This window comes from Equus asinus, chromosome 4 (assembly GCF_041296235.1).
Source record: "Equus asinus isolate D_3611 breed Donkey chromosome 4, EquAss-T2T_v2, whole genome shotgun sequence".
Taxonomy (NCBI): Eukaryota; Metazoa; Chordata; class Mammalia; order Perissodactyla; family Equidae; genus Equus; species Equus asinus.
This window is the reverse complement of record NC_091793.1, coordinates 134,936,369-135,008,457: the sequence shown is the minus strand read 5'-3', so window position 1 is coordinate 135,008,457 and position 72,089 is coordinate 134,936,369. Positions and strand designations below refer to the sequence as shown.

General features: G+C 42.6%; 1 long non-coding RNA gene across 3 annotated transcripts; it reads right to left on the bottom strand.

Moving 5' to 3' along the window:
- Window positions 1-38,007: 38,007 nt before the first annotated feature.
- Window positions 38,008-63,170, bottom strand: LOC123284969 (uncharacterized). 3 transcript variants are annotated; one of them, XR_011502969.1, is made up of 4 exons: window positions 62,193-63,170; window positions 61,320-61,392; window positions 60,057-60,123; window positions 38,008-42,597 (listed from the first exon to the last, which is right to left on the bottom strand). It is a non-coding gene; the product is annotated as an uncharacterized lncRNA (long non-coding RNA). The 3 variants fall into 3 exon arrangements; XR_011502968.1 differs by lacking the exon at window positions 38,008-42,597 and adding an exon at window positions 49,826-53,865; XR_011502970.1 differs by lacking the exon at window positions 38,008-42,597 and adding an exon at window positions 57,925-58,256.
- Window positions 63,171-72,089: the final 8,919 nt, after the last annotated feature.

Sequence of the window (72,089 nt, the reverse complement as noted above, 5' to 3'; positions counted from 1 at the left end):
CCTGTTCCTGTGAACTTATGCTTTGCTGGCTTGGAGGTCTTAGTTCCAAAGGGAAGAATGCTCCCACCAGGAGATACAACAAGAATTCCATTGAATTGGGAGTTAAGACTGCCACCCAGCCACTTTGGGCTTCTCATGCCTCTCAATCAAAAGGCAAAGAAGGGAGTTATGGTAATGGCTGGAGTGATCGGTTCTGACTACAAGGGGAAACTAGACTGCTACCCCCTAATGGAAGTAAGGAAGAGCATGTCAGGAATATAGGTGATCCCTTAGGGCCTCTCTTAGTTATTACTGTGCCCTGTGATTAAGGTCAATGGAAAACTGCAACCACTCAATCCAGGGAGGACTACTAATGGCCTAGACCCTTTAGGAATGAAGGTTTGGGTCACCCCTACCAGGTAAAGAACCATGACCAGCTGAGGTGCAAAGACCAGTTACAGAAAATGACGACTATATTTCCATGTAATTGTCATGAATATTTCCTCTGTATTTTGTTATGAATATGTTTGTATGTATCTTTGTTTTCTTTCCTCTCTTATTGCCTTATCATGTAGCATAAGATGGACTAACTTTATGTCATAGTATTTAAGTGTTGTTAACTTTACGTCACAGCATTTAAGTTATGGGAGAACAAGGAGAGTAAACATCGCTCGAGGGGCCACTTGCTCTTCTAAGGAAGGGATTAACGCACCCCCATTGTACACAGGATAGTCTTTTCATGTTGTAAAGATGCAGAAAAAGTTTATGAAATACAGGAAAACAAATAGCCGTGGAGACAAGTCTTCCTGAGAAATTGGACAATGGTGCCTCATCGTTCAGAATCTGCTACCCCAGATGCAGAAATTGTATAACGATAACCAAAATAGTAGCTTTCCTGCTTAAAAAAACTTGAGGCTGTCTTCCCCAGGTACCCAATATTGATGATTGATTTTAGCTAAGATGTTAGCCTCTAGCCCAGCCAGCTGTAGACAGGAAGTCAGGGTCAAATGACACCACGGCAGCTTAGGGGGAAAGAGCTGCCTTGGAGCTGAGGGCTGAAAAGGTGCAAAATATTTTCACCTGCAAGCACTATCCTGGTCCAGTATCTTCTGCTCCAAAACCAGAAGGATTCCTCTTGAAACTTTTCATTTGTTTTATCAAGCCTGCCTGATACGGGAGAAAACACCTGTGCACAGTTTGGGATTTTTAGGCATCAGAGCTTAGGATGGCCAAGGGTGAAGGGTGAAGGGTGGATAGGATGGGATTTAGGGAGAGAAAAATGTAGGCAAGTCGGGGATTGGCTGTCATGGATAGTTCATTAGGTGCAACTTTTCACATACTACCACTGGCAAATTATCCTTTCTGTATTTGCAGCATTGGCCCAATCTAGCACTGCCTTGCAGGTCAGCCAAAAGGGCCAATCAACCCAGAAAAACCTATCATAGGTCTATGTCCATTCAAATGAAAAAAACATGGAAACACACTTTCACTCCCAGGAGAAAGGTGATTCTGAACGTCCTCATTGCAGCTGGATCACATTTTTCTCTGAGCAGACAGGGAATCTCATAGAGACCTAAGAAGCTGGGGGTGGGGGGGCGGGGCGGGTTGGGGCAAGAATTTTCTGAGTCACAACAGGGGTATCCAGAAGGGCCACACTGGCCCATTTGGAGGCATTATTGGACAGCTGCTTTTTATTCCACAGCTCAACACAATGTTCCCTTTGCCCTGAATTTCATGGGGCTTTCGGCAAAATCCTACAGCAATTCATAGTCCCTGCACTGAAGGTTACCATGACATGCTCCCTCTCACACTCAGGCGGCACTGTTCCCGCCCTGGGGTTCTCTGCTTTTGATACAGCGCAGCTCTGTTATTAGGTAAACGAGTAGCAGCTGTGGTAATCAGACCTTAATTAAAACAAAGTCGCATACAGCTTGCTAACATGCACCACCACCCTCATTTTGGTTTGTTGCATAAAACTATTTCATCTTGAGATCATTCATTTACATAATCATTTCCTGTTTCTGAGATGAAATTTCCACTCAGAGACGCTTATAATGGTGTTCTTTCTCTTACACCTACCAGTCAATATCACCAGCTGATGATATTTCCAGAAACAAGCATTCCATAAAGGGAAATATTTTACATATTTCCACAAGTATCTTAAGGGCTTTCTTCATGTACTGACCATTAATATCTCTGAGCCTATTTTGTACAGCCCTGAAAACAGAAAGCTTAGTATAGAATTACTACAATTGCTCCAATTTTTGCCCCAGTGCTCAGAGCTTCCTGGTAAACAGAATGTGTGCCATTGTTCCAGCACCAAGAAGAAAAAAATCTAAGTGCCTCAAGATCCAATTTCAACAAATTCCAATTCTTACTCTCCAAAGTGGAAGAAAACAACTCTATTGATTTCTGACATAAACAACTGGATCAAAAGAGCTTGCTGTTTTTTTCAATGTGCCTCTCTCTTTCTTTTATTATTATGCCCTCCTTTGCTTTACTTGCCTTTGATTGGCTTATTATAGAATGGACTCACCTAGGCATCTTTGTTCTGAGAAGATTTGTCCCCTGTAGAATTTTAGGGCTGTAAGGAACTGTAGTCCGATGATCAGATGATGTGTGGGTGAAGTCTGAATTGGCTATGATACCGTCCAGATGTTCTCATGCGTTCTTGGCACTGGATGCGGACTTTGTGGCCAGAGTCCTGGTTTGGGCTCTCTGCTTCAGTTATTGATGGGCTGGATACTGTCTTTGCTGGTAGTGCAGCTGGCAGCCTCTTGACCAAGTGCAGGAAGAAGTGTGGGAACTAAACGGTGGGATTTTGCTGTTTCGTGGTGGATACAGCATTTTGGAAACTCCTATTTGTTACAATTTCACAGAACCTGAGTTGTCTCCTACGTATTTATTTATTCATTCATTTTAAAAATTAAGATATAATTTTCAAACTAAAAAATGCACTCTCTTAAAGTATACAATTCAGTGGTTTTTAGTTTATACACAGAGTTGTGCAACTATCACCACTATCTAATTCCAGAATATTTTCATCAACCCAGTAAGAAACCCGCATACATTGGCAGTCACTCCCCATTCCCACCTCCAAATTCCTGACAACCATTTGTCTCCTTTCTGTCTCTACAGACATGCCTATTCTGGACATTTCTTCTAAATGGAATCATACAGAATTCCTTTTGTGTATGAATTCTTTCACTTACCCTAATGTTTTCAAGGCTCATCCATATTGTAGCATGTATCAATCCTTCATTATTTTTTATGGTTGAATAATATTTGATTGTATGTATATACCACATACATCCATTTCTTTATCCATTCATTAACTGATGGACATTTGGATTGTTTCCCTTCTTGGCTATCCTGAACATGAGCATTTATGTACAAGGTGTAGGCGGACTTCTATTTTCAATAGTCTTGGGTATATATCTAGAAGTAGAATCGTTTGGGCATACGGTAGCTGCATACGTAAATTTTGAGGAACTACCAAGCTGTTTTCCAAAATGGCTGCACCATTTTACATTCCTACCAGCAATTTATGACAGTTCCAATTTCTCCACATCCTTGTAACACTTGTTATTGTCCGTCTTTTTTATTGCCACCATTCTAGCAAGTGGGAAGTAGTATTTCATTATGGTTTCGATTTACATTTCCTTAATGACTAATGATGTTGAGCATCTTTCCATCTACTTATTGGCCATTTGTATATCTTCTTTGGAGAAATGTCTGTTCATATCCTTTGCCCACTTTTAATTGGGTTCTTTTTATTGTTAAGTTGTGGGAATTCTTTAAATATCCTAGATATACAGATATGTTCAAGATACCTTACCAAATATATGATTTGCAACTATTTTTTTCCCATTCTGTGAATTTTTTTCACTTTCTCGATTGTCTTCTGAAACACGACAGCTCAAATTTTGATGAAGTTCAATTTATCTATATAGCTCCTTTTGTTGTTTGTGCCATTCATTTATTTTTACCAATTTTTTGAGTCCCTATACTGATCCAAAATACAAAGATGAGTTAAGACACCATTTCTGCCCTCAAGTCAATCAGATTCTTGCATGAAGAAAACAGACAGGTAAAGAGATGCATTGAGGAGTCTCATTCTCCAGATAGACTCATCATCTGCTTCACTCAGGTCTTTGTCCGAATGTCACCTCCTGAAAGACACCTCTGCTGAACAGCTGATCTAAAGAGAACTTCCCATTACTGTCTCCTGACCCTATTCTTTATGACTTCTTGTTATTTCCTGGCTTTATTTCTCTCCCGTCAGAATGTAAGTTCCACAGAGACAGGAAATTGTATGTCTTCGCTGCTGAATCTCAAGCATCTACAAGAGCACCTAGTACGTAGTAGACGCTCAGTAAAGTTTGGTGAAAAGAACAGATGCTACTATCATAGATATAGAGAGGGATAAAGTCTGCTGAGGAAAATGATAAAGAAGGCCCTTTAAAAAATTGGGAGGCTCGAGCAGAGTCTTGAAAGATAAGTTGAGGGTAAGGATGTGGTAGAAAAAACAAACTAAGAGAGAGAATTCTAGCAGAGGAGACACATGGAGAAAGTTCCGCAGACATTTCACTAGGACATAGGGATTAACTGGAGAGCCTGTTTAGAGGCCATCATTTTCAGGGGTGCTCTAGGGAAGAGGAGTGAGGAGAGGGAAGACCACTGAACAGGGTCATCAGGAGTCTTGGAGTTTGAGTCTGACTTTGTCACTAATTTGTCGTTGGCCTTGGGCAAGACTCTGTAACCTACGGGCCTTGGGCTCGCCTATAAAATGACATGGCTGATCTTTCAGGTACCCTCTGACACCAAGAATCTAGAATTCCATCTCAGGCAGCAGATTAACTTCTAATATCTTTAAGATGAAGGATCATTTCTTTCCTTTTTCTTATTTCTTAGATGAAATATAGTTTACATGCAGTCATGATAAAAAATTTTAAGTGTACAAGTCAATAAATTTTTACATATGTATACACCCTCGTAATAACTACTTAGATCAAAATATAGAACATTTCCTTCACCCTAGAGAGTTCCCTTATCCCAATCAATAGCTCCCCAGAGGCAAGCCATGATTCTGACTTCCATAAACATAGATTAACTTAGTCTGTTGTTGAACATCATTTAAATGGACCCATTTAGTATGTACTGCGTCTAGATTGTTTTCCCCAACATAATATCTGTGAGATTCACCCATGCTGCACGTATCAGGAGTCCTTGTTTTACTGCTGAGTAGTATTCCATTATACGAATGTATCATGATTCATTTATCTGTTCTCCTGTTGAAGGACGTTTGAGTTGTTTAGAGTTTTTAGCTATTATGAGTAAAGCCTGTGTATGTCATATGGACACATTCACACATTTGTCCCCTCAGGCTTGCACCTAGAAGTGGAATTATTGATTTATATGGTACACATATGTTTAGCTTCGGACATACGTACTGTCAAATATTTTCCAAATAGTTCTGCCACTTTACATTCTTTTTTTGTTGAGGAAGATTAGCCCTGAGCTAACATCTGTGCCAGTCTTCCTTTACTTTATAAGTGGGTCACCGCTATAGTATGGTTGACAAGTGGTTTAGGATCCATGCAGTGCCTCTTGGATCCATGCCCGGGATCCAAACCCACAAACTCGGGCTGCTAAAGCAGAGCCTGCTGAACTTAACCATTACACCGGGGGGCTGGACCCCAATTTACATTCTTATAAGTAACGTATGACAGTTCCAATTGCTCCACATCCTTTTCAAAAGTAGTAATTGTCAGTCTTTTTAATTTTAGCCATTGGAGAGTGTGTGTGGTGTTCTCTCACTGTGATTTGGATTTGTAATTCTCTGATGCAAATATAATGATCTTTTGTCATGCTTGCTGGCTGTTTGGACATCCTTTTGTGAGGAGTGACAAGAAATGCCTGTTCAAGTCTTTTTCCCATTTTAAACTGTGTTGTTTGTTTCTTTTATTATGGATTTATAGAAGTTCTTTATAAATTTGGAAATGAGTCTTTGTCATTAATATGTATATTAGTTTGTATTAATTATACATAATTGTATATATATGTATGATTATATATATATCAATATAACATATATGTTATATATATATTTATACATTACAAATATCATGAATAGTAGTTAATTTACCAAAGTCCAATTTATCTTTTTTTTAAATCCTTAGTGCTTTTTGTGTCCTCTTTAAGAAATCTTTGCCTATCCCAAGTTCATGAAGATATTCCTGTTTCTTCTAGAAGCTGGATTATTTCAGTTTTCACGTTTAGATTTATGATCCACCTTGAGTTAATTTTGGCATATGATATGAGGCGGAGGTTCAGGTTCACTTTTCTCCATGCGGATGCACAGTTTCCCCAGCACCATTTATTCCAATGACCGCTCTTTCTTCACTGAGTTGCAGAGTTGCCGAGTTGCCTTTGCATAGTTGAGTGACTGTGCACGTGTGAATTTCTGAGCCTCTGTTCTGTTACACTGGTCTGTTTGTCTATCCTTGTACCAATACTATCATGTCTTTGTTACTGTAGCTTTAGAGTAGGACTTGAAATCTGGCAGTGTAAGCCTTCAAACTTTTTCTTCTTCAAATTGTCTTGTCTTTTCTAGGCTTTTTGCATTTCCATTCACACTAGAATCAACTTGTCCGTTTACACACACATATGCATGCATACATACAAACCGAGAAGATTTTGATTGCATTGAATCTATACATCAGTTTTGGGGAGAGCTGACTTCTTAACAATCTTGAGTTGTCCAAACCATAAACTTGGAATATCTCTCCACTCATCTGTCTTCTTTAGTTTTTCGTCTCAACGTTTTGTAGTTTTTTTGCAACAATTGGAAAACGAAATAAAAAGTACAATTTACGATGGCACCAGAAGATCTGAAGCCTGTGCTTTACAGTATGAGCCCCCTCAGCAGGGTCTGCTTTCCCGAAGCGCCTCTATTTTGGGAGGATTTGTGGATCTTGTCTCTCACTGCATCATGTGTAAATATGTTGATTTGTTGATTATTTTATTGAAAAACGTTAATTTTGATTCATATTTATTTGACCTTCTTCAGGGGTATTAACACCATATGTAAATCCGGTTGAAAACCGCATGTCTTTTTAGAAAAATCCAATGAGGGTAGGAAATAATGAAATTTTTGCTCTGTTTATGATTTCTTTTTCTATTAGGACTTTTCAGCTTTCCCTCTCGGATCCCGAGCCTCTTTAATTTTCCACATAGTAACTTCAATATTGACGGACTCTAGGGTTATTGCTTATTATTATTCATTTGTTATAATGTTTTTAATAAATATTATTTTTCAAAGCACTGTTACAATTATTTTCTCATTCAATACTTAAAACAATCCTGTGACTAGAATAGGGCAAATAGAATGTCTGTTTTATAGAAGATGAGACTGAGGTCAGAGGGTAAGTACTTGTCCGTGCTCATCCAGCTGCTTAGTGAAATATCTAGAACTCAGAGCCAGTTCTCCTGGTGGCAGTAATGTTATCACTGCTTCTAGCAACAGTAATTTTTTTGTTGTTGTTCCTAAAATAGAGCAGAGAGTAGAAGGATAATTGCCTCAGTACTATGTTTCATTTTTAAATCCACAGCCTAATTTAGTACTGACTACACAAGTAGAGACAATTAGATTTTGGAAGGAAACTATTCCATTATGAAGGAGTCCAATTTCTTCCTGCTGGTATAAATTAATGAGATACAACTACTTTAAAGCTACTTTAAGAGACAGCGAAAGGAGAGTAATTTTGAAATTCCTTTTTATATTTAGTTAAAAGCGAAACAAAAATCTAGTGCTGACAAAGTCCTAGAGAAATTGGTGCACTGACACCCAGCAGCTGGCAGCTGGTATGTTGCTGTTGTCTTCATGGAATGTGGTTTGGCAATAAGAACCCAGAGTCATAGAGGCGTACATATCTTCTAGTCCAATTATCTCATCCCAGAGAGTTTATCCTGAAGACACGATTCTGTTAACATTGATTTTTAAAAGTTAAAATAGAGTTCTGTATTAAAACGCTATAACCAACTGCAGTTGCTGGACATCTACAGATGTGTGTTCCGATTCAAAGAACAATAAATGTATCGGTTCAAGAGCCTTTCTTCTGTAGACTTCAAAAATGACCAGTCCTTATATAACAGATGCTGGCTTTCCTTCCTAAGCTCAAAATTGAGTGCGATGGGTCTCCACTCTCAGTCCATAGCACGTGCTGGAGACACGGGTCGGGCCGTAGGAAGGAGGGAGCTCCACGTGGCTGGGAACACGGTGCTTGGGCATGTTGCTCCTCCCCTCCACAGGGCGAAATACTTAATTTTCTGCTTCCTCTACTCTACCATCCTCTTTATCCAAATTATAGGTGGCTCTTGTATGTCATTTATTCTTCCCTCTCATGCTTTCCAGCCAGCTCTCCAGTGTCCCAGCCTGAAATGAGAGAGGGAAAACCCTGGTGTTTTGACCAGAGCGTGTTGAGAAGCCCAGTAACTAACTAGCCTACAGAACTGACCACGAACTTTTAGCATCACAAGAAAAAAGGAAGAAAGAATTATTTCAAGGACCTCCCCTATTACAGACTTGGCTTGATGTTTAGAAATGTCTTACAGAAAGGAAAATGGCATTAACAAGTGAGTTAGAAAAAAGCAGAGGTGACTCACGTTTGGGGTTAGGACAGCCATATTAGCATTTCCCCCTAGACCTATAAGCTGAGTGCACTTACAGGAATTTAAGCAAATACTTCGTTTGCCCCACTTCTCAGGATGGGCAAAGGAGAGCAAACAGCGTGGGAAGGGACCATCTGGGGCTTTCCGGCTCCTTATTATTGAGCGACATTTTTCACGAGTCTTCCTCTCAAAGCAGTGTTGTAGTTTTCACGTCCACAGCCTGCTTGCAACTCTCTGCCGTCGCCTCCCTGTCTCAATCCCACTCTCAAAATTCAGTCTTACAGGGAGGATTAAGAAAAGAAAAACATAACTCTGTGCTGAGCTCATTTTGCCATATGTTACATTACAGCCAGAAGCCAGAGAGCATTTGAAAGACTTGCCCCGAATTCTGTTGTACTATAGAACAAGTCAGAAACAGCCAGAGGTGAGGGACCCAGACACCACAGGGTCTCAGCCTTAATCAATCATATTTCGCTCTCCAGACTAACCGGTTTATTTCATTCCAATCTAAGACGATTCTCAGGGGGCACAATTCTTCCATATCCTTTAAGAGAAGCCCACGGTTTCCCAAGGGCTTAATAACCACGCTGCGGCAAAAGGCCTTTCAAAGTATTATGTGACTCTTCTTAAAGGCATTTGCCTCCATTTCTGAGGTAATGAAAGGGGTATGAAAAGGATTTTTCTCGAAGAGCAAGGCCTGGAAGAAGTAGGTACGTCTCCTTGGTCTTTGTATCCTGCTCTTTTCTGCAGGCCTAGGATGTTCTCGGTACATTCTGAGCCCCAGAATGCTGCTACTCTACGTGCTTTGCAGTTGGTGGATGACCCTGAGAAAAACAGTCAGCTTTAAGTAGTTGTTCTGCGTCAACCAGGGCTTGCGTGAAAAGGAAAAAGACTTTTTTCCACACAAAGTGTTCCAGCACTTTGGAACATGCCTCATTTACTACGGACTTATGAGGCAACATGGTTGTGTTGTTTGCTTAGGCAACCAAGAAAAATCTAGAAGCCTGAAATGGGATACATTTACATGGGAACATATACTGGCACTCTTTTCCATCATCGTGGCTGAAATGTCCCACAGAGTGCTGAGCACTGAAGGTAACATAGAAAGCGCGTCATCTCTGTCCCCAGACACTTACAGGGAGAAAGGCGGGTTAGCAGAGGGCCGCGTGCCCACACGTGGTTCAGGTGAAATACGCACTCAAAGCGCTGGTTTCAGGCAACGTCCACGTGTCGGGAGGGGTGCATATGCGTTTGTGGAGGTGGGAAATTAGGGTCAGGGAGCAACGCAGACTCCAGGGCTAATGTCAGAAATCACCCACCCCTTTGTCTGACCCACTATGACTCCACTCAGGGCAGACTTTAGGAAGAGGAAGAGGAAGAGAATGCCAGAGCTGAACAGAATATTCCAGAGTATCCCCGACACGTTGCAAATTGACGACTCGTTGACAGAATTAGACCTGCATTTGTTTGCTGTGCCAGGCTTGGTGTGTTTAACACATTTAGAATTGGAAGGACTTTAGGCTGGGAAGGCTCCAAAGTTCACGGCAGCTTCCAACCCGTTTGACTGGCCTGCACCTTGCATGCTCCCTGTACATTCCTTGCCTCACCTCTGAAGGCGTGTGAGTCAGTGGCCCCGAAGAGCTCCATTTTGCAATGAGGGAACCAAGGCCTGCAGGAGGCGAGGGTCGACCTTCCCGAGGCCATGTAGCTAGTTGTGGCAGAGGTAGTGACAGAAGCTACGTTCCCTGACTCCCAGCTCAAAAGTTCCCAACAGCGGCTGTCATTCGTTTTGTGAGAGGCAATGTGCTAAAGCTTTCTGTATATTATTTTATTTAATTCTCACAAAAACCTGAGGAGGTGGGTCCTGACTATTATCTCCATTTTATGCACAGGAAAACTGAAATTTAGAGAGGAAAAGGGAATTCAGCGCTCGATGAAATCCGTTGGCAAAGCCTTTCACTTCTATCTCTTCTGCTTCACATCTCCTAAACTACTTGTTTAGGAGAGAACACCAGTGGCTTTGTTGCTGGTTTTTGGAGGATGGTTTTGAAGAGACCAGATTAAGCAAAGTGGCCCTCGTGTGGAAAACTAGGTGGAATATTTGCTCATATTGAAAAATTCAGTAATGTTGCTATCTTTGTTCAAATCCACTGTAAGAGCTATAAAATATCCCAAATATGCCTGATATTTTAGGTAGATTATGAACTTAAATGGATATATTTACCATAACTTAGAAAAATGATCCTTTTAATGTGTTATAGCTCCTGCTCTGATTTCAATTGCAATTGAGAATTCTGGTTTACTTTGTACTTCTTGAAAAAACTTAGAAGATTTGCTTGACCATTGGATTTGCCATATTCTTAAGGCTTTTTCTGTGGTGACAGCACAAGCTGATTTTAGATTTCAAAGAGAGGAAAGTGATGGAATAATTTCTGGAGCACATTTTAAAAGGGCTTTGTTGAATTTGTAATCAAAGAATACATAAATGGTTCTCACTTTATGTAAGAGATGAGGCCTAAGAGATCGTGATTGCATCTTTTTCAGGGTTGCACTGAATTCAATTTCACAATGCTGCACAAGAGCTGTGAGAAAGATTGTGTGCAATCAATAATCTTTTTGTAAAACAAAGAAGCATTTTGAAACACAAATGATCATCCACCAACATCTATTTTACCAGTTATAATTTTAACACTGCACATTTCTTAAAAGTCAGTCACAGCTACAAAGAAATTTGAAATATTATAAACGTTTTCCTAGACGACGTTAAAATACACAAAAACTTGTCCCAAATCTTGATATTCGTGTATGATGTTTATCAGCAACTGAAGCTGTGAAAGAAATGTACATTTGGGATTGCTTCCCCTGGATTGATAGATAATAGCAAAGAAGTATTGATTTTCACTTGTCCATGCCTTTTTCATTCTTTACCACCTGCTTCAAAGGGGTCAGCTCCAAGCCATTACTCTTTCACACCAAAAATTAGATCTTTGAAACACAAGAGAGTCTCTCCCTTTATCCCCTTCCTCTGAGAAACAACGATGAAGGGCGAAAAGCTTTGGGTGAGTCATAGAATCCTTTGTTTCTTTAGTGCTTTGTGAAATGAAGAAAGTGTGTGAAGTTCACATCAGAGAGAGCAAGCTCGACCGAGACATTTAGATTCAACTCAAAAGTTGAGGGGCATCAGGATTTGGAATGAATTCCATCTTTTGTGTGTCTGTGCATTTTTTAAAATTTTTTTGCTGAGGAGGATTGTCCCTGAGCTAACATCCGTGCCAGTCTTCCTCTATTTTGTATGTGGGATGCCGCCCTAGCATGGCCACCGCCCAGTGGTATGGCTCCGTGCCTGGGAACCGAACCCAGGCCACCAAAGCGAAGCATGCTTAACTTAACCACTAGGCAACGGGACTGGCCCAATGAATGAATTCCATCTTTTGGTCATTCAGTGGTTTAATATGTGAGTTAGCATAACTCCCCCCTGACACATAGCATCTCTGGGTTTTTAGTGGGTCTCCCAAACGTACAGAGACACATGCTCCTGGGGTGTGGGATCGGGACAGTGTATTTTAGCGACACGTGGAGTCTGTAGGACAGCGCACTGAAGCAGATTCAGAATGGGGGGCTCACGTTCTTGTCCAAGCCACGTGACCCTGGATTGTTCCTTTGCGTCTCTATTGTCACATGAATATGACAATACCTACTCTACCCACATCTGGAGGCCGTTTGAAGCATCGGATGAGGAAACACGTGAGAGAGCTTTCAACAATGTGCAGAAAAAGTGGGAAAATGTGATGAGGTGGTCTGGGGCCCTGTGCTTGGTCTGCCTCCGATGCCAGGGAACCGAGCAGAAAGAAGGCTGAGAGTTTCTTCCTGGCAACAGTTGCCACAGCCTAACGCTCCCGAGGCAGTGAGAGGGTGAAGGGACACAGGGACACAGCAGCGGGGCTCTCAGAAGTGGAGGGAACTAGAGAGGCACGCGTGATGGGGACTATCTGCCATTCTCCCTCCTCTGTCTTTGGCCGTAGTCTGCAAGGAGAAAGACCCCATTAATCCTCAGGGCGGGGATGAGAGAATGAGCGGGTCTCCAGGCGGAAACAACCGTTCCTCCCGAACATCTTTTGGCCAAGGCCCTTTTGCCATAGCCCCTGATACAATCAGGGCTGCCAAGTGGGCAGGTTAACCTTCTCTTCTCTCCCTCTTTTTTCCTTTCCCTCCTCCTCTGTCTTTTTCTTTGTCATATTTGATTCTAATGTTTTCATTTTTATTTAAGTCTTTCATCATGCAGTATAACATGCATTGAGAAAATGCTAACGTATGTGTCCAGTTTAACACATAATTCTAAAGAAAATGCTCCACATAAACCACATAAGTGGATGAACACTGCCATGCCCCCAGTCAGCCCTTTCCAAACTGCACGCCACTTTCCTCTCCCAGAGGTAATCTTATCTGGACCTTTTTGATAATTTTCTTTTTAAAAATAGATTTACCACTTACGTTATGCATCCCTAAAGAGTAAAGTTTGGCTTCCCCTGGTTAACTTTATGTAAACGGAATAAGCCTGTATGGGTTTCTGTGTCCTTTCCCCTCAACATTCAGTTTGTGACCTGCAATCATACTGTTGCACACCGTTATAGATGGCTTGTTTTGTTGTAGTGTGTTCCACTGTGCGACTCCACAACAATTTACGTATCTATTTTACTATGAAAGACATCAGAGTTGTTTTCGTTTCTGGTATTACGAACAATGTTGTGATGAATGGACTAGAATGCTGGGTCAAAGGAGATGATCTAAAAACTATTTACAAAGTGGTTGTACCAGTGTGTTTTCTCACCACACACAACATATGGGAGATTCACTTGCTCCACTTTCTTGACAACACCTCTTATTGAACTTTAAAATTTTTGCCAGTGTGTTGAATGTATAGTGGTATCTTGCTGTGGTTCTAATTTGCATTTTCTGGTTTCTAATTTGTTTTATTAAATAGTAATTGTTCCAAACCTCTTCAACCTTATTGCTCTCCCTAACCTCAGTCCCTAGGCTCCAGCTTTTATGTGCAGTTCCCAAGCTGCTGGACTTTCTCCTACCCCCGGGCCTTTGCACAAACTTCTCCCTCATTCTGTCTCCCTCCTGCCAGCCTCACTGTCCTCTTTAACAGATCTTCTCTTGGACAGTGTGTGCCTGGCACACTCTGTCCCCCTCTCTGTGCCCCCACAGCACCTAGTGATTGACCCACTGCACGATGTATGCAGTTGCTGCTTTGATTGTGTCTCTCCCCTAACAGGTTGAGTGCTCTCTGAGGTGGGGGCCATGCCTCATTCTTCATTTGTCTCCAACTCATAGCACAAGACCTAGCTCACAGTGGATGCTGAATAAATATTTGTTGAATATCACAACTCGAATGACCCATAAAAATACTTAAGTGTTCAAATTCTGAGTGGAACTGAAGTTGAGTTTCAACTGAAATGAATTGTATTATAAATTGCTGAATTGAAGAACCTAAACCCTAGAGTACTAAGCATTCCCCTTTATCATGTGTTGTCCCCACTGAAATATTAGTGACTCCAACTCCCCATTCTTACTGAACTTCAAGCCAGGAGGGAACTTAGAGATCACGTGGTATATGTGTGTTATTTTACAAAACAGGAAATAGAGGCCCAGAGAAGTTGACATGAGCATGACCACACAGCCAGATAAAGCTCAGACTACCATCCCTGTTTCCATCTCTTTCATCTCAGAAGTGGTTTATTGTCAATTGGGGGGGAAAAAGTGGTTTGAATATGGAATAATATGGTGTACATGCAAAGGAATTCAGTGAAATCTGGCAAACCTTTTATACCTGGGTGTCGCTGCTCCCCGTGAGCTATACGAGAAGAGGAGGCACGAACTGCAAGGCTGGGAATCCCCCAGAGCACTTGGTTCTGGGCTGAACAGGGAGCAGCTGTTCTGGAAGCATTTGTTTGAAGGGCTGGGCTGGGAGCTCCGGGCCAGGCTGCGATAGCTCATGGCAGAGGCTCCTGGGCCACTCGGCCATCAAAGGTTCCTGTCCATCTCCGGAGTCCACTGCCACCACTGCTGGCTGCCGGAGCGAGGTCCAGTGGCCCTGGGCGGGGGCTGTCCTGAGCCCCTCTGGCTAGGGTGGTCCCTGAGCTGGGGCTTCCTGGTGTAACCCTACCTCGTAGGTAACCTCATTGCTCACTCTTAAAACACATACACACACACACACCATTGTGATGACACAAGGGAAAATCACCTCAGCTGGCCACTGGGACCAGGGAAGGACTCAGAATGCTACCTGTCAGCTTCTATGACATGTCCATCTTTGTCACACACAGGGAGATGTCAAGCAGAAAGAAATTTTCTAAATTATTTAACTGACAAACTCAAGCACAGCTGAGCTCCTCAAGCGTGGTCCTTTATGCTCTTATTGAAATTCACATTGTTTCCAAAGAGATATTGTCCAGCCATCTTAACCCCAGGGAAAATGACTGAACAGGAGTCGTAGGGGAAGCAGACCTAGAAAATGCCAGGGGCTCTTTAGTCGTAGTAGAATATTATGCTACAAGTGCATTTAAACAGTGCGATAATCAAGCTGTGGCTCAGGTGACCTGCTGGCACTTCAACGTTAGATGGACTATTCTGCTAATTACTCCAACTGAGTACTGCCTACTTGACTTTTTGAGTTCTTTGATTTAGAATGTTTTCAGATGCAGTGTTTTCCCTTCCAATCTCTGCTTCTGTCCTGCATTAAGCAAAGAAAGAATCCATAACTCAGAAATGATGTCATAAGATATACTGCCCCGAAGGTACAAAAAAATTGGTATGGATACATTTTTTTTTTAAAACAAACACCATTATACTGTTTCATTCTTTGATTCAAGGCATCCTGTTCTAGGAGATGGTCAGTAAAATGGATACGAACCATACAAATATACTAATAATATAATATTAAATAATAATTCTCACTATGATACATAATTGAGAATGGACACCCAAATTGCATTAAATGAAAAAATAAAGTGATTCCCTTTCCTGGGTTACATCTTGTTCAGGGCTTCGGAGGTTTTAGATTAAATCCAAAGGGTGCAGACTTTCTTTCTGCCCTGTGGACATCTCCTCGTGTGACCTGAACAGCGCACCAGAGAGTCGTGGGCGTGACTCTCCTTGCAAATGTTCTCCACCAGCTTTCTTCCCAAGACAATCAACACACATCCCAAAGACCAAGATCTTTCCTCATTTTACGGCATCCCTTGATGTTATCGTTGCACTGAAATCCTTCCTTCCCTATTGACCCGACCCTCAGTGCTCTCAGTATTGCTTTCCAGCGTGTGTATTCCTCTGCAAGCCAGTTGGAATTTGGCCTGGAAAAAAGACATATGGGCCTGCACGAGGTTATAAAACCTGGCTTGGAAATCCGCAGCTTCTCAGAAAAGCACAATTTTTTATAAACGTACCATTTTAAGGAAGATGGTTACTAAGCAACCTGATTTAAGTTATTATGAGAAATGGGAGGAAAGCCTTCCATTAGGTCTGTTTTTACTTAGGTCAAAAAGGGTTTTTTGCCCGTGATGGTTTTGAATCTATTTTTCCTTCCTTCTTTTTAACGCACATATACTGCTGTGTACAAGTTAAATATCGGGGACTAGGCTAGGTGAGCCCTGTGAGCAAAAAATGGAGATGAATTCGACTACAGACCATGCCCTTAAGGAGCTAAGTGGGGGAGTGTCTTAGGGCTTTTGGGGGGCAGTAACTGACTCATATTGCTGAGTCACAAAGAGGGAATTTGATGTGAATGTAGAAGCACCAGGCTGCGAACGCGTGTGAGCCTCAGGAGAGCCAAGGTCAGATCTGAAGGACAGGAGAAAACTCTCCTTCCTGTTCCCAGGCTTTGTATTTCTCTCTGCTCAATCGCTTCACCCTTCACTCTTTGTGGAATGAATTTTTCTGTTCTCCATGAATATGATGGGAAAAGTCACCCAAGAACTGTGTGTTTTTTTATTATTGTGGTAAAATACACACAGCATAAAATTATCATTTAAATCATGTGAAAATGTACGGTTTGGAGGCATTAATTACATTCACAACGTTATGCAACCATCATCATTATTTAGGTCCAGAATTTTGTTATTACCCCAAATATAAACCCCATACCTACTAAGCTGTCACTCTCCATTGCCTTCTCTTGCCAGACTCTGGCAACTACAGTTACTTTCTATCTCTATGGGTTTGTCTGTTCTGGGTATTTAAATAAACAGAATCCTACCATATGTAGCCTTTTGTGTCTAGCTTCTTTCACTCAGCATAATGTCAGAGTTGATCCATGTTGTAGCATGTACCAGTACTTCATCCCTTTTTACAACTGAATAATAGTCCATTGAATAGATATATCACATTTTGATTATCCATTTGTTGATGGACATTTGGGGGTGTTTCCACTTTTTGGCCATTCTTAATTATATTGTTATGAACATTCATATACAAGTTTTTGCTTCAACACCTGTTTCAATTCTTTTGGAGATGTACCTAGGAGTGGAATTGCTAGTTCATATTGTAATTCTGTGTTTAACTTTTTGAGGAACTCCCAAACTTTTTTCCACAGCAGCTGCACCGTTTTATATTCCCACCAGCAATGTGTGAGGGTTCTGATTTCTCCACATCCTTTCCAACACTTATTTTCCATTTTTTTATTATGGCCAACCTAGTGCGTGTGAAGTAGTGTCTCATTGTGGTTTTGAGCTGCATTTCCTTCATGACTAATGATGTTGAGCATCTTTTCATGTGCTTGCTGGCCATTTGTATATCTTCTTTGGAGAAATGTCTGTGAAAATCCTTTGCTCATTTTTAAATTGGGTTGTTTGTCTTTCTGTTGTTGAATTGTAAGAGTTCTTTATGTATTATGCATACTAGACCCCTATAAGATATATGGTTTGTATCTATTTTCTTCCATTCTGTGGGTTGCCTTTTCACTCTCTTGATAGTGTCCTTTGATTCCAAATATCTTTTTAGCTGAAGAGCCAGCAAAAACTCATTTGCTTCTCCAGGTCCCAATTCTGAATCCTGGGAGAGAAAACTGACTTTGCCCAACCAGAGGCAGAAGTCCACCAATGGCACAATCAGCTATGGCCAGGAAGGTGGGGTCATGTAGTACAAATAAAGTTGCTGGGTCCACCTGTTGGTAGGAGGGCTAGCTCTCAGAGGAGGCGTAGATGCACAAATGCTCGAAGGTCAAGGCATGATGGCAAATAACCAAGGGTCAGGATTTTAGTGAACAGTAAGTGTTGTCCATGGTAGAGGTAGGAAAAGGTCCTGCAGGACTTCCAGAGAGGGACACAGGACTGCCAGTGAGGGGGTCAAGAGAAAGCTTCCTGGACTTGGCGTTTAACTGTCCTGGATGGAAAGAGAAGATCTGTTAAGACTGGGATGGAAAGAAAGGCAGGCATCAGGGCAGGCAGAAAGCAACGTGGGATTCAAAGTCTAAGCGGAGAGACACAGGTTTGCTGGAGACTCAGATTTAAGACATATTGTAATTGAACCCATGAGAGTTAGTGATATTGCAAAGAGAAAACAGAAACAAGAAATAAAGTAAGGCCAGACAAGGCAAGTCTCAGTGAGGTGTGGAAAGATGGCAGCGAGAATGAGAGAGGGATTTGTGGAGGAGGCCCTACTTCATCAAGGTGGATTTTGGCCATGAGGCCTCTTCTCTTGTACTTGGTTCGGTTGATGTCTTTCCTGTTCCAGGAACTCTTCCCACACCTCCCAAACCCCACGTGCTCTCTTCCTTCTGAGCCACAGAATTCCTTTCTTTAAGACTCACCTGGCAATGAGTCTTGTATCACTAAAGCAGTCCTAGCCTTGTAATGCTACTCATTCTCCCATGTTGATTCTTTCATTCTTGTCTCCCCAGCTAGACTGTGAGCTCTTAGCGGGTTCAATGACATTTTTACTCCCTGACATGGTGTTTTGCACGGACTAAATGCTCAAGAATATTTGTTGATTTGGTGTGAATACAAAATTCTAACAAAGTTTGGAATAACTTTGTAAGCTGCTCACGGGTATGTTTCTGCAAGCTTTTTTGTTCTGTGCCATTAATTTTTTCTATATATGTCTTGCATGAAATAGTTCTTGTGTTAGCATCGATGGGGGCATGTTATCTATGGCATAATTTTTTCAATAAGACCATTCTTTCGTTACCATTAATGATTTCTCTCCTAGGATTATGAAGAGACTGGAGAGTATGACAATGAGTGTCAATGCTTTTTCAGAAAGAAAACATTGTTTTCAATCTAAAAGATCATTAGTGATACAGTGATAAAAGTAAAACTTGAAACTTGAGATAATGTATCATCACTGCTCTGAGAGGTCTAAGATAACAAATTGGAAAATTTCTCTAAAATAATTGCAGGAGAAAGATTGTTATTACCTGCTTTTGTGAGTGAAACAAAGGAAATTACTATTCTTCTTGAGGTAGATATAATTTGTGTGCATCTGGAAATTAATGATATTACAAGATATAATTGCAGAATGTCTTAATTTTACCACGTAATTATCTTCTTTCAGCAATATAGTATATTAGCATGGTAAAAATGGAATCTATGGAGTTCAAGACAGACAAAAGATTTATTAAGATTTTTTTCCCTTATGAGAAAGTGAGCAATCAAAGAGAGCAAAATATGCCCCAAAGATGCTCTTGTTACAGAGCAAATAGCTCAAGAAAACAGAAATCAATCACAAAATGCCAAAAAACATTATTGTTTTGCTTCAGCATTTCTCTCTTCCAGTCATTTGCTATTTAGATGGCCATTTGGGTTCAGTTGCTAGATTCCTCCAGAGAAATGATGAGCAAGGCAGAAGACAGGACACAGAGACAAAGAGACAAAGAGACTTATGCCAAAGTGCCTGTCAAGCTGCGCTGGTCACCCTGACGTTAGCTGCATCCAGGAACTGGGAGATCTGGTCCTGCATCTCATCTCTTTTGGGGTGCATGCTGGACAGCCTTTCATAAGGCACCGCCTGGGTCATAAACATTGGGGAGGCTCTTAAGTTTCCAAGATAATATTATTGAAAACGGGCATTTCAAGGTTCAGAGATAGTTACTAGAAAGAGCACTGGGGAAGGAGTCAAAAGATGCAAGTGCTGCTTTGAACTCTCTTACCAAATAACCCAGTGGCATGGAAAATTCAGTGAACGTCACTGCGTCTCAGTTTCCTCACCTTGAAAATGAGAGGGATGCGAGAACGCAGGATGGCAAGGAAGATTTCTCTCAGGGGCCAGCCTCCTGATTGGTAGTAGCTTCCCAGAGTGCTGTGTTGAGAAGGATTCTGAAGCTGTTCACGGGCTTGGTGGAAAAGACTTGTGACGATCAGCACCATTTGCTGCCAGCGGAGCGGACGGAGGACCGCTGTGCGCTGCCGTGGATCTGCCGGTCCGGAAACCACAGCTTGGGGCTTGTCTGAAAAGGCTTATTTCTGACTCACAAGCATGCAGTTTGCAGGACTTGTATGTGACTCTGTTTTGTGACCTCCAGTTTCGGCTGAGCAGCGTCCCTTCTGATCATGAGGTTCGATGCTGGCCGCTGCTCTTCACTAGAAGCCTGTAGTTTCAGCACCTCGTGGGACACATGCCCCCAGGTGTTTTAAATGCAACCCTTCTGCCTGCCTTGTTTTAGTGATTTAGTTCGACCAATTTCCCATGTGCTAGGCAGCCTGCTTAGAGGCGCTGGTGGCCCTGCAGCTGTCTGGGGACCCGTCCTCCACAGGCTGCCAGCCCCAGAGAGGTGTCGCGTTGGCTCTAGCTCTGGGAGCCGAGGGGCTCCTCAAGTCTGATAATGAGGAACAGAGAGGCCTCAAGGTCACTCTCGGAGGAGGGCAGGGATTAAAGGACACGCAGGAAGCGGTCTTTTTTTTTTCTTCAAAGATTGGCACCTGAGCTAACAACTGTTGCCAATCTCTCTTTTTTTTTTTTTTCTGCTTTATCTCCCCAAATCCCCCTGGTGCATAGCTGTATATCTTAGTAACAAGTGCTTCTAGTTGTAGCATGTGGGACGCCGCCTCAGCGTGGTCTCATGAGCGGTGCCATGTCCGCGCCCAGGATCTGAACCGGCGAAACCCTGGGCCACCATAGTGGAGCATGCAAACTTAACTACTTGGCCACGGGGCCGGCCCCCAGGAAGCGGTCTTGCAGAGCTCAAGGCAGGAACGGAAAGAGAGCTGGGCCTCTCAGAGTCGAGAATCTGAAGGCTAACAAAGTACTCAGCTGCCGTTGGCCACTGTTCCCGGCCTCTGCTGGCAGATCGTGCCAGCCCAGCAGAGCACGCTGACTTCCATCCTCAGGTGCAGTTGGTCAGCAGGGATTTCAGATTCAGAGAGCAGCCCAGACCCTCCCAGCGCACGTGTCTACACCCCGGGTTGGGCATGACATCACTTCCTCGTCTCTGAGGCTGTCCTGGAGGGTCTCCTTGTCCGTGGTCAAGGTGAGGAAGTGGCTTGCACCCCTCACTCCTGTCCTTCACGCCTGTTTTGGTGACCTCTCTCTTCATGCTCACAGGGGTTGCTAGGGCTTCAGGGCCCCAGGAACCTGCCTTGCCCTTGAGCTGGTTCTCCCTGTCCCATCGGATGCGCCGCAGTCCTGCCATGGCCAGCCGGAAGGAGAGGGCAGGACTGGGAGGCTGCAGTCCAGTCGGGGAGTGGGAGGTGGACCCAGCTGCATGAGGGGTAGCAGTGCAACTGTGAAGGAAGGGGTAGGTTTTGGACATTTTTCAAGAACCATTCAATTTTGATGACTGACAGCGTATGCAGAGCGGGTGGGGTAGAGGGAGGATGCTGTGCCGTGGCTAGGAGTCAAGAGTGGCTGAGTGACTAAGATGATGACGTTGAGAATGGGAAAGTGAACAGGGCAGGACATCCAAAATGAGGGTAACTGAGGGTGTAGCTGAAATGACGAAGTCTTGATTTGCTGTTTGTTTGGGGTTTTTTATACCAAATACACATACAGGTTATATTTTAGCTGGATCGTATTTTATTTGAAAAAGCTCTTCATTTGAAAGTCAATTGTTAGGACATCTAAACATGCTCTCCCATCAAAACAACGCTAGAAAAGGCTCCCAGGTGACCCAAATAAAGCCTGTGTAGAACCATAAAGCTGCAAGTGAGTTTAGAGATCTACCAAGGCAGAGAGTAGAGTGATTTAGAGAGACACTCTGAAATGAGACCACGCTTACTGACAAGGTAAGCTTATGACATTTAATCTCACTAGGCCTCATTCTCCTTCTGTATTAGACAGCATAATGCCAACCTCACAGGCTCGTCATGAGGATGAAATGAGATGATGCCATGCAACGTGTGAAAGCTGAGCTGCTTCTTGTTCCCATCACCACACTGTATTATGTCAAAGAAACCTTGTCTGGCATTGAGCAGTAACTGAAGCTTTGCTGGGTCACCCCAAAGGTGAAGGGGTTTGATGCATTAGTATTTCTGTAATCCTGGAAGGCCCTAGAGTCAAGATTGTGAATATGCATATGCCACCATTTTCTTCCCATCATATTAAAAAAAATAGCCTAAAGGCTGGCACGTGATGAAGGCCCAACGAGAGGGATTATTGTTTAGTCCAACCTCTTCTTTTTATGAATGCAGGAACTGAGGCACAAAGAGCTGAAATGATGAGGCCAAAGAACTCCAGCTAGACTGTGGAACTGGAAGCCAGGTCTCCTGAGTTCACAGTCAGGATTTCTTCCCACTGTACCGACTTGCTTGTCACAAAATAACTCAGGGCCAGTGGGATCAACTCCCCTACTATATGTAGATAGGTGACTGTGAGAAGACTGTTGGAGCTCTCACTGGGGACGCCGGAGGACAGCCAGGCCCAGCCCAGGGACAAGGGAACAGCACTTCTAGAGTTCACAACTTTCAGAGGGTGTGGGGCAGGGGCTCCCCCGGGCAGTGACGGGTGGTGGGGGTTCAGCTGACACTGGCTGGCAGGAGGCGCAGAGAGTGGCTGTGGTGGGAGACGTCCAGGAAGGGCAGCATGTCTGCAGTGCCCTGTCTGTGGGAGCTCAGGTCGGGCCAGGGAGGAGATGCCCGCAGGACCAGCAAGTGGTTTGGTGGCAGAGCTGCAGGAGAGGGGTGAAAAGGCTGCCACTGTCGTTTCTGTGGACAGTTGTTCCTAAATAGAACTTTTAAATGTAGGGAACTGCAACAGGGTTTACTGTGAAAAAGACCATCAGTTAATACACATTCTCGGGCATTCTGGTTACAGAAAGGGGGAGGGACCACATATTTAGTGAATACTTACTGTGCTACAGACGTCGTGCTAAGCATGGGACACGTACTCGCTTTGTCCTTACAAGCCCAGCAGAAGAGATGACATCACCGAGACTCAGGAGAGTTCAGTGGCCACGTCCACAAAGAAGGTGTGCGTCAGAGCCAAGAAGTGAGCTGAGACCTGATTCTGTTTGAAACCCAGCTCCTCCCACGGCCCCTTGCAGGCTCACAGATCACTAAGCCCCTATAATTTGACCCTCGTTTTGAAAATCTGAAATTCATCAGTCTACTTTCTGCCTCAGAAAGTTGAATATACCTGCCTTGTTTCTTCATCATATTCTCTGCCATAGAACCCCAAGCCCTTCCGGGCGCTGGGCCTCAGTGGGGGAGTGGGTGTGACAAGAGCGTTCCCCTCACTGCCTGAGGTTGGACACTCTCCCCTGCAGAGAGGCCATGTGTCTTTGGCAGATGAGAGGGCAGGGTGTGGTTTGAAAAATATTTGGAATTTCACTCTTCTACTTTCTCTCAAATATCAGGTGCCCTCACAGGTGAGAACCAGCTGCCCTGACTCTTCATGCCTGTCCCTCCCATGCAATGCTACCAGTTTTTATTCATTCAATCAACAAATATTTATTATGCTGTATGAGACATGATGATAAATGTCAAAAGCTTTAAAACGTGCTTCTCTTTTGAGCCCTTATTTCATTCCTATGAATTTTTACTAAAGGACATTCAATTGCAATGTAAAGCCTGAGTGAAAAAAGTCAATAAAATAGAATACTATACAATATACAGTATTATTGAATGAAACTGGCAGATTGCCCATAACACTATATAAACATTACATAAAACTATATGTGTATATATATATATGGGTTTTTTTTTTAAGTTTAACAGACTATTTTTCTAGAGCAGCTTTAGGTTCACAGCATAATTAAGCAGAAAAAATGAGAATTCCCATATACCTCCTGCCCCACATATGCACAGCCTCTCCCACTATCAAAATCCCAAACCACAGTGGTATATTTGTTACAATCCATGAACCCACACTGATACATCTTTATCACCCAAAGTCCAAAGTGTACATTAGAGTTCAGTCTTGGTGTTGTATAGTCTCCAGGTTTTGATAAATATATAATGACACGTATCCATCATTGTAAAACAATAACATCTTTTAAATAGGAAAACATACTTTAAAGTGTTAATATTTATATTTGCATAACAGAATTTCAGACAAATATTATGCCTATCTATCTGTATTTTTTACTGTAAGTATAGATTACTTTATAACAAAACAATAATTTTCAAGAGCTTCTGCAAGTAGGGTAAGTGAAAGCTAATGGAAAGTCTTGCCCTGATGATTATTGGTAGATGGCAAGAGAAAGTGAGTCCAGCTAAAGAACTAAAAGAAGTTACATAGAAGAACGAGAGTTGATATTTTGAGAATAAGAGGTAGTTTGCTGCCTTATCCTCTCTTCTAAGAAGGAGGATAAAAAAGGGGGCTTACAGAGAGAAGACGTGCAAGTACTAAGTTGGAAGAATTTAATAGGGAAAATGTGTGGATTTTCATATAGTAGTTTGCAAAAATTTGTATCTTACAGGAGAGAGTTGTCCCAGATATCCTTCAGGTGTAAAGGCTACAGCTAGTCTTCAACTTACGAAAATTCTAACTCTTGTACCACTTGTACTTATTTGCATTATTTTTAATATTCATAAAGTCCTTTCCTACTTGAGAACCTGTCTATGCATACAGGAGACCACATCACGGGGGTGCTAACTGCTGGCCAGTCCTGGCACTTTGATTACATTCGCCCTTTCTGTCTCCCTGGCAGTGATTGTGGTATCGCTAGAATGGCTTATCATGTTTGCACTTATTATTTTGTAAAAATGAGAGGAAATATAGGCATGAGAATGTTGATACTAATGATCACAGCAGGACTCTATTCCATCTAACAGAATTGAGATAAAGATAGATATTTTTAATTAAAATCTATAATCTCATTTGGGAATTCATTGGACCAGCCATTCAACTCTACATTCACAGGTAACAGAAAAGAATAAAATGAAAGAACAGGGACAAACAATGCAATTAGACAAGAAAAGCAATTAATGGCATAAGAATTGAAAAGACGGGCTAAAACTATCTTTATCTGATGACAATATAATTATCTTTCTAGGAAACTCAAAAGAATCAATGGGAAAACTATTACAAACAATAACGGAATTTAGTAAAGTCACAAATTATAAAAACCAAGATGCATAATAAATCAATAACCTTCATACACACCAACAATAACCAATTAAAGGGTATAATGAGAGAGAAGACTCCATTTTGCAATAGCAAAGCAAATGGAAACAACTATAAGTGTGGATAACAAATTGTCCAAAGCATACCCAAGGAAAACTATAAAATATTCCTTAGAGACTGAAACACAGACATAAACAAATAGAAAAATATACCATATTCTTGGATAGGAAGACTCAACATCATGAAGGTAGGATTTTTTTCATAAATTGAATGCGCTTTATGTAAAAATACCAATACCGTGAGTGTTTTTTTCTGGAGCTGGGACTAGTTGATTACAATGTACATTTGGAAGAACCAGAAGGAACAGCCAGAAAAACCTTCAGAAAGAAAAGCAACAACAAGAGAGGGCTGTCTCTACCAAATCACAGAGGTACACATGACGCTAGGTTGCAATGCTGCCATGCTTCAATTATGCAATATTGGCTTCTGAGTGCATGACACATCAATGAACAGACAGAGAGTCCAATAAGAGACTCAGAGACATAGAAATTTAGTACATTATAAAAGGCAACAGGTAAAATCAGTGAGGAAAAGATAGAATTCTTAAGAAGAGGTGCTGTGACAACTAAGTAACTACATTGACAAAAGTAAAATTGGAGCCATTCTTCACAGCTAACCTAGTATAAATTCCAAATGGATCAGACTTGTCTAAATGATAAAGCCATAAAAGTGCTAGAGGAAAACATGCATAAATTCCTTTATAACTTGATAATGGAGAAATCTTTTCTTAAGTAGGACCCAAAAACCGGAATTGGGGGCCAGCCTGGTGGTGTAGTGGTTAAGTTCACATACTCTGCTTCAGCGGCCCAGGGTTTGTAGGTTCGGATCCCAGGCGCAGACCTAGCACCGCTCATCTAGCCACGCTGTGGTGGCATCCCACATAAAATAGAGGAAGATTGGGACAGACGTTAGCTCAGTGCAATCTTCCTCAAGCAAAAAGAGGAAGATAGGCAACAGATGTTAGCTCACAATCTTCCTCACAAAAAAATAAATAAAAGTAAAAACAAAAACAAAAAACCCCCTGAATCAATAAGGAAAAAAGATCCATAAATTTGATCACATATAAATAAAAAGTAAAAATACTTTGCATGACAAAATAAAACCGTTAAAGGAAAACCTCCACATCACAAGCAAAGTCAAAGACAAAATATTTAAAAATATTAGCAACTTATATCACAAAACGTGGTTGATATCTAATACCTAAAAACTGAAGAAAAATGCCAATGGCCCTATAGAAAAGTGTTTAGGTAATAAACTTTTATCTATCTTAGATAATTCACACACACAAAATGTAAACAGCCCTTAAGCACAGCGAAAGGTGATCAACCTCACTCATTATATGAAATACAGATTAAAAGTACACTGAAATACCATTTCCTACTTATCATATTGCAATAATCCAAAAGATTGACAAGATATTCTGTGATGAGTGTGTGGATGAATAGCAAAGTATTTACTCTTTGGCCCGTCAGGCCGAGTTGTAGGAAGCTATGCTAAAAATACACCCGCACAAGTATGAAATGACACATGCGTAAAGCTCTTCATTGAAACACTGTATTAGAAAAAGGCTAAAAACAACTCAGATATTCAAAAATAAGGAACTGTTTGAAAAAAATCATGGTACATGCTAACAGTGGGTGCTGTGAAGTTTCAAAAAGTCATAAGGGAGCTCTCTGCATGCAGTGATGGAGTGATCTCCAGAATATACTGTTAGTAAGAAAAACATGAGAAAAGTAAAATTTAGTGCAGTGTGTTCACCGTGCAATCTTTCATGTGAAATGTATATGATCATATATATTTATATAATTAGGAACTGCTATACACACTTGCATACCTATACATAACTGCTCACAGTAAAAATAAAACACTCAAATAGTAAATCAGAAACTGTTGAAAATTATTACTTACATGGTGAGGAAGGAAATGTGGCTGGAGGACAGGTCTGGAAGCTAGAATTCTCCAAAAAAAACCTTGTTTTATAGTTCTGACATTGGAACTATGCAAATAATTACAAAGCAAAAGAAAATCAAAATGTTAAAAACAATTCTGAAATATGAAAATCAAAAGAACTCAAGTACATCTGTGGTTGGAGGAATAAATGCATAGAGAAAAATTATTTAAAGAAATTTTAAAACACAGTATTTTGGTGGTATATGGTGTATATTTATACCATAGAGGAATATATCCTATGGTCAAAAATATTCAAGAGTAGTAATCTAATTCTTAGTAATAATATTGCTATGGTTATTTGAAACACACACACAGACACACACTCACACTTTGACTATGTTTTTCAAAAACTCCACCCACAAAAACGTCCCAAACAATTTGACAGGTGAGTTTTATCAAATATTCAATGAACAGATAATCCCAATCTTACATAAGACCTTTCAAAGAAAAAATTAAGGAAAATTGAGGAGGGTTCTCTCCTCTTGTGGTAGACAGAATAATGCCCCCTCCCCCACCGCACCAAAGCTATCCGTGTCCTAACCCCTGGAACTGTGACTATTTGCCTTATGTGGCTAAGGAATTTTGCAGATGTGATTAAATTAAGGCTCTTAGATAGTGAGATTATCCTGGATTATGTAGGGGAGTCCACGGTAATCACGAGTGTCCTTCTAAGTGAAAGAGGAAGGTAGGGAAGTCCGAGTGAGGAGATGGAAGCTGCGATGACAGAGCAGAGCAAGAGTGAAGAGACTGCTGGCTGGAAGGGGACCATGAGCCAAGGGATGCAGGCATCTTCCAGAAGATGGAAAAGGCAATAAAACCGATTCTCCCCTGGGGCCTCAGGAGTGAGTGCAGCCCTACCGACGTCTTAATCTTGACCCAGCAAGCTTATTTCGGACTTCTGACCTCTAGAACTGAAGATAATAAATCGGTGTTGTTTTAAGTCATGGAGTTTGTAGTAAATTGTTACAGTGGCAATAGGACGCTAACACACCCCCTGTATCTTTTAAGAAATTAGCATAATCTTGATACCAAATCCAAAACAGTACGTGGAAGAAATATCCAGGCTAATCTCATTCTTGAGTAGAGGTATAAACATCCTAAACAGGACACTGGCAAAACAAGCCTAGCAAGTATTAAAAAAACAAAACATCGTTATCAAGTTGTGTTTATCCTAGGCATATACGAACATTTTATCATTACAATAGTTACTAAAGTAATTCACCACCATAACAAATTGAGGAAAACCACAAGATATTCTTGGTAGGTGAAAAATGCATTCAATAAAATTTAAAACACATCATGAAAAACGAAAGACTCCTGTGCCATGATGAAGTACTTAGCACCAGATTAGCTCTTTCATTGCAAACAACTATAAAACTAGGTGAAATATATCAATTAATGACTTCAGATGTTAGACAAAAGTACCACAGGACTACGGTCCTTGAGAGAAGAGAATGAAATAAGATGGGCCCCACGACCCCCTGGCTATCTGCCTGGAGGCACTTTGCAGCACGGTATAGGAAGAGCCGGCCCAGAGCACAGCAGTCCTGCTGAATCCAGGGGGTAGAGAGTGGAGTTCAGGGCTCCTGAGGTGGCTGGAATTTACCAAGTAGAATCCCCAAAGGGGAGGGAGCTACGCAGAAAAAGAGCTGCACACTTTAGCTGAGTGTTTAGAGACCACCCTCGGTTCCTTGACAATGGTCCTTTCCATGGGACATATCCCAGCACAGCAGCTCACTTCCATGGAGTAAGCAAGCAAGGCAAGGAAAGCTAGCGTTAGCAAGACATAAGTCGGTCTTTCTGTAACCTAACTTGAAAGTGATAGCCCATCTATTTTGCCATCTTCTGTTAGAAGAAAGACTAGGTCCAGCCCACACACAAGGTGAGGGATGACACAGGATACAAACAGCAGAAGAGGATCATTGGGCCATCAGAGCTATCCACTATATGCAAGACATGTGGTCACTATATTAAAAAAATTGTATTTCTACATACTGGTGGCAAAAAATTGGAAAATGAAACTTTAAAAGTACCATTGACAACGTCATTAAAAATACAAAATACCTAGGGACAAATTTTATGAAATATATGTAAGACTTCTACAATGAAAACTACAAACGATTACCTAGATAAATGAAAGAAGACCTGTAGATGGAGAAGTATACCATGTTCATGCATTGGAAAACTCAACATTGTTATGATGTTTGTGTTTACTAAATTGATCTGTAGATTTAATGCATTTTATCCAAATGGATCTGCAGATTTGATGCAATACGAATCAAGATCCCGGCAGCGTTTTTGTAGAAATTGCAAACAGACTCTAAAACTCATTAGGAAATACAAAAGACCTAGAACAGCCAAAACCATCTTGAAAAAGAAGAATAAAAGTAGAAGCTATCTGATTTCAAGACTTCATCTAGGTTGAAGCAATTAAGACAGCGTGGTACCTCTGAAAGGGTAGAGAAATAGATTAATGGAACTGAATACACCAGAAATAGACCCACGTTTATATGACTTGTTGACCTTTGATCAGATGTCAAAGCACCTTAACATCTTTAGGAAAGAAAGATCTTTTCAACAAACGTTGCAGGAATAACTGGGTGCATGAAAGAAAAAACCTTGAGTTATACTTCACACCATACACAAAAATTAATTTGAGATGGGTCATATAACCTAAACAGAAAAGCTAAAATTTAAAGCTTCTAGAAGACTACATAGGAAAATATATGCACAATTTAGAAATAAACAAAGATTTCTTAGATAGAACCGCTAGAAATTACTGACAATAAAAAACATATTGACAAAATAGAATAACTGAAGTACTCTACATTTCAAAAGACATTGTTAAAAAATGAATAGGCAGCTACATATTGGGATAAAAGATTCCCAATACACTTATCTAGACTTGTATCTAAAGGACTTGTAGCCAGAATGCATAGGTAACCACAACTCCCACGATTCAATAATAAAAATACAAACAACTTAGTGTTTTCAAGTGGGCAAAAGATCTAAACAGGCATTTTACAAGGAAGGTACGCAGTGGCCAAGAAGCAAATGAAAATCCTCAACATCGTAAATCATCAGGGAAATTCAAATTAAAACTACAATGAGATTTCACTACACACCCACTAGAATGGCTGATATGAAAGAGACCGACCACACCAAGTGTTGATGAGAATGTGGAGTAACTAGAATTCTTAGACCTTCCTGGTGGGAGTTTAAAATATCACAACCAATTTGGAAATCTGTCTGGCAGTTTCTCACAAAGTTAAACACAAACTACTATATGACCTAGAAGCTCCACTTCTCGGTATTTATCTGTCTTTTTGCACAGTCTCTTCAGCGCCCATGTCCACTATAGTCATTAAAAGAACACATTGGGAAAAAATATTTCTAATGAATATAATGGACACAAGTTATTAGGTGGAATACACAAATGACTCCTATAATTCAGAAGAAAATAACAACTCAAGAGAAAAATGGTGGAAAATATGAACAGGCAGTGCTCAGAAGAGCCTAACTGGTAATCAAGGGAATGGAAATTAAAATAAGATGGCGAGAATTTTAAAAGTCTAAACCGAATAACTAAATGCCTAGTTTTAGAGCACAACCTGGTTGTGGCAAAAATGGAAACTTACCTGCAGTAGGAGTGTGAATTTGTACAAAACTTTTGGAGAATAACTGGGCAATCTGTGTTATATCTGAAGCTAAGTCACCCGTTGATCCAGCAATTCTCCTCTTAGGCACATATGCTGGGGAAAAAAATGCATGTGTGCACAGGAACCATGCACAGGGATGCTCCTAACAGCAATGTTTGCAATAGAAAAAGATTCTGGACCTAAATATTCATTGATATTCAGATGGGCGATTCTGTATGTTCACACCATGAGGAAATAACCAGCAATGAGAATGAGTAAACCAGAACTACCTGCAGCAACATGGATGAATCTCATAAATATAATGTTGAGAGGAAAAAAGCAAATTGCAAGAGAACACATACTGTGTAATGATGGCACTATGATGACGCTGGAACAGGGGCATGTGTTGTTTAGGGATGGAAAGATAGTGAGGTGGGTAGATAGATGGATAGATAGATAGATAGATAGATAGACAGCATGAGGCAGTACAGCATGACAGACCTTAGAGCCCAGCTCCTGAATTTGCATCCTAGTTCTGTAACTGGGTAGCTGTGTGACTTTGGGCAAGTTGCTTAGCTTCTCTGAGTCACAGTTTTGTCATTTGTTAAATGAGGATAATTGTAGCATCCAGCTCATTGGGTTGTTATGAAGACTAACAATGAGTCAATATTTGTAAAGCACTTGGAATAGTGCCTATCAGAGTGACCACATCTGTTAAATAATACAAATGATAAATATCAAATTCCAGAGAGTGGTTACTGGTGTGGGAGGAGAGAGGTATCATAGGGGGCTTTAATTATTTTTCCAGTATTTTGCTTCTTAAGCCAGATGGTAGGTAGACAGATGTTTTTATGTTATTTATTTATTTATTTATTTTTTCTGAGGAAGATTTGCCTAGAGCTAACACCTGTGCCAGTCTTCCTCTATTTTGTATGTGGGTTGCCGCCACAGCATGGCCACCAACAAGCGGTGAAGATCTGCACCTGGAAACTGAACCAGGGCTGCCGAAGTGGAGTGTGCCGAACTCAACCACTAGGACATGGGCCGGCCCCTTTATGTTACTATTTTTTGCTGGGTAAAAAATATTTCAAAATTTGGAAGAGGATGTGCAAATTATTTCAAACATATCATCAAACTTGTTGGGGGAAAGATGAGTTATAATTAGAGATCGACATTGTGATGTATTTCAGATATCTGGGAAGAGACCCTCCCTTGAGACGTATGTCTAATATCGCATCCTCACTTTCAGTAACGTTTTCTTTCAGCATACCTAAGCCTGGAGGACCAAGCACTGGCTTTGGAATCAGAAAAGCCTAAATTTTCTTCCCACTTCTGCTGTCGGTTCATTGTGAGTCTCGGGGCGAGTCTATCTCCAGCGACATCCTCGTGCTTCATTTTATTTATCTTTAGATGGATGTGTTGTCTTCCACCTCTTTCAAATGGCAAGAATGGAGCCATGCTTCCTTATCTTCAGCACAGAAGGGAGAGTTAGAATTTCCTTCCACACCCTCCCCACTGCCTTTCAGGAACTAGCAAAGAAGTTTATTTGAACGAAGTCTGTGAAAAATGATTCATGCTTGAAAGCAGCCTCTTTCCTTTACCTAACGACAGCTTCAGCTTCCGAGTGAACGGGGAATGTGGAAAGATCCCTTGTGGCTTTCAGGATGTACAGACGAGCAAGCGTGCCGTGCTTTCAGGATTTCTTTGTTCGTGAATCTATTGTGCACGTGAGTGAAAGCAGGCTGGACCCTCCGAAGGGGAGAACGGCAAGAAGAGCCCGCTCCTAATTTCCCAGTTGTTGGTTTCCCAATAGCTCACGTGAGGGAAGACAGTGACAACACGGTTCCAGTGGTGACCACCGGTGCCCTGGGAACGCGTGTACGGTTGCATTTCTGAGAAAGCCTGTGTAGCTGTTTTCTCCCTGCTGCGCCCGATTTCAGATTCCCAGACTGTCGTTTATTTAAAGGAGAAACAACAACAAACAAACAACTGCTCGCCCTTTTCCGTGTCAGTGGGAATTCTCCACTGGTGACCAGAGGGCCTGGCCTGTTCGAAATAAGAAGGGGTCCTCTGCCCAGCTGGTGTGCTAATGGCATCTGCTGGAGTTTTCCCCTCTTATTCTAAAGGAAAAGAAAATATTTGGCTTGAAAGGTTGCCCCAGCTCATCTCCCTTTCTCGGTGCTTCGCCGTCAGCCGGGTGGGACCAGACGGGGTCTGGTTGACTGACAGTCTGGAGCTTCCATTTAAGAGGTTCTGTAAAGCTCGGAGCTCATTCTGCCGAGCCTGCTGCTCTCTCTCTCTGAAGCCCAGACACACTCGAAGGGGAATTTAATCCCTGCATTTCTGATTGTTTACACTCAAGAGTTGTGTTGTGAGAGTGATTTGGTGTCTGTGAGATTGTTGGAACATTTTAATTAAGCTTTGTGAGAAACTCTCTCAAAACAAAAGGCTAGATTTTGCCATGTGTAAATAAACATAAAATACGAATGGGCTCAGCGCTCCGAACCTGGAGATTCTGAACGAAGCCCATGCTTAACCATCAATACGTTTTTCATCTTTATTTGTCTACAAATGAGTATACAGTCTCTCCATGTGAGCGCTCTCTCTCCTTGCACAGGTGGTGAGCACATCTCTACATTAAAGAAAAGCTGGGACTCTGCAGACACAGTATTGCATGAGACAATTCTTTATGCAGCCTTCAAACATTCATTGAGCACCTACAGGTGACCACCAGACACGGTGCTACCAACATGAGGACGACTCGGTTTTATTTTCAACGAGCCCATGGTCCATGGTCTAATTCAGAAAACAGACTTATAAAGAAATTACTATGACACAAGCTGGTAAATGATGGCGGTACAGGTATCATGGGAGCCCAGAATCAGGCATTTGAGTCAGCCAGAATTAAGTATGGGAAGTTCGCAAACCTTCAGAGAAGAGAAAGATTTGGTCTGTCTAATGGGGAGGGGGGTGGTGCACACTCCAGTCCAGAAATGCCAGAGTGAGTGTCTGTGCGTGTGTGTGTGTGCAAGCATGTGCACTCATGTACATGTCCATGTGCGCCTGTGTTTTGGAGCTTTGGAAGGAGGAAGAATAAGAAAATCAGACAGTTCAGCATCGCGAGAAGGTGAAAGTCTAGGCAAATGCTCCCAAAAGGAGAATGGGAATCAGATGGCGTTGGTTAACTGGAGAGGCTTTACTCGGAGTGATGGGTCGTGTTTGCTTTTTGATTGATCTCCCAGCAGCTTCATGGATGACGGAGTGGGGAGGAGACAGTGGTGTCCCATTGGGCTCTTCCTGTCCTTCAGGTTCACTACCATCTCGGTCCTTCTATAAATGAAGCACCAAACGTCAGTGGTGGATCCAGAAGTAAGAGAGGACCCCCTCTGGTAATGAAACAAGATCCAAACACGCCAGACAAGGCTGGAAGGAGCCTCTGGGCCAAAAGGAGGGGCTGCTCCAGCTGGTCCTGTCTCCTCTGGACTCACAGGGTTTCCCGTTGGCTCTCACCCCGAGCCTTCATGCTCAGCACCTTTCACATCCAGACTCAAGAGGAAAAGAATCCTTTCTTATTTCCTTTCAGCACAGCTGAGACGGGCAATACTTTTCAGAAGGAACTTCATTTGAAAAAGTCCCACCAGAGAAAGCACAAAGGGAGAATGAAAGAGAAAACAACACAGAAAACATAGAAAGCTGTAAAACAGTTATGCTTACAAAATAATAGATTTTGTGTCCTAGGGCAGCCAATGTTCCTGCCAGACCCACAAACCCTTTCTCAAGCTCTTTGCTCTCCCATTCTCTCCCCTGCCTTTTGGGATTCCAGGCTCACAGATGTGGGAAAACAGTGTGCAGTCGATCCCGCACACGGCCACTCCTGCGGGATCATGCAGGCTGCAGGCGCTCTAGGGACTCAGTGTCTGCAGAAAAAACAGTGCCCGCCCCCCACACACACCCCTTCTGGCTCCCCATGGGGATCCTGGCCCACTTACAGACCCTGGGCAGAGGGAACAGGGTGAGTCTTTTCCCAGCGGTGGAATACAGGAGCCAATATTTCAGATATGTCCTCTGGGGGCGGCCCCGGGTGGAGTGGTTAAGTCCATGCACTCTGCTTGGGCGGCCCAGGGTTTCACTGGTTGGATGCTGAGCATGTACCTAGCGCCACTCATCAGGCCATGCTGAGGCGGCATCCCACATAGCACAACCAGAGGCACTCACAACTAGAATATACAGCTATGTACTGGGGGGCTTTGGGGAGAAGAAAAGGAAGATTGGCAACAGATGTTAGCCCAGGTGCCAATCTTTTAAAAAAAAGAAAAGAGCTATGTCCTTGCATGAGCCTCCCCTCCATCCTCGCTGTTCCCACCCAGATTCAGCCCTCGCTACCTCTTGTTCAAACTGTTGCTTTGGTCTGGTCTACAAATGCTGCGGCTCTTTTTTTTTTTTTAAAGTTTAGCTCTGACCAGATCACCTTTTTCCCATTATCTACCAGATCAATAGAGAATTTTTCAACCTGGTGGTCAATGCCAGTCCATCTCTCCAGCCAGGTGTCCCTGACACACCACCTGTGCTTCCGTCAAACCACAGTAACACACCGCTTCTCAAACCTGCCCCTGTCTTTGTTCATCTGGGTCCTTCCAGGGGAATCTTCTGTTTCTCCAATTCAAAGCGTTGTAAATCCAAATTGTCCTTAAAAATTTATTCCAGAGCCATTGACTTCATCTTTCTTTTGTACTTATTTAAGTCTGATTTGTATCGAAGTTTTAAAAATACACATCTCATTGTCATTTACCTTGCCCGCTTCCCCAGACTAAATTAGAGAGTCACTGAAGACAGGGATAAAATACCTCACAGACCAGTGTAGAGATCACGTAAGAGACTCTTTGTAAATCGCTAGCATGGGGATTGGCACGTGGTGAGCACCCCACAAATGTCATCAAGATTTGGAGCCTGATTCTCGAGTAAAATAGAGCCAGACTTGAACCTTGACTCCACCACTGACTTGGTTGGTGACCCTGAGAGTTACTTAATCTCATGGAACCACCGTTTTCTCATCTGTAAAAAGCGGCTCCTCACCATTGTTCCTTCCTCACGGCGTTGTGAGGATAAATTAGATGATAGACTAAATTTGATTGTAGACATAAAAGTACTTAGCAATCTCTTAATAAACTTGTGCTCTCATTAGGGGGCTGACAACAGTGCTGTGTATACAAAAACCCTTAGGAAAGAAAGATTTGAATCAGAGGTTTTGTGCCTCAGATGCAAACACTTCCCAGAGTATGTGAATCTGGATTCTGGGCACGGGTCCCCACTCTCCCTCACGCCCCGGCTCTCTCCTCGGGGGCCAGCATCTCCTCTTCCCGCCCTGCTCTCTGTGACTTTGTCCCCAGTGGACCCCTGCGAGGCCCAGTCTGGAGGGCGGCTGGCCCGCTGTAAGGCACGCTGTTAGCAGTTCTGCGATGTGCTCACTCGGGGTTCCTGGGGAGGATATGGTGGGAGAGTATTCAGTGTTTCCGATTTATTTGAGTTTCTACTATTTCGAAGACAACGCCAGGGGAGCTATACTTAGGAACTTTGTATGTGAGGATGTTTCTGCATATATGTATCTAAAATTGATTAGATTTAAATGGAAGACTGGATAATATTGCTAACACTAATAAAGGAAAGAAAAGGAAGGCTGGTTCCATTGTCGATCGGAGAGGATCCACATAACTCAGTGCAACCAGGAGGACTCCAGAAATGGCCCTGTCCCATTGCTTCGCAGGCTGGTCTGGATTTCCAGTCCTGGAACGCTGGACGCACATTGCCTGCGGATATTAACCAGCCATCCAGTTGACGGTCTCAGTTTCCATCTCTGTTCATGGCAAGAGCACACAATGCTTTGCAGGAAGCCAATCAATTATTTGCAAGTGGGATACACGATACCATCTCCAGCTTTCCAACCCCAGCTGAAATCCAGTTCTGTCAGCTGGCTTGGATTTGGAGGGGAAATGAAAGTCACATTTTGGAAATTCTGCATGTTACAACTGGTGCTTATGCAAAAAAAGCAGTTACGGAGACATGCTCCAATGATCTATTCCTAATTATCAGTCCCCAGGAGTCACAATTTAACCCATGGGTTTAGGAAATTTTTTCTAAATCTTTAGTAAATTTTGATGACTCTCACAGAGCCTCAGTTTTCTCATCTGTTAAAAGGGAGAATTAGGTACCTTGTGGTGCTGATTTAAAGATTAAATTAGATAACTGATGCAGAGGTGAATTACCATGAAGTAATGCAGTATAAGCCCCGCATTTGTGTGGGCCCCTTTCAAGAGTTTGTACTTAACTTTATGCTCGTAGTTTTGTATTCTTTTTCTTAAAGAGGCTGCAAAATCTTTTAAGCTTCAAACTCCACCAATCTGGCTCTGCTCCTAGGTGGATGTACAGAGTAGGTGCTCAGATGGCGGGAAGCAGGAGAGAGACCCGGAGGAGGAGGTGAGCGTCTCTGCAGAGATGGCTAAGTTTATTAAGCGTTTACTAAGTGCCAGGGCACCTGGCCTCAATTAATTGCTAGGGCTTGAAAAGGATCTAGTAAAATAGCCCCTAAAAATACGAGTCGAGGGGCTAGCCCCATGGTGTAGTGGTTAAGTTTGTGCACTCCACTTCAGTGGCCTGGTACTTGCCAGTTCAGATCCTGGGTGCGGACCTACATACTGCTCATCAAGCCATGCTGTGGCAGCGTCCCACATACAAAAGAGATGTTAGCTCAGCAACAATCTTCCTCAAGCAAAAAGGGGAAGATTTGCAACAGGTGTTAGCTCAGGGCCAATCTTCCTCAACAACAACAACAACAACAAAAAGAGTTGGCCATAGCTTAAGCTGTTACCTCATATAACAGGACCTGTGTCAAGACTGAAAGATGTTCCTAAGGGACTTGACCTCTCGTGGTACAATTTCAGGCCTGCCAGCCACAGGTGGAGGAGACACCCTGGGGCAGGCACCTCTCAAATCACATCAGGCTGGCAGCCTGCAGGGCCAGCCAAGCTCTGCTTCTACAGAGCCTTTGAGAGAGCTGGGACAGACCCAGCCTGGCATGCAGTGAGGGACATGCGACATTTCAACGACAGCCTCCGCTCCGACAGTTTCCTCAGGCAGACACACAGGGAATCGCTTTCGATCCTGCCCACCCCCTCTTCCCCCCCCCCTTGTCCTTCTTACCCTCCTGCTTTTCTTCTGCTGCCTTCTCTCTTCCATTTCATGAATCATGATACAAATTTCAATCCAAGATAAAAATGTACTTTATTTCACCCTTTTGGCTGTGATTAAGTTCTGTCCACAGCAAGGACATTGCCGTTTCCATGGGAACCAATACACCCTAAAGCCTGGGAGGATGACAGGGTGGAAAAGTGGAAAGAAGGCCAAGAGCTTTGCCACAGTTGTTTCACTAGCCGCGAGGAAGCGGAAGGATGGAATCCCCGGGCTGCTGAGGAATTTACAAGGGCACTAAATCATATGCCTACCTCCTGAAGAGCCAGGGACACATTTCTGGAGATAAGCAAAGGCCTTTATTTAAAGAGGGCCAGGACAGATTCCAGAATCCCCTTTGAAATGCATTCAGCTGTTTTTAAGGGCAGTTATCCAGCAGATGACTTGAGTAATGCCTGGGTGCCTGAGACGGTTCCTCTGGCCAAGCCAGAGCCCAGGAGAGACAGCTGCTGATACAAACCAGCTCCCCGCTCTGCCGGCAGAGACCTGGCCCGTGGCCTTCTCACCCTCCAGAGCTCTGAGCTCCCCTTTGCTGTCTGTAAGCCCACTACGTGCTCTATCAGAGCTCCTGGGACCCACCAAAACGAGAGCAAAAACCTCTTCCCTCCCATTCTCCAGTTTTTTCTAAAGAAGAGCGCTTATTATTCCAGGCTTCCTATAATTATTACAGACAACATTTATACTGGCTTTAAGCATATAAAAGTGTTACAGAGGTACCGTCGGGAGTGAATGCTATGACTTTAACAGAGAAAACAAACACAACAATAATTCTCCGGTAGGTGACAGTAGCTGTGGGAAATGGAGAGAGAGCTGTTTAAGACTTCTTCACCCCGGTGGCCGGACAGCACTTAGCACATCGGGCCCCTGATGTTTGTTCGCAGGACATGAAAAGGAGTTGGGGGTCAGGTGCAGTTGGGGTCATCAATCATTCAGATGATCCAGGTAAAGGAAAAGGGAAAAACACTCTGCCTTGAAACTGTGCAGCCAGCTTCCTGCATGCAGCTGGTGAGCTGTGGGTGCAGGATGCTAAGAGGAGAGTTATTCGTCAGGAAGGATTCTGGCCTGGTTGGCAGCATTTTCCCAAATGCTAAAACCTTGACTCCTGATGGACTTTTGAGTCCTGGTTCTCCTGGGTCAAGGTGGCACCCAGCAGTGCCAAGGAGCTGACCACAAACAGGGCTCGGGGGGCCCGCCTTGACTCGGTTCCCGGCTTGCCACCTGCCTGCTGTGTGGTCATGGGCAAGGGAAGCCTCAGGTTTTTAATTGAAAATGGGATGATAACAGCTCCCTCCAATCCAAGCTTAGCTAAGTATGTAAACCAGTTAGAGTGGTGCCGGACACATGGCCAGTGAACACTGCTCAATAGAGAGTGACTATTATTATTTTCTGTCAGTTCCCCTTCCTATGAAGGCCCCTGACGAAGGCAGCTCAGCCTCCCTGCCAGTTTGGTGGCCCTCGTTCTTGCTATTTCAACTTCCAGGGGAGCAAAATGGAGCCAAGTGCCAACAGGGCATCAACAAGCCTGGGCAAGTTTGACTCAGGCACGAGTCACAGATGGTGGTGGCCCGCTTTACCCTCCTCCCCGTGTCCCTGAGGATGCACAGGCTGCTTCCTGCTACCTTTCTGTTCTTGAAGGGTGAAAGGTGGGAGACAGAGACAGCTGTGATGGGAAGGAACCAGGACGGACACTGCCACACTGCCTCTTCCTCTTTCTTCCTGCCTGAATGCCACATGATGCCCAGAGCAGAACCACCAGCCCTTAAAGTCCTGTGATTCTCAACCAAAGCTGGCAGCCCTTGAGGTCTAGACCCCTTGCTGGGAGAGAAAGAACCCAATGTTAGTTGGGTTTTCTTGCAGCCAAACATATCTGGCAGATATGCCCTCCCAGGGCGTCCATCACACAAGCCATCCGCATTGGTGTGGAGTTCCCAATCGCTAACGTGGCCTTTGCCTCCCGGGGGCGGCAGGCTTGACTTTCAGTCCCCTCTGAACTGTATACTGTGACAATGACAAGCTCCTATCTTTCCCTTGCCCACAATCTCTCTCTAAATTAGAATCTCTCCCACTTCCAGATAGATTTCTAAACCAGAATAAGATTATATACCTCTGTCACTCAGGACCGTCAGTGGTTCTTCACTGGTTCTAAAGCCCGGGTTCCTCAATGTGGCATATTAAGCCCGCCTTAATCTTCATTCTTCCCACTGCTCCAGCTTCATCCTACTGAGGACTGGATGCATCTTCCCCTCATCCCAGCCACACAGAACCTGATGTGTGCTGTACCTCGCGCCCAGTCCAGCTGATTACCTACACCAGGTGGCTCGACAGCCCATCCTCTGGCCAGGTGAACCCACACTCATCTTTCATGGCTTAGTCCAAACAGATTTGTTTAAAGAGACTTCTCCTCAGGTCTTGCTGTGTGTCAAACCCCTAGTCCTCTCTGCTCTGTCCATACTCTGTCTATTGATCGCTCCTACTGGTTTGTTGCACCTATCTGCTTATTGATCTGTCTCCGCTGCACCGTGAGCTCCTGGAGAGGCGAACCCAGTCTTATTCATCTGTGTAAGTCCTGTGCTGATTGCATTTCCCGACACACGGCAAGAACCAAATGCATACGTTGTTGAATGAATTGTTAAATCGTTCTAAAATCCTCATAGCCCAAGTCAAGTCCATATAATGAGCGGTGAACATCGATTAAGGCCAATCCTGTGAGGATGGTAGCAGGCTATTTTCTGGGGACAGAATAAAGGTGAAAGGGGAATCTGCTGCCCTGCAAGGGCAGGGGCTTGGTCTCCATCTGCCAGGACCCTACGGGGAGTCCTGAGCCTCAGCACACTGAGCGATGCTGGGGGGATTAAAGGCAGGAATGTGCCCCTAGCCGTGGGAGCCAGAGGCAGGGCTGCCCCGAGACTATGTGGGGTCCAGGCAGATGTTTTTTGTGGGACTCTTACCTATATAAACAATTTCATTATAAAAATATTTTAATTATGAGAAAATTACAAAACTCATGGGCCTGTGTGAGATATAGTAATTTAGTGACAAGGATTTTGAGTAATGGGTGGAGAAATGGCACTTTACCTACTTCTTTACAGTCCAACCAGACACCGTCTTTTCCTATTCAAGCCCAGGAATGGTCTCATCATGTTCTTTAGTGTCAAGTGAAGGTCCTGGCTAACTTTCATATCTTGCACCACAAGTAAGAGGTGGCAACACTGTTATTACTCACAACGCTGTGGCTCTTTAGAGCCGGTTTATATTGAAATAGTATATATCTTTGGGCCTCTGCAGTTCCCTAACACCGACTGTTCAATGCTGGTCACAGAATGACTCATGACACTGCGCCAAGCATCCTGCAGCCCATGAATGTGCTTCTCTCGAAGGTTGGTGATGACCAAACATGCAAGTCTTACCCAGAGCAGGCAGAAAAGTGTGAACAAGAATTCCCTCTCTGCTCATACAAATTTTTCCTTTTGGAGTTTTATAGCATAAGCACAATATGATATTTCTCTTAGGCTGCCATCGCTGCATTTCTAGAATGTGACCTAGAATGCAGCTCTGTATACCATCAGCAGAAGAAAGGCAAGAAGCTTATGGGTTGAGTGAGAAGAGCCGTCCTCTTCCTTCAGGGAATGCTGGCCCCTCATTGAGACTGGCCCTGAAGAGCAAAATGCCACCACGTCCATTGGAGACGGTAGAGCACATCACTCAGAAGGGCCCTTTAGGACCACGGAGCAATGGTCCCAAAAGCTCTTGTAGCATAGGTGCGGTTCCTCTTGGGAGCCTATCCAACAGGTGGCACAGAGCCTGCAGAGAACGTAGGGTGACTGTCCTGGGTGCCCACAGCAGAAGGAGGCATACAGAGTCAAGGACACCAGAGCCACCTCTCCTCAATGCGGGTGCTGTAGACCAGGTGGCACCGTGGTCAGAACACACCATGGTCAGAACACAGATGAGCGCCAACAAGAGCCCACAAATGCAGCTCAAACCCCAAGGTGGGCAGTGGGCCATCCAGAGCTCTGAGTCCTGACTCGGTCCTGTGTGCAACATCAGTGAGAGTCACCCCACATCAATATATCAGCACTGTTCTGGTGGCCCAACCTTGTGTGATCCTCTGGAAGAAATACTTGCAGTCCAGTGGCTGGGATCTGCTGGCCAGGTGGCCCTCCCAGAACCCTACTGGCCATGGGCTGGAACAATCCTATGGACAAGACTCACAAAACTCCTCATGGCACCTGGCCAACCTCATGCACTGGGCTGGGAGTAGAGAGTTGGAGAGCATACTGATGGGGACAAATGGAGATGGCCTCACGGTGCTCTGCTCAGATGGTGCTGCCTGCCCCAGCTGGTCCCAGGCACTGGGGTGGGCCTGCTCTGAGGAAGGATTGATGAGGTGCACGGTCCTCTGAGGCTTGGAGTGGAGTGGGCCACTTGCCCGGGTCAAAGGATGGTACTGGCCAGTTGCAGGGTGGCCCTGACTGTTCCACAGGAGAATGAGACATGCCCCTGTTCCTTTTGTGGAAGTGTGGTTAGAGCTTCTGTGCATACATTTCCAGAGTCAGACCTAGAAAAGATAGAGGAGGACTAGATAAGCTCCTCTGTAATTCCCATTATAGAGAATAATAAGTTTAAAAGGAACTGGACCCTCTACTCAGAGGCAGTGGTCTTAAAGCACAACAGATTGAATGGAAACTCCCAAAGGATGCCCAATAAATCCCATCACAAAAGCTATACTTATGGAAGAGAGACAATGATTTCCTTCAAGGGTTTTTGAATTCTGGTTTCTCTACTGAGTCATACTGAAGATCAGTGAGCAATGAACTAATCATTCAATAGAGCTTAGGGAGATGCAAGAGTCACATAAAGAAAGGTCAGTGAGACAACAGGTAGGACACACGAGGAGTCCACCAGCCATTTCCTCGGTGCTCCAGCACTGCTCTGGGAGAGGGGCTGAGCAATCATGGTGGACCAGACCCATGGAAACCTGCCTTGTGTCCTGTCTTCGTGGGAATTTTCCAGCCTACTGGGTTATGGCTGTCCAAACTGAACCTACTTATTTCAGCAGAGTAGATTCAGAACGTTTCTTTGCGCACCTGCAGACACGGGATTTGCCTTCCAGAGAACATTCCAACAACTGATTGGAATCATTTAGAAAGAGTGATAATGACAGCCAAAACCCAGGGAGTGGGATCCCCTGGACTCACCATTTGAACACAGCAATGCCTCGCTAACTGTGGGGCTCCATTCCTAAAATGTACTGAGGCTCGAAAACTGGGGGATTTATAATATCTCCTAGAAAATAGAGGAATTCGTAGAAAAACCAAAAAATTGGTGCTAAATTTTTTTAACTGAGAAAAAAAACCCAAAAAACAAGAAGCAAAACCCCTGATTTGTTGATATTTAAAACTTTCTCCAGGCAGCTAACCTTATCTCAAATCTCTTTCTTCAACTGTTCGGGAAACATTGGTATAAAAAATGTGTCTACTGAGAGAGAGTTTGCCAAAAGTTTTATTCTTAAAGGTCCATGTTTTTTAAGAGTTTTAAACCTTCCTCTATTGAGTTAAGATGTAATGTGTTTTGAACTTGCTTGGTCTTAGTTTTCTTTTTGAAAGACTCAGCAAACCGCCCATGGAACCTCACCCGCTGGCTTTGTCCAACCCTTGTTGAAGGCAGTGGACGGAGGGGCTGCAATTCCATCCACGTGCAGTATAGAAAGGGTGGGACAAATACAATTTCCTCTCTACGTACTAACTTCGTTATCCAACAGACCGGTCTACGAACTCGATGACAGTTGTATTCTTTTGTTTCCAGGATATTGAACTGAATGAGCATAATATAAAAATCTGAAGATTTAAAAGTTTTAGTATAGAAATATGAAATGGAATACCTAAAAACTATGATTAGTAAAGGGTGTGTGTATCCTGACTAGTTCACTGTTAGTGCATATAATGCCTCTGTGAGATTTAGGAAAAGGCTCCCTTTCTCCAGTTGGGGGTATTTTCACACTGGTACAAAGCCCCACTGGCCCCTTTTCCCCAGGAACCCCCATCAGTGCACAACCAACACAACTGTACATGGCGACCCTGACCCTGACAACTCTCTATGACTTCTCCTGTGCACTCTCTGAGTGTTGCTGCTTGCAGATCTCACTGTGAATGCAGAGACTGTGTTTTATTCTCCATTATGTCTCTGGAGCCTGCCGCAGAATAAGCACTCAACAAATAGCTGTTGGTTGAATGAGTAAATTAAAAAATACTCGATGCAATTTTTTAAAAAGTTGAAAAAGGAAGGGCTATGGAAGAAACATAGCTGAGTGTCTAAGACATTTTGTGTCACATCCAAATTAGAAAACCTTTTTCTTCTTGGGATCAATTACCCCCCATGACAATACACTGCTCTATTGCAATGGTCAAACTTAGGAAAGAGTATGACGTGACCTTGAGACGGGGGCAGACAGTTGAGTGTTAATTTCTAAGGGTTGGAGTGTAGAGGTCCAGAAATCCAGACGAGCAGGACAAGAAGTCTGCTTTGCTGCCTTTCTTCCTTCGTCTTGTGAGTGGTATTATGCTTTGAAAGAGGGTGATTTCGGCTTGGCGCAATCAGCCGCAGAACAGCATCACGTTAACAATTCCAGAGGAGAGAAGTTCCAGGAGCTCGCTCTTTAGAATTTCTCAAAAGTTGGTTGGAGCCTACACACGGAATGTAAAGCAAGTCCAGTTGGTACATCTTTTCCTTCCTTTTCTAGTCCTATCACCCAAAATTGAGTATCCTGAGATGTTAACAACAGAAAGAACTTGGGACGGACGCTGACCAACAGGCTGTAAACAGGAGCTGGTAGAGAATAAATCAGATGGTTGATGGGGTTCAGGGCAGGCCGCCCCAAGATGCACCACTCTGGTATGTGGATTGTTTCGAGCTGAAGACAATAAACGCTCAGACTCAGCAAGAATATTTGACCTTTCCCCACTAACTGCCTAAAAGAAAGTTAAAATAAAGCCCTGTCCCCAGGGCAGGCCATCACCATGCATAGCTTTGGGTTCCAGTAGACTGGGAGGATCCTTGCTAAGCCCACTCTTATCAAAGTTCTATTTACCAAACATTTACTTTCCCATTTCCACGTGGGCTGCCCTTCTCCCATTTGAAGCCCCAAACCACTACCCCAAACGTTCTCCTTGTCTGTAGCTGAAGGTACTTAAACAGGCAGCCTCGGCCAGTTGGCTGAGTTGCTCAGTTTGCCGGAGCCTCTCCCATGTACACATGTTATAAAGCTTCGTTTAATTTTCTCCTGTTATTCTGTCTCACATGAATTTAATTCGTCATCCAGCCAGAAGGACCCAGAGCGGAAGAGGAAATGTCTTCCTCCCCTACCTAGTCTTGAGACTCTCACGTTTCTTGTTTCTAGGACACCATTGACTCCAGTAGCCTGTTCCTATGTGTCAAAAGGCACTTTCAGTTTTGGTGAAAGAACAGTAAATGCCGTCCATTTCAACCAGCTGGAGCCCAGCTCAGGTCCCTCTGGCGGTGCTCTGCCCCCAGGCCAGTGAGGCCCTCACTGCCAGCCCTGGATCGCAGGCTGCCCTGGTGGCCGGCCCCGTAAGCTGACAACCTCACAGAATGCTCTTCTGTGCACAAAATGGCGATCTGATTGAAAAGGAGTCAAGTGCTATTAGACACTTCCAGCCATTAAACCCCAAACATGCAGCTCCCTCACAGACTGACCACAGCTTCACTTTCCCAGCCTGAAGATTCACGTTCCTTCAACTCGTGGGTCAGCAGTCACTCAATGTGTTGAAATAATGACTTTACAAAAGCGACCTTGAAATAAGATTTTTTTAAAAAAACATTAGCTTATTTCCCCTCATGAGGCAGAAGGTGCATTTCTATTCGCTTTAAACTGGATACACGTTAAACCAGCCTCCCGAAAGAATGAACTATCATTAACAAGATTTACCCAAGAGCTACCCAGATAGAAAAACGATGTGTGCAGCGATCTGCTTCGCAGGAACGAGGCTGAACGAGGCTGAATCGAACATCTGTTAGCCTTTCCTCCTCCCTTCTCCCCTCCCCGGTGGTTAATGACATCTGAAGCGCTTAAGCTTTGCACATTCCTTCACTAATTAAATTCCTGCAAAGCCGGCTCATGAATCAGGTGCTTTGTGGAGCAAGAACACAGACTCTGCTTTTGTGTGCGAGGCCCTGCCTGAGTGCAGGTAGGAGCAGGGCGTGCACGCGGCCCCCCTGGGACCCTCTTCAAAAAGGCTTGGAGAGTCCTGTTTTCCCAAAGACCTTCCCCTGCTTTTTATTACCTGTTCTGTCAAAACCACATTGACAAAATGAGGAGCTAAGTTGCACACATAAAGATTTGAGAATAAAGATAAAGACTCCAGGGGACAGAGATAGTTCATAACCTAAGGGGAAATCAAGGGAAAGGGAACTGCTTTTTCCCCAAGAGAGGTCCTGCTGCCTCAGATTCATTCATTTATTCAACAAATAAATAGGCCCTGAGCAGCTCCTAACTGCTCCTCCCTCTACTGGCCCTGAGTTAAGGAAGACTCGGTCCCTGCCCTCATAGGGCTTCCTCTCTACCTCTCAGCCTTGAGAACTGTAGGCCCAAATGGAATGAGCAGTGGGATCCTTCCATGCTTGAGGTGTCCATCAACTGGAAACTTCTTTCTAAGCCCCTTGCTTCCTCGATGACCATGACTGATGGACACTTTGGGTCGGGGACCCTGGGGACTGGATCCACTTTCATCAAGAGTGATTATTAAGTGCATACTATGTATTCTAGAAACAGCACTCACACCTACCTCTTATTAAGTGCCTATTGTGCACGACGGACGGCGCTTAGCACGTTATAGGAATTCTCTGGATCTTCATAACAACTCTTTGCAGCAGCGATTTTCCCCACATTTTGCAGTTGGGGAAACTAATTCTTAGAGAGGTTAAGCATCCAAGGCCATAGGTCCAGCTAATTCTAGAACCCTTTCTATTTTTTCTTTTTATCATTGTGTTTGAAAACAGGGTTGTGGACAAGCTACAACACAACACAAAGCAGTGGTGTGTCTGATAACTGGAGGAGAAGGCAAGCTTGTCCCGGCATTTGGGGGAGGCTCTGCAGAGGAGAGTGGACAGAATGGAGTCAAGTTCTGGGTCAGGTGGAAATGAGCAGGAGCCAGACCATGAAGTCATTTTAATTAGGGAAAATCAGATGAACAAGGACGCAAAAACATCATGAGTAGCAACTATTTCGAACTTCCTCTTCTCTCCCCAAACCCTCTCTCTTCCAGGCTCGCTCCCTCCCTTCACAGACACCGTCAACCTACCGAGAGCAGAAGCTCCTGGACACACACCTTTATGGCACCGGCCCTGCCCTCACCCTCCCTCCCTCCCATCACTGTGCAGGCTCTCTCACCTCACCAAAACCCAAGCTCCCCTGTGCCAGGGGGCCATTAAGTAACTGGCGATCCTCCGGTGTGGCTGCACATTTATGGCTGAAGGACCAGATAAATTAGTAGAGGTAGCTGGCCTGAAGGAGAGTAGCCGCTCTACTCCCTAACCTCACTGCCCATAACTTCACCCAAGCAGAACCACCTACAAGCCCCTTTGTGTTCCACGTGTCTTCATGATCCTGTGGCTTTGCCAAAGGTTTCCCCTTGCCTAGAAAATGCTTCTGTCTTGTATTCATCTTGCTGATGCCTACTAATCCTTCAAAATTTAGCTCAATGGACACAATATAGGTTAGGATTAAGGAAATTCAAGATAACAATAGCTAAGATATGTTACATTGTTTTCATATAAAGGGAGTCCAGAGGTAGGTGGTTCAGAGCTGTATGGTGGGCACCATAATCATTAGGGACTTAGATTCTTTTAATTTTTCTTTTCCCACCATCCTTAGTCCTTGGATCTTATTCTCAAGTTCACCTGATGGTCCAAGATGGCTGCTGGAGCTCCAGCTAACACAGCTACGTTCCAGATAGGAAGGAAGAAGGACAGAATGCAAAAAGGACAAGTTCTAACTGTCTGCCCTCCCTTTTAAAGAATTTTCCTGGCAAACTGATCAAAATGACCATTTACATCTCACTGGTCAGAATTTAGTCACTTAATTGTTAGGAAGATGGAGAAATGTAATTTCTCAGCTGAGCATGTTGCCACAATGAATAAAAATTAGCATTAGGTTAATAAGGAAGAGAGTGAATATTGGCTATGCAGCTAGGAGTCTTTGCTGAAATATCACCGTCTCTTGTAAGCCTTCACGCGTCACTTGCTTCTTATCCCCCCAGCTATAAGGCAAACTTCTGAGTTCCTGTTGCACCTCGGGCATGTCTCTTCAGTAATACATATTACACCACATTGCCACTGTCTGTTGGCTTATTTCTTTCTTTCAGTGACTGTGAACTCTCTAATGACAAGAACCATCTTCATCATACACGAATTTCCCAGCACAGGGCCTGGGAAATTAGTCCCTAAATAATTGATCATCTTGCAGTGTATCTCTGAGCATTCCTGGGTCTGGGTTTTCCACTCTCGTCTTCCTTTTTATGAACACTGGTGTTTTCACAGTGAAAACACTAAGAATATCTGGAAGGTTATTCTGAAGTGCTACAAGCTACCACTGTGACTGGTGCCAGTTTTAGAGGAATGAGTACATGGTTTTGAAACCAAACTTAAAATAGTATTGAAATGCTGATTTCAATTTCCACTCAAATGGGTCATTTATTTAGTATCTGGGAACTGCCCAGTGTGTGGTAGGTGGCAAGGACATTCTGCCCAGGCTGCTACAACTGAAAATGGTCAGAATATGAATTTGAACCAATCTCCTTTTAAATTCCACTTCCATTTTTTACAAATACAAATGGTTGGGGGAAAAATGTGATGGCTGCTATGGTCAAGATGGAAGCATGGTTACATAGCTCGACTGAAGTCACATTTTAATTATACTTATAAGTCTGGCTCTGTCTTTTTGTGGGAAGAGGAAATAAAAAGAGAGCATTTTAAATGAAACATTGAAGGCCAGTACACAAGGAAATCATACTAATGTGACATAAAGCCTTTAAGCATTGCGGTATAAGATGCATCTAACACCACCGCGTCATCAGTGACTTCCTACTCTTCCTGCTCTGTATGTCCTTTCTCTCAAGTCTGCTTCCTTCTTACCATTTTTGCTGTCGTCAAGCTCGCTCAGGCCCTTAAAACAATAATTTGGTGCAGCAGTAACCTCTGACCTAATAGCTACCACCGCATTCTTCACCCTCCACTCTCTCCCTGACCTTCCCCCCCACCCCAGGCACCTCACTGTCTTGCAGTCATTCTCGGCTTCTTCCCCCTCTGTGAGTGGCAGTTCCCTCAAGCCAACCGCATTGTGACTTTCATCTTACACCTCTTCCTGTCCCTCCAGGGCCTAGTCTAGAGCTTTGCTCACCACATGGGCTAAATATTTGTCGACTGACTGACTCAGAGATCATGGATCCACTGGGCATAGCAGGCACAGACACATGGCTCTCAAAACTTCTAGGAGACCAGGAAAATGGTTTGATTTTTCTTTCTTTTAAAATCAGAAGAAAAACTGAATATCATAATAATGAATATGAACTAATGAATCCAGCCTAGATTATATTCATCTTTATACCAATATAGTCACAAAGTGTAATTTTTAATATTTTTTATGGAGGAAGGGGCCCATGAAAGCAAAGGTGCCTGGAACCCCCAAAAGTCATAATGAGGCCCTGGACTAACTTTTCAGAGCCTAAGCAAATAAAGGTAAAAGTATGCACAAAACATGATTTTTTTGGTGTTTATTTTTGATGTGTATTTTCCATGAACATTCTCCATTTCTCAGACTTTTATGCGGGTCCAGCGCTGATCCCTAGTCCAGAAAGGGCGAAGGTTTCTGTCTGGATTTGACAAGTCGATGTATATGGAATGTGACATGTTACTGTGTTGTTTTGTTCACACAATCTCCTCTTTGATGGCTCAGAAAAAGGTGGAAGAGAGAAACGTGTCATGCTATCTGCAAAATATACGCAGGCATAATGCTCCCTTTCCAGTTTTGAAAACTCTAATTTCTGTGTGTCAGGGCCAAATGGAATGTGGTTTAGCCAGCTCTTGGGTAAACACAGAAACGTAATCTTTCCTCTCTTAAAGTCGAGCCTGCTTCACACACTGCATCTGTGTGTGTAATGTTTATTTAAGCACATTGGATTAGGACTTAAAACAGCCTTGAAAGCACTGGTGGGTGTTTTTCTTAAAGTATCCAAGTCTAATGATTTGAGAATTTATGATATTTTTAATCTTCATAGATAATTTTCTTTCCATGTGATTTACATTCAACTTGAATTTGAAATTTAGGAAATTATAACTTTGCTTCCTTTTCTCTTTTTGGGGGCGCAAAAGATGTTCTCTAAAGAACTGACATTATCTTGCAATTAGGAGTTTCATCTCTTTTTACCTAAACATAATTCTTTCTAACCCAAATAAAACCCAGAAGATGAATTGACCTTTTTCTTTGCATCATAAATTATAATCAAGGCCATCAGTTGCTACTTTATTCCATTAATTAATTTGCTTTTCTGTCAAAATGTCACCTGTGCCTTTTTAACATTGTAGCCAATTTATCTAATTTTAAGCTATTTATACAGTTACCCAAATGGTCAGTTTTGTATCTTTATAAACTCTCTGTGATTTACTTTTCTATTCTTTCAGTTTTCCTTCTTATGGTCCTAGAATTACAGCATGAGAATGATTTTGAAATGTCACCTGGCCTAGTCTCGTCCCATGCCCTTGGGTGGTGAACGTCCCGTAAACATTCATGTGGAAGGAGGAAATGAGCTTTCTCATTCTGAAGGTCATAAATTCCACTGCCACAGCCCCCCTTAATGGTGCCTTCTCATTCGAACTGCCCTGATCATCAAGAAGAGTTCTTCCTAAGCTCACCAAGAACCTCTTTCACCCTCCTCACTGGTTTCCTCTGACTTTGTCCTCCACAAACATGGAGAATATCTTCTCAGCATCTTCCTAAATTCTTCTTCAACATAAGGCCAAGAGAAGTCATGCGTTAGCTTCCTCTTCGCCGCCTAATCTCTGGCCCTGCTAGACCCATTTTCTACCTTCTAAAAATGCTTAATGGAACAGCAAAAGACCCTGAATAGTCAAAAGAGTCCTGAGAAAAAAAGATCAAAGCTGGAGGAATCACAATCCCTGATTTCAGAATATACTACAAAGCTATAGTAATCAGAACAGCACGGTACTGGCACAAAAACAGACAGACAGATCAATGGAACAGAATTGAGAGCCTAGAAATAAACCCACACATTTATGGACAGTTAGTCTTTGACAAAGGAGCCAAGAACATACAATGGAGAAAGGAAAATTTCTTCAATAAATGGTGTTGGGAAAACTGGACAGCCATGTGCAAAAGAATGAAACTGGATCATTATCTTAAACCATACACAAAAATCAACTCAAAACGGATTAAAGACTTGAATGTAAGACCTGAAACCATAAAACTTCTAGAAGAAAACATAGGCAGTACACTCTTCAACATCAGTCTTAGCAATATCTTTTTGAATACCATGTCTCACCAGGCAAGGGAAACAAAAGAAAAAATAAACAAATGGGACTACATCAAACTAAAAAGCTTCTGCATAGCAAAGGAAACCATCAATAAAATGAAAAGACAACCTAACAACTGGGGGAAGATATTTGCAAATCATATATATGATAAGGGGTCAATATCCAACATATATAAAGAACTCATACAACTCAACAACAGACAAATCAATTAAAAAATGGGCAAAGGAGCTGAACAGACATTTTCCCAAAGATGTACAGATGGCCAACAGGTATGTGAAAAGATGTTCAACATTATTAATTACTAGGGAAATGTAAATCAAAACTACAATGACATATCACCTCATACCCATCAGAATGGCTATAATTAACAAGACAAGAATTAACAAGCTTTGGAGAGGATGTGGAGGAAAGGGAACTGTCATACACTGTTGGTGGGAATGCAAACTGGTGCAGCCACTGTGGAAAACAGTATGGAGGTTCCTCAAAAAATTAAGAATAGACCTACCATATGATCCAGCTATTCCACTGCTGGGTATTTATCCAAAGAACAGGAAAATACAAATGAGAAAATATATTTGCACCCCTATGTTTACTGCAGCATTATTCACAATAGCCAAGACTTGGAAGCAACCTAGGTGTCCATCAAGGGACGAATGGATAAAGCAGATGTGGTATATATACACAATGGAATACTACTCAGCCATAAAAAAGATGAAATCTTGCCATTTGCCACAACATGGATGGACCTTGAGGGTGTTATGCTAAGTGAAATAAGTCAGACAGAGAAAGTCAAATACCATATGATCTCACTCATATGTGGAAGGTAAAAACAACAACAAACACATAGATACAGAGATTAGATTGGTGGTTACCAGAGGAGAAGGGGAGAGGGAGGAAAAGGGTGGCAGGGCACATGTGTACAGTGATGGATGGTAATTAGTCTCCAGGTGGTGAACATGATGCAATCTACACAGAAATTGAAATAATTATGTACACCTGAAATTTATATAATATTATAAACCTATGTTACCTCAATAAAAAAGAAAAGCTGAAAAGGCATATCCATACCATGGACTATTATTCAGCCATAAAAAGGAATGAAGTGTGGATACCTGCCACCACATGGATGAACCTTGAAAATATAATGCTAAATCAAAGAGCTAGAAAAGGTCACATATTATATGAGTCTATCTATATGAATTATCCAGAACAGGCCAATCCATAGAGACAGGCTGGAGGGAACGGGGAATGGGGGTTTTCTCTTGGGGTGATGAAACCATTATGGGATTAGATAGTGGTGTTGGTTGTATAACAGTGTGAACATACCAAATGCCACTGCATTGTACTCGTTAAAATGGTCAAAACAGTGAACCGCATGTTATGCATGTTTTACCACACACACACCCACAAAATGTTAAACAGCTCTCTGAAGCCCTTCCATTTTCACTCGCAACCTTTTCGAGGGTGGTGACAGAGTTGACAGACTCCTGAAGGCCCGACCTGGGAATGCAATGAAGACTACACGTCAGCTGACCAGGGATGGAGTCCAGTGGGTAGAAGCCATGACTAAGAGGAAGGCAGCGGCTCTCATTCATTCATCAACAACTATTTGTTCAGCACCCGTTGTGTGATGTGTTCTGTGTGTCACACTCCAGGGCTGGAGACACGCCATGTGGACACATCCGATGGGCCCCGGTCCTCGGGGGGCTTGCAGTCCAGCTCGTTCTTATCTTGACTTTATGAGAGTAAAGCGTCAGTTTATTCTCTGACCTTCCTTGGACAATCAAAAGGAGGGGCTGACAGTACTTCGTCATATTTACACTTTATAACACACAGAGTTACCGCAAAGATTAACTGAGATGATGCATGCGAGCATAATTTGTTTATAAAGCAGTATACAAAATATTAGGCATTGATAGTATATTATTCTAGATTAACATTGACTTTTTTCATAACAACATTGCATTTTGGGTCACTTATGAAACTGGTGTGGTTGTCTCTTTCTAACACTTATTGGTGCTGGGGAGCAGGCTTCCTGTTACAGATGTAATATATGTCCACGATAGAAAATTTAGCAAATCTGGAAAGGTACATTTTAATCAACTGCTTCCCTCCCCCCAGCTACATCCACTGCCAGCGTTTGGCATGCATCCTCAGGCGGCGCCGGATCACTGGGCTCAGAGCGAGGATGCTGCTGGAGACAGGTTCTAGCACTCTCCAACCCTGCAGGAGGCATCTATATCTCTACGTCTCGATTCCTTATCTGCAAAATGGAGGAAATAACAGTAGCTACGCCCTCACTGGGGGGATTAGAGGACGAACTCGATGCATTTCACTGGCAAAGTACTAATACATCATACACACATGTGCACGCACATATATACACGTATATCTCATATGTATGTCACACAGACACTCACACATAAACATAAGATTTTCTGCTTGCTTCTTATTAGTGAGGCAGCAACAAACACTCCAACTCAATCAGTGCCTTAGCTCATTAAGGACCTAAGAAATGAGTCTCCCAAGTGCACCGTAGTGGAACTTCTCTGAAATAAGAACATGCAACCCCTTCAAAGAGCAGATCTTATAATCTCTGTGCAGAAGTTGTCAAATCTGCTGTTAAGCATTCTTCTTTGCTGTGAAACCATTCATATATTAAGGGATGGCCCTCTGAATTCCATCTAGATGGAACTGTTCATGTTTAGCAAAACTCTTTGATATGAAGAGAAGATGACCTCTGTAGGGCAGAGTATGAAAGGACAGTGAAACAAGCCGTTCAAACAAACTTTGTAAGAAATTAATCACACTGGAGGGAGGGGCAGAAGGGAGGAGTCCAGAGAGGAAAAGATAGCAGGGTAGGTAGAAAGAAGGAGGGGACGGCTCCTTGACCGAGTGGTTAAGTTCGCGCGCTCCGCTGCGGCAGCCCAGGGTTCGGATCCTGGGTGCGGACATGGCACAGCTCATCAGGGCACGTTGAGGCGGCGTCCCACATCCCACAACTAGAAGGACCTGCAATTAAGATATACAACTATGCACCAGGGGGGTTTGGGAAATAAAGCAGAAAAAAAAAAAAAAAGATTGGCAATAGTTGTTAGCCCGGGTGCCAATCCCTAAAAAAAAAAAAAAAAAGAGGAAGATTGGCAACAGTTGTTAGCCCAGGTGCCAGTCTTTAAAAAAAAAAAAGAAGGATAAAGGGGAGCAGGCATCAAGCAAGATTCTGGGTTCTGATAGAATGTGTGAATGAGAAATTTCCAGGGGTGGGTTAACCAAATGGTGTTTAAGAACCTGAATTCCTAATACTCTAAGTTTATGTGTGTGTTGCTGAAATGTGCACACCATCCATTACTCTGAACTTCAATAAAGTCTTTGGTACTCATAAATACCCTGAGTGAGTGGATTTAGAGCGCATCAAGGTCAGAGACTGAGCTCTACATCCGGGCTGGCGTGTAGCAAAGAAAATAGTATACCCATGGAGACGATATTTAGATTCTAAGATGAGCAGAAGCTCAGAGCCAGAACTAACCATGAGACAACGAGCTCTTGCAGTGGGTTGAATAGTATTCCCCCCCAAATTCATGGCCACTAGAAACCTCAGAATGTAACATTATTTGGAAACGGGGTCTTTGTGGATGCAGTTAAGAATCTCCAGGTGAAACCTTCCTGGGATTGGGGTGGGCCCTAAATCCAATGACTGGTGTCCTTATAAGAAGAGAGGAACAGAGACACAGAGAGAAGAAGGTGACGCGAAGATGGAGGCAGGGATTGGAGTTACGCCCTTACAAACCAAAGGATACCTGGGGCCACAGAAGGCAAGGCAGGATTCTTCCCTGGAGCCTTCAGAGGGAGCCTGGCCCTACTGACACTTTGACTGCAGACTTCTGGGCTCCAGAGCTGTGGGACAATAAGTTTCTGTTGTTTTAAGCGACCCAGTTTGTTGGAACTTTGTTACCACGGCCCTAGGAAACTAATGCAGCTCCTGGAAAACTGCCAAAATCTTAGAGCAAGCATCAAACTTCCCATAGTACATGGACAACCTAAGGATGAAACTGAACTCATTTAATTTTCCAACGATAGAATGGCCTCAGCTGCCATCCTGGTTATTTTATGCAGAGACAGAAGGAGATTCGTCTTTTCACTAAAAACCTTAGCATGATCTTTTACAAATCTGATCTCAACATTCCCCGACCAAATAGGCTTTTGTGTGTGTGTGAGGAAGATTGGCCCTGAGCTAATATCCATGCCCGTCTTCCTCCACTTTGTACGTGGGACGTCTCCACAGCACAGCTTGATGAGCAGCGTGTAGATCCGTGCCCAGGATCCAAACCCAAGAACCCTGGGCCACTGAAGCAGAGCACACAAGTTTAACCGCTATGCCACTGGCCCGGCCCCATCAAATAGGCTTTTTTTGTTGTTTCCCCTAACCTATCAAACATCTGCAGCCTACCTGTCTATCCTCAACTTTTGGTAGTCCTATCACTCACCTCTTGCATTTTAAGCTTCAAATTACACAGTAATAATGAACCCTGAAAATGCCATTCTCGCTCACTCCTCTGTGCCTTTGGACACACTGTTCTCTCCACACTCCCTCAGCCCGCTGCTGGTCAAGACTGCCTGGTAAACGCCCGCTCACCTGCAAATGCTACTTCCTCAGTGAGGCTTAACTCCTCCAGTCAGACTTCCACGTACCCAGTGTGACATATTTATATATAAAAATGTAGATTTCTAATGGTATTTTATTTGCTTGTTCTTACAACTGCTTTCTGTCTTCTCAGTGAACTGAAAACTCTTGAGGTCCGAGAATGAGTTTTCATCCTTGTATCCCCATGCTTGTGCAGTGCCACAGTGCTAGGCTGGTTTTATGAAGCGGCAAAGGAAGGGGCACTGATGTCATAAGACCCAGCTTGAGTCCAGGCGTCTCCATGACTGTCTGTGTGGTGGGGGCAGATGTTTGTCACAGAGTCATTCTTCCATTGTCCCTGCTAACAAAATCCCAATTTTGTTCACGTATGTAGCAGAGGTTCTTCCATCTCGAGGAAGGTGGACCCAGCTGCTAATCCAGGGATGGAAATTATAGCTCAGCTCTGGACTATGAGATGGAAGAGGAAGTCTGTGGAGATTCCAGGGGGGGATCTCTCCTCCTGAGAAGAGGGAGGTGTGGAGAGAAGTGCAGGCCCAGCACCTCCGCTGAGTGGAGATGCTGTAGCCTTCCTACCCCCTGAGAGGAAAGCCAACAGAATCACAGAGCCGTGTCCCTTGAGCCCTGCCTGACCATGCCGTCACCGAGCCAACACCAGCGATGCCCTCCACCCAACTTTTCGTTATGTGAGAAAAATGAACCCATACTTGTTGCAGCTTCTGTTAGCCAATTATGTTAGTGCTTGAAGCCAAATTCACTTTTGTCTGCTACGGTGACCTTGGGTAACATAAGTCACTTAACTTCTCTGAGCTTCAGTTTCAACATGGCTAATCTCTCGCTACTGCCAATGGCTATTCTAAGGTTCAAATTAAAGAGCATGCATAAACCTCAAAGTAATGTATACATTTAAAACAAAAGATCCACTTTTATTGGGTCTGCCGTTGGTGCTAAGAGCTTCACTTGTGTTATTTTATTTAGTTCTCACAATAACCTATAATGTTTTGTATCAAAGAAATCTTTGCCTAACTCAAACACACAAATTTTCTCCTATGTTTTCTGATAAAAGTTTTATAGTTTTAGATCCTACGTTTAGATCTCTGATTCATTTTCAAGAAAGTTTTGTATATGATTTGAGTTATATCTCAAAGTTCATAGTTTTACACATGGATATCCAATTGTTCCAGCACCGTTTGTTGAAAGAAACATCCTTTCTCCACCTTTGTTGAAAAAAGTAGAAAAACGAAACTTTTTCTTCACCATTGCTCCCTTGTTGAAATATAATAGTGCATTTATGTGTGGGTCTCTATTCTGTTCCACTGATCTATTTGTCCATTTTTACCACCTGTCTTGTTCACTGTAGTTTTATAGTAAGTCTTGAAGTCAGACAATATAAGTCTGTTAACTTTATTCTTTTTCAAAGTTGTTTTGACTATTTCAGGTCCTTTGTATTTCTGCATGAATCTTAGAAATAGCTTGTCAATTTATACAACAAAGCCTGCTGTGATTTTGACGAGGATTGCACTGAGTCTGTAGACAAACTAGGAAAGAACTAACATCTCAACCATATTGAGTCCTCCAACCCCTGAACGTGGCCTACGTCGCCATTGGTCCAGGTCTTCTTTGATCTTTCTCAGAAATGTTTTGTAGTTTCTAGTTTCTAGATGTTGTACATCTTATGTGAGATTTATCCTGAGTCATATTATTATGGTAATATAACTGATAGTTTTTCAAATTTCAATTTCCAATTGTTCAATGCTAGTACATAACAATTAAATTGATTTTTGTATGTTGACCTTATATCCTGAGGCTTACTAGTTCTAGTACGTTTTTTGTAAACTCCTTCAGATTTTCTCTGAAGATGATCATAGTTATCTGAGAACTGAGATTATTTTAACCTTTCCTTTCCAATATGGATGACTTCTAGTTCTTTTTCTCACCTGATTGTCCCCGCTAGAACCTCCAGGACAGTGTTGAATGGAAGTGGGGAGAGGGAACATCCTCGCCTTGTTCCTGTTCTGGGGGACAAAACAGTCTTTCACCATTAAGTATGACATTGGTCAGGGGTTCTTCTGATAGATTCGCTATATTCCTACTATTCTCCAGACAGTTTTTATCAGGATGGATGCTAGATTTCGTCCAATGTTTTTCTGCATCTCTAGACATGATCATATGATTTTTCTACTTTAATCTATTAATATAGTGGAATATATTGAATACATTGTCAAATTTTAAATCAACCTTTTATTCTTCAGATAAGCCATACTTGGCCATGATGTATTATTTTGATTATATATTGTTAAACCCAAACTGCTAAACTTTAAAAAATTTGTGCACCTGTGTTCCTGAGGGATTTGGTCTACAGTTTCCTTTTCTTGTAATATTTTTGCCCAGTTTTGGTATCAGAATAATTCTGGCCTCAAAATGAGCTGGGAAGTATTCCTTTCTCTTCAATTTTCTGGAAGATTTTGTGTGGAACTGATATTATTTCTTCCTTAAATATTTGGTAGAATTTTCCAGTGAAGCCATTTGGGCTTGAAGTTTTCTTTAAGAGAAATAAAATTTCTTTATTAAAAGTTCAGTTTCTTTAATAGATATAGGATAATTTTGTAATTCGTGTCTGCTGTCTTTTTCTCTATATTGGTTTGGTTAGACATTTATCAATATTATTGGCCTTATCAAAGAACAAGTTTTGGATTCTTTCACTTTCTTTATTGTTTTTCTGTTTTCTATTTCTTGATTTCTGCTCTGATCTTAATTATTTCTTTTCTTCCAACAACTTCCTCACAAATTCTCCTGCATGCTCTCTTATACTATTATTCTTTTTCATCTGCTCTTGTTTTTCCACTTTCTTAACATGGAAGCTGAGGTCATTCATTTGAAAACTTCCTTCTCTTCTTTAATATAGACATTTAGTGCAACAGATTCCCCTCTAAGTACAGCTTTAAACGAACCTCACAAATTTTGATACGTCGTGTTTTCATTTTCCTTCAGTTTAAAATACATTCTGATTTCCTGTTTGATTTCTTCTTTGACCCATGAGGTTTTTTAAGAAGTGTGTTATTTGATGTCCAACTATTTGGGGATTTTTCCAGAGTACTTTCTGTTATTGATTTAAAATTTATTTCCACTGTATACAAAATACTTTGTATGACTTAAATCCTTTTAAATCTACTGAGACTTATTTTACAGTTCAGAATGTCTATCTTAGCAAATGTTTCATGTGCATTGGAAAAGCAGGTGTATTCAGCTGCTGCTGGTGGGGCATTCTACAAATAATAATTAGATCAAGTTTGATGACAGTATTGTTCAAGTCTTCTATAGCCTTATTTATTTTCTATTTGTTCTATCAATTATTGATAAAGGGGTGTTGAAATCTCCCAGTGTAATTGTGACGTGTCCAGTTCTCTTTGCGATTATAACCGTTTTTGAAGTTGTCGTATATTTTGAAGCTCTCTTATTAGGTATGTAAACATTCAGGATTAATGTATCTCCTTGATGAATTGACTCCTTCATCATTATGAAATGATCCTGTCTTTCCCTGGTAATATTTTTGCTCTGAAATCTATTTTATCTGTTATTAATAGAGCCACTCCAGCTGTCTTTTGATTATTGTTAGCATGAGATACTTTTTCCATATTTTTACTTTTGCTGTGTGTCTTTCTAAAAGCATGTTTCTTATTGGCAGCACATAGTTGACTCTTGCTTTTTTATCCAATTTGAATCTCTCTGCCTTTTAATTGGGGTGTATATTAGTTACCAATTGAAATGTAACAAATTACTCTTAAACTTAGCATGTTAAAACAGCAAATATTTACCATCTCACAGCTTCTGTGGGTCAGGAATGCAGGTGCAGCTTAGCTGGAGACCTCTGTCTCAGGGCTTCTAATGTGCAAAGAAATGTATAATTCATATTTTCATAAAAACAATACTAATCAATCATTTTGCTTTATATTCTATATATTTCATACAGGTCTAGTTTGACTGTTCAATCAAGTTTTTTAGGTTGAAATTTCAGCATCAATTATATTGTCATAATCATTTCAATTGGTAACTAATATACACCCCAATTAAAAGGCAGAGAGATTCAAATTGGATAAAAAAGCAAGAGTCAACTATGTGCTGCCAATAAGAAACATGCTTTTAGAAAGACACACAGCAAAAGTAAAAATATGGAAAAAGTATCTCATGCTAACAATAATCAAAAGACAGCTGGAGTGGCTCTATTAATAACAGATAAAATAGATTTCAGAGCAAAAATATTACCAGGGAAAGACAGGATCATTTCATCGTAATCTTTCTCATAATCCTCACTTTTGACCCATTTCTGACACCACCCAACTAATTTTACTGAAAACTGTAGACATGAGCTGCCCAGCAGCAGGATCTTCCACCACAATATGTGAAGTTCTGCACCATGCACCTTCCCCTTCCACCAGAGCAGTTGAAATGGCAGATGCTCACTTTCCCTTTCCTTGACAGCTGGTGTGAACATGTGACCGCCACTCAGTCAGTTATAAGCACCCGCTGGATCTCTGACTCCGAATAGGGAAAAATCCCATTTAGGTTGAGGGAGCAGCACCATGTCCACTGTTCAGACACAGCAGTGGCCCTGATCTCAGTGGCAGCATCCAGAGCCCAGGGGCTGCGGTGGCACTCAGCACAGAGAGGCAGCAGCAGTGGTGTCCCTTCCCTGAACTGAGTCTGTGACATGATTTTGACCATGGTCCTAGCTGGCTAGCCTTCCATTGTTCCTCACTAATACACTGTCTCCTCTTCTGTTTGTTTTTTAAAATTTTTTTAAATTTTTTTGAGGAAGACTAGCCCTGAGCTAACATCTGCTGCCAATCCTCCTCTTTTTCTTTTTTTGCTGAGGAAGACTGGCCCTGAGCTAACATCCATGCCCATCTTCCTCTACTTTGTATGTGGGACGCCTGCCACAGCATGGTGTGCCAAGCGGTGCCATGTCCACACCCAGGATCTGAACCGGTGAACCCCGGGCCGCTGAAGCGGAATGTGCTCACTTAACTGCTGCGCCACCGGGCTGGCCCCTGTTTTTGCTTTTTTAAAATCTTCCTTACCTTTATCCTCAACATCACATCTGGTTGTAAATTCTTTCGTAATAAGGATTCTTTGGTTCCAAGCACGAGTAATCTATTAAGCAGAAAAAACAAATTATCATAAAGGTACTAGTGGCTCACAGAACTGAAGGGAATGCTGAAAACCCAGCCTGGGAAGGGAACAATCAAGGAGGTTGTGGAGGACAAAGCAGCAGGAACTAATCTACAGCCCCTAATTAGAGCTTAACTCATCAGGGTCCCAGCCCAGGAACGGGGCAGTGCCAACTATTTTATTTTCCCATCAGTTAACTTGAAATTGATCTAACCTAGCTCCTGGGCCTGTCCTTTGGCAAGGGGAGGGCAGCATGCCTGGATTGATGGTCCTACCATGGCCCCACAGAGGGAGGAAGGGTAATTCACCAAAAGGATGTCAGGATGCTGTTCTCAAAAAGAGGAGAAATGGATTCTAGCTAGCCAAAAATATAAATAAAAAGATAACATGCAATAAATGACTAAATGTACAGATGCAATGCTTTAAAAATATTATATACATCCTGGGTGTCTATTCTTTTTGTTTCCAATGATGAAACTCTCAGAAAAAAAAAAGTTGATTTTCATTCTAGTTAAGAAAAAACATTGTTGAATGAATGAGCTTACAAAGGGTGAACCATGACTCTCTACCTACAAGCCGAGAGGGACAAAAGTCCATGTCACAGATGCCTGGAGTCACTGCAAGACGCTGGGCATCCCTGAGTGTTTTGCAAGAGTGTGGCTCACTCTGAAGTGCGGGTCAGAGAGAAAAACAGCCATGCAGCAAGCAGGTCAGTACATGCTTTATTTTGCTGTTTGCAATCTCAGGTAGTTTAGCTGAAATTAAATTTTGCAATAACTTACCTGAGGCTAGAAAGGCATCATTAGTTTTTCAAGGATTCGGTAAATTTTCTTAAAGCACTTTGGTTCCATTCAGAAGGAAAAAAACAGCATGAGCATGTTTTGATCACAGTCCTGGAGCAGGAAACCTGATTTAATACCCAAAGGTCACTGCCCTGTTTTATTGTAGGGAACACATCACATTAAGAAGAAGTCACAGGGTAGAGCGGAGGGCAGTCGCAGCTGCTCTGTACCGTTGTGGGCGGCAGTGAAGGCTGTCTCTCCGCCATTATACTGTTTGTACTGTACTAAAGAGTTCTGGGATGAAACCGCATGGCAGCTGTTTCCCCGGAGACTTCTCGGGAAATAAGATACACATCTCATGTGGCTCTCCCAGAAAAAAGCATTTAAAATAAATAAATATTCCATCTGTTGCTGTCCATCCAAAATTTCTAGCCTCTCCTGCTTATTCTGTGTTCGTCTCACTGTGTGCCTGCGTGTCAGGCGGTGGAAGGTGTGTCCCCAGGGCCCTGGCAGATCTTCTCTGACGCGGTAGCCTCTCCAAATCTCTTTTGTTAGATGTTACGGCAACGCATCTCTTTTGTGTGCTGCTTTGAGCCAAGTTGTTGTGAAAGCTGTGGCTTAAGGGGAGTTACCAGTCCAGGATTTGGAGAGAAAGCTTCCGGGAGGAAGTGACATTTAAATGGAATAAGGGACAAGTGGGGTTTGCTGGGAAAAGGGAGGGCAGTGGGGATGGAAAAGGGAGAAACCTGCGAAAGGGGTCTTCAGCTTGTGCTCACAACTGAGGTGAGAGGGAGCAAGGCCTCCTCAGCAATCTGCAAAGGCTCAGTGTGTGTGTGAATGCACGTGTCAGCGTGTCTGTGCACATGTATGAATGTGTGTGTGTGTACGAGTGTGTGCATATGCGCATGTGTGAGTATATATTTGGAGGTGTGCTAGGGGCCTGGAGGCTGGCAAAAGGCGAGGCTGGAGAACCTTACCTGGTTCCTACATGTTGATATCTGTGGTTTCAGCTCTCTGTCCACAGATCAGTAACCTTCCCGCCCAACACTGCCGCTACCCAGTGGACAAAAGAAGCATTAGGACCTGCTCCAAACAGCCAAAGCCTTTTCAGCGTTACTTTCAGGCCTCTCTTGCCAGCCCTTGTTTTAAAATCAGACCGCCCACCCACTCATTTTGAATCCAAGGTCTGGAGCCTCCTAGCTCCTCAGAGCAGTCATGTGTGTCCCTCGTCTCTTGGCCAGTGTGCTCCAGCCCCCTGTAGGTCTCTTCCTCCCGAATTCTGCCCTCGTTTAACTGACTATCTTTGAAACTGGAATAGGTTGATTCCTACGTGTGCAAATTTATTAAATATTTTTATATGAGAGGTGCCTCTTCTTAATTTAAAAAAGAAATGTATAGAACAATTGTTCTATCACTCTTCAAAATAATTATAATAAATAAGTTGTCTTTGACTTATACAAAGTGCTTGATTAAATTTTTGGTGGGTCAGTGGTCCTTAGAAGCAAGAAGACTTTCCACACTTGGGCTAGACGCTAGTCCCGGTTGCCTTGCCTACAGGGAGCCTTATTGACCTTCCCCTGCAGGCTCTCATCCGGAGTAGACCATGTACAACATTTTCCTGAAGCAGGAGGGCAAGACATCCAGGGCCGCCTGCACGTGGAGCTGCCGCCTGGCTCCATCTTCTGTCCCTCTCTTTGTTTTCCCCTTTTGTTCTTCACACAGTTCTAATTTATGCTCTCTTGCTATTTTTTATGTATCCTTGTAAAGCCCCTTAAATCCATTCTGAGACAAGGTAGAGTATAAATTTTAAAAAATAAGTAGTACGAAAAAACATAAAATAAATCACGTGCTATATATTTAAGAACAACACACTGTTTTTTCAGCGCTGTGACGGATTTCAGCTCATTTTATAGTTAAGGGGCTCGAGGCTGAGAAAGGAGGCACACCGTCAGGTCTCACAAATATCACTCCTGTATTTCTTTCACTACATCACAAATTTTAAAAGACGATTTTCTTTTAGAATTTGGAAAAATATCTACAAACATCTGAACCAGATATTGCAGAAAGAAAAACGTTCTCTGCCCTCCAGTCTAATTCCTCAGGGACCCATCAGTGCTTCAGTCAACTTCAACCCCAGACAGGAAAGGGGACGACACGACGCCAGGGGCCTCCAAGGACAGCGAGGTCCCAGACCACCGCCGCAGTGGGCAGTCCCCAGGCGGCCGACCCTCCAGCCCCTCCTTGTGAGGCAGGTTGAGAGGCGGAGAGAGACACACAGCTGGGCTCCAAGTCTGGGAGATGAAGCCGCGGGTGGCGGGAGAAGCAGCCGAGAGCGGATGGATGTCCATCTGATGGTGGGCTGGGGCAGTGCTTAGAAGCTGACGCTGCAACGGGTAAAAATAATGCTATTGTGAGATAGGCAAGTTTGAAAACTTCCGAGACGGGTTAGGGAGAGGGCTCTCCTCCTTCTTATGGGTTTACACCAGTGTTCCTAACCTTCTCCGTCTTCGTTTTTAAAGGGGAAAAATGTTTTCACGAGCTCTTGAGAACAAGTTCATAAATGACAGTTTGAAAAACATTGATTTAGCTTGTACTTTCTCTGAGAATCGATGTTTGTCCTGGGAGAGGGGTGAGCATGTGTGTGTGTGTGTGTGAGTGTGTGCGTCCCCACAATGGATTCCCTCGTGCACAGGAACCGCCTGAGGACCGGGCAGGGCAGGGGCTCGTTGCGCGCACGCCCTCCGCGGGGGCTGTGACAGGGGACACGGCGCGGGGACCCCTGCCCGGAGCGAGGCCAGGCCGGCGCTGGAGGAACACGCCGGCGGGAGTGATGAGAAGCCGATGACTCCACAGCAGAGAGCAGCCGAGGCTTGTCTCTTCCCCAGATGTCCTAGAAAGAACAGCCCTCCAAGGAGAGCAGAGAACCACCTCTGAGCTCACGAACACATCTCTTTTTAGGGGACAAAGGAAGAGAGGTAAAGAGAGGGTGACCGGGCACTTGTGGGGACAGGTCTGTACCTTGGTCAACAGACGGACTGAGACGCCTGCCCCTCCATCCTGCTGACGCCGTGAGGCTGAGGATGTGAACTGAGGGGCTCGCCCTCGCTCTTTCTGCGGCGCTTCTGTGACGCCTCCTTCACAAACGTGCCCATGGCGGGCAAGAGAAATGAACATTTTTAAAATCTAATTTTTATGGGAGATGTAAAATAAAATTAGACGTATCAACATACCATTCAGTATTATAACCTGAAGACAAAGACCTGTTGAAAGGATTTGTTCCCGAGCGGGATTTAGAGCCGCGTGCATCAGTGTCCGTGGGAAACACCCGGGGGTCTCGCTGGACTGCGGGTCCTGATGGGGTCGGTCTGGCCTGGGGCCTGGCGTCTGTATTTCTAACGCGCTCCCAGGGAGGCTGCTGTTGCTGGTCCACGGACCACACACTTTGAATAGCAAAGTGTCAGTGTATTTTCCAGTCTCCGTTTGAAAAAAAAGAACCTGTACCTTTCTAATAGCTTATCTAGCAGATTTGGAATACTCACTTTCTTCAGAAAGCTTTATTTTTCATTGGTAGACAATGTTGTTTGTGTTGTATTTGCAATTATTAATAACAATGTAATATCCAACAGCTCCTGCCAGGGACTATTCTAAGTACTTTATTTGAATTAACTCATTTACTACTCACCGCTACCCTCCGAGTAGCTCCTATTACTATCCCCATTCTACAGAGAAGGAAACTGAGGGGAACTGAGAAGGACAGTATCTTCCTGTCAGTTGTTTTGATCTTCACTAAGGGAGCTTTATTTTAATCCGCATGCACAATTTAAACATGATAGATAAGTCTATTGATAATCATTTTGAAAATAAAATCCAAGACTTTTGTCCTTCTGAAGCAGTCCCCAAAGCTATAATTATCTTCATTTTGGAGGTCAAGTACCAACGACTTTGCCTGATTCATCCAGATAATTGAGGGAGATTATCCAGCCTGCTCGCAGCCCACACAAGTACTGAGTCAGCCATGTAGCTTCCAAGTGATCATCTGTTATCACTCTTTCCTGCTAGGGAAAAAAAAGTACCAAATCAAGAGTATTTGCCTGCCTGAAGCTCCTGTATCTAGCGTCTTACATGTCGTGTGAAACCAGCCCCGCCATTCTGGCAACAAGGATACAACCACAGATTGGTGCCTGGGCTCTACCTGGAGAGGACAGAGGCCCCCACAACAGCTTGACCTGAAAGTTTGCCCCAAAGGCTGTTCCACATGGGACAGAGGTAAAGCATCTGTTCCTTGGGGGGATGTAGATGCTAATTACAAGGTAGGTCACATGGCTAGGGGGCCTTCCAGATGAAGCCAAGCTTCCCCTTGTGTCTGGTGTCTTCTTGCATTTGGAAAGTCTGGAACAGGGAGTATCTGGCTGACTAAGAAGATAGTCATTTCCTTATATTCTTATCATGAATCCTCATTACTGAGAGTATTTGGTGCTTGTCTCTTAAAGAGCCCAAACTAATAGAATTTGTTGGGTTATATCCAGTGCCTTGCCTACCACTATCCTTTGGATTTAACAAAACTAATACAGCATGTCTATTCAATTAATATAGTTCTGTTTGGAATTACTTCATGCACTTAATTTCCCCCCGCATTTGTGCAAGACAGGTAAGAATTAATCGCCTATAAATTGCTAAATTTGGTGGAAAATGTAAGGCATTTTATGAGTTCACTTAGCCTCTCAGTGATGTGGGCAGTGTGGGGGACAGGAATTGGCAACCCCAAGATATGTCTCTTTGGCATGAGGACTATTTTGGGCTGGGTACTTAAAAAAACTGCAGACAGGAAAACAACTCTGAAAAGTAGAATTTACTTACCCTTTGTTAAGAAACATTTACATTGTAAAGGAAATCTCCATCTGTAAATGTGTCTCCCTCTCTGTACCAGGAAGGAGCAGATGCCCTTATCTCTAGAAACTCTTATCAATGTGGAAGGCAAGGATTAAAGTCTGCATAATAATCTTACTCTTGTTTACAATGCTTGTGTGGTAATTGCCCATGACTGACTCCCCCCACCCCCAACATCCTCCTTTGTCTTTAGCTGAGGAGGATATTTAAGGTGGTGGCTTCGGCCATTTTGGCAAGTTGCTCAAGTTGCCTGAGTCTCTCCCATGTATACATGTTATGAAGCTTTGTTTAATTTTCTCCTGTTATTCTGTCTCATATGAATTTGATTTGTTCTCCGGCCAGAAGAGCCCAGAGTGGGTAGAGGAAATGTTTTCCTCCCCTACGGCAGCAATATGCGAAAGACATAAAGGAACATTCGACTCATATTTAAAATACATTGTTGGCATCTAAAAGTTTATTGTAAGTATATTTTATACATAAATTAACACTTTTAATTGCTCAGAAATACTTTCTAGCCCTATAACTGAATTCAGAAAAATCTTCCAATGGTCATAAAACTGTAGTAAACATTGCAATACATCAGCTTAATAAAGAAAATACAAAGAAAAGACAATTCATAATTCTCAAGCCTTTACCAATTCAGCATCTGTAAGCTTCTAGAAGTTTCTGATAGAGTCTCCACAGGACAAGTTATTAGTGTATTTTTGTTTGTTTGTTCGTGATTCCCCGAGGGAAAATGCCATCATCCCTTTGTTACTATCAAAGATGTAAGATCACTAAGTAGCATTAAATTTGCAATGACAAGAGTTAATTATGCTAAATAATTTCAATATAGTCATATAAATCTGTTTCATATTCTTTACCTACTCAGTCATGACCAGGTTGTTTTGTAAGCCATGATCTCCTTTTCTTTTTGTTTATTCTGTGTGGGGTAAGGGTAAATCCAGCATGAAATGATCTGTCATTGCCTGGGGAGTCAGCTCGGTCCCCTAGACTCAGGTTTCATAAGTTCCCTAAAAGACCAGATTTCAAGTCTCCTTACTTTGGATAGAATATCGACATCGACGTTGACTAGGTCATGCCTATCACAAGCTCTGATAGGCGGTTATGTATCTTTGATGAATTTTTAAAGGAGCAGGAGGAAGGAATGAATGTTCATTTATGTGAAACTTAGTAGACAAAAAAGACTTTAAACTGGGGTGGAGGACAATACTTCAATCAAATAGCAAGGAAAAAAAGGCAGGTGTTGCAATTCTTATATCAGATCAAGTGGATTTCAAAATAAGACAGGTAAAGAGAGACACAGAGGGACAATATATAATGATCAAAGGGACACTTCATCAAGAAGAAATAACGCTTATAAATATCTATGTACCCAACACAGGAGCACCAAGATTCATAAAGCAACTATTAACAGACCTAAAAACAACACAATAATAGTAGGGGACCTCAACACCCCACTCACATCAATTGACAGATCATCCAGACAGAAAATCAACAAGGAAATAGTGGAGCTAGATGAAAAACTAAAACAATTGGACTTAATAGACATATATAGATCACTTCACCCTGAAAGAGCTGAGTACACATTCTTCTCAAGTGCACATGGAACATTCTCAAGGATAGACCATATGGTGGGAAACAAGGCAAGCCTCTACAAATTTAAAAAAATTGAAATAATAACAAGCATCTTCTCTGATCATAGTGCTATAAGGCTAGAAATTAATTACAAGAAAAAAGCTGAGAAAGGCACAAAGATGTGGAGACTAAACAACACACTACTGAACAGACAATGGATCATTGAAGAAATTAAAGAAGAAATAAAAAATACCTAGAAACAAATGAAGATGATAGCATGCCATACCAACTCATATGGGATACAGCAAAAGCTGTATTAAGAGGAAAATTCATCGCAATACAGGCACATCTTAACAAACAAGAAAAATCCCAAATAAGCAACCTTAAAGCACACCTAACTGAATAGAGAAAAAAGAGGAAATGAAGCCCAAAGTCAGCGGAAGGAGAGAAATAATAAAAATCAGAGCAGAAATAAATACTATTGAAACAAAAAAGGTGGTAGAAAGGATCAATGAGACAAAGAGCTGGTTTTTTGAGAAGATAAATAAAATTGACAAACCACTAGCCAGACTTACAAAGAAAAAAGGGAGAAAGCTCAAATAAACAAAATCAGAAGTGAAAGAGGAGAAATAACAACAGACTCTGCAGAAATACAACAGATTATAAGAGAATACTACAAACACTATATGCCAACAGAATGGATAACCTAGAGGAAATGGATAAATTCTTGGACTCCTACAATCTCCCAAAGCTCACTCAAGAAGAGGCAGACAATTTGAACAGGCCTATCACAAGGAAGAGATTGAAACAGCAATCAAAAACATCCCAAAGAATAAAACCCCAGGACCAGATGGCTTTCCTGGGGAATTCTACCAAACTTTCAGAGAGGATTTAATACCTATCCTTTTCAAGCTATTCCAAAAAATTAGGGAAGATGGAACACTTCCTAACACATTCTATGAGGCCAACATCACGCTGATCCCAAAACCTGACAAGGACACATGAAAAAAGAGAACTACAGGCCAATATCACTGATGAACATAGATGCAAAAATTCTAAACAAAATTTTGGCAACCAGAATTCAGCAATTCATCAAAAGAATCATACATCAGGATCAGGTGGGATTCATACCAGGGACACAGGGATGGTTCAACATCCGCAAATCAATCAACGTGATACACCACATCAACAAACTGAGGAATAAAAACCACATGATCATCTCAATAGATGCAGAGAAGGCATTTGACAAGATCCAACAGCCATTTATGATAAAAACTCTGAACAAAATGGGCATAGAGGGAAACTACCTCAACATAATAAAGGCCATATACGACAAACCCATAGCCAACATCATACTCAATGGGCAAAAACTGAATGCCATCCCCCTGAAAACAGGAACGAGACAAGGATGCCCTCTATCACCACTCTTATTTAACAAGGAACTGGACGTCCTGGCCAGAGCACTCAGGCAAGAAAAAGGAATAAAAGGAATCCAAATAGGGAGGGAAGAAGTGAAACTCTCGCTGTTTGCAGACGACATGATCTTATATATAGAAAACCCCAAAGAATCCATTGGAAAACTCTTAGAAGTAATCAACAACTACAGCAAAGTTGCAGGGTATAAAATCAATTTGCATAAATCAGTAGCAATTCTATACTCCAGTAATGAACCAACAGAAAAAGAACTCAAGAACACAATACCATTCACAATCGCAACAAAAAGAATAAAATACCTTGGGGTAAATTTAACTAAGGAAGTGAAGGACCTATATAATGAAAATTACAAGGCCTTTCTGAGAGAATTGGATGATGACATAAGGAGATGGAAAGACATTCCATGTACATGGATTGGAAGAATAAACATAGTTAAAATGTCCATTCTACCTAAAGCAATCTACAGATTCAATGCCATCCCAATCAGAATCCCAATGACATTCTTTACAGAATTAGAACAAAGAATCCTAAAATTCATATGGGGCAACAAAAGACCCCGAATCTCTAAAGCAATCCTGAGAAAAAAGAACAAAACAGGAGGCATCACAATCCCTGACTTCAAAACATACTACAAAGCTACAGTAATCAAAACAGCATGGTACTGGTACAAAAACAGGTGCACAGATCAATGGAACAGAATTGAAAGCCCAGAAATAAAACCACACATCTATGGACAGCTTATCTTTGACAAAGGAGCTGAGGGCCTACAATGGAGAAAAGAAAGTCTTTTCAACAAATGGTGCTGGGAAAACTGGAAAGCCACATGTAAAAGAATGAAAATTGACCATTCTTTTTCACCATTCACCAAAATAAACTCAAAATGGATCAAAGACCTAAAGGTGAGACCTGAAACCATAAGGCTTCTGGAAGAAAACGTAGGCAGTACACTCTTTGACATCAGTATTAAAAGGATCTTTTCGGACACCATGCCTTCTCAGAGAAGGGAAACAATAGAAAGAATAAACAAATGGGACTTCATCAGACTAAAGAGCTTCTTCAAGGCAAATGAAAACAGGATTGAAACAAAAAAACAACCCACTAACTGGGAAAAAATATTTGCAAGTCATATATCTGACAAAGGCTTAATATCCATAATATATAAAGAACTCTCGCAACTCAGCAACAAAACATCAAACAACCCAATCAAAAAATGGGCTGGAGACATGAACAGACATTTCTCCAAAGAAGATATACTGATAGCCAATAGGCACATGAAAAGATGCTCATCATCGCTGATCATCAGGGAAATGCAAATCAAAACTACACTAGGATATCACCTTACACCCATTAGAATGACAAAAATATGTAAAACTAATAGTAACAAATGTTGGAGAGGTTGTGGAGAAAAAGGAACCCTCATACACTACTGGTGGGAATGCAAACTGGTGCAGCCACTATGGAAAACAGTATGGAGATTCCTCAAAAAATTAAAAATAGAACTACCATACAATCCAGCCATCCCACTACTGGGTATTTATCCAAAGAGCTTGAAGTCAGCAATCCCAAAAGTCCTATGCACCCCAATGTTCATTGCAGCATTATTTACAATAGCCAAGACATGGAAGCAACCTAAGTGCCCAGCAACAGACGAATGGATAAAGAAGATGTGGTACATATATACAATGGAATACTACTCAGCTGCAAAACAGAACAAAATCATTCCATCTGCAATAACATGGATGGACCTTGAGGGAATTATGTTAAGTGAAATAAGCCAGCGAGAGAAGGATAATCTGTGTATGGCTCCACTCATATGAGGAATTTAAGATTATAGACTAAGAACAGTTTAGTGGATACCAGGGGAAAGGTGGGGTGGGGGGTGGGCACAAAGGGTGAAGTGGTGCACCTACAACATGACTGACAAACATTAATGTACAACTGAAATTTCACAAGATTGTAACCTATCATTAACTCAATAAAAAACAAACAAAAAAAGTC